The 72089-nt window shown below is 34.7% G+C and overlaps 2 protein-coding genes and 1 long non-coding RNA gene across 6 annotated transcripts; all 3 read right to left on the reverse strand.

Annotated features, from left to right (window-relative positions):
• Window positions 1-1574: 1574 nt before the first annotated feature.
• LOC147387844 (bifunctional dTDP-4-dehydrorhamnose 3,5-epimerase/dTDP-4-dehydrorhamnose reductase-like) lies at window positions 1575-3933 on the reverse strand. Of its 2 annotated transcripts, none has more exons than XM_086420021.1 (3): window positions 3888-3933; window positions 2362-2926; window positions 1575-2256 (listed from the first exon to the last, which is right to left on the reverse strand). In XM_086420021.1, exons 2-3 carry the CDS (start codon window positions 2911-2913, stop codon window positions 1813-1815), a joined length of 996 nt encoding a protein of 331 aa, XP_086276147.1. In that variant the 5' UTR covers window positions 2914-2926; window positions 3888-3933; the 3' UTR covers window positions 1575-1812. The 2 variants fall into 2 exon arrangements, with proteins under 2 accessions (XP_086276147.1, XP_086276148.1); XM_086420022.1 differs by lacking the exon at window positions 3888-3933 and adding an exon at window positions 3054-3431.
• Window positions 3934-32784: 28851 nt separating this feature from the next.
• Window positions 32785-36409, reverse strand: LOC147387845 (trifunctional UDP-glucose 4,6-dehydratase/UDP-4-keto-6-deoxy-D-glucose 3,5-epimerase/UDP-4-keto-L-rhamnose-reductase RHM1-like). Its single transcript, XM_086420691.1, has 3 exons — window positions 36373-36409; window positions 33554-35118; window positions 32785-33446 (listed from the first exon to the last, which is right to left on the reverse strand). Exons 2-3 carry the CDS (start codon window positions 35105-35107, stop codon window positions 33003-33005), a joined length of 1998 nt encoding a protein of 665 aa, XP_086276817.1. The 5' UTR covers window positions 35108-35118; window positions 36373-36409; the 3' UTR covers window positions 32785-33002.
• A 10772-nt stretch (window positions 36410-47181) lies between these two features.
• On the reverse strand, window positions 47182-53468 carry LOC147387846 (uncharacterized). 3 transcript variants are annotated; one of them, XR_015171559.1, is made up of 6 exons: window positions 50610-53468; window positions 50305-50400; window positions 49997-50041; window positions 48944-49000; window positions 48570-48725; window positions 47182-47985 (listed from the first exon to the last, which is right to left on the reverse strand). It is a non-coding gene; the product is annotated as an uncharacterized LOC147387846 (long non-coding RNA). The 3 variants fall into 3 exon arrangements; XR_015171560.1 differs by having other exon boundaries at window positions 47182-47988; XR_015171561.1 differs by lacking the exon at window positions 49997-50041 and having other exon boundaries at window positions 50610-53465.
• Window positions 53469-72089: the final 18621 nt, after the last annotated feature.

Consider the following 72089-nt stretch of genomic DNA (forward strand, 5'->3'; position numbering starts at 1 on the left):
TGATTGCACATGATTTATGGCTTTATCATTTTATTTTACCAGAGTAGGCATGGAGATGGGGTGGAGTATGAGAGATGATTGGCTTCAAGTGCACACTAAATCCAAGAAACATATCACATTTGTTTATAATTCATAGAGTTGTCTCTTTTTTTATAGTGAAAATATTCGTGAATACGTAATTTGTTTTAGAATTTCGTAGATGCATGTTTAGTAGATTGTAGTTTATGTGTGATAAAATATTCATTTACGGGTTGTAGCATCTTTTTATAAACAAGTGATAAGTGAAATTTGAAGTGCCACTAACAGCTCTTTTTCTTTATATAATTGTAGGTTTTATTTTGGAATGAATATTTTATTAATTTTTTTTACAACATTAGAGGTGGTTTTGAACTGCCTCTAATATTGTTTTTTTTTTTAAAACTAAATTTGTTATTAGGGGCGGTTTTCAAACTGCCTCTAAAATATAAAAACTGCCCTTAAATAATAATATTTAGAGACGGTTTTAAAACTGCCTTTAAAGTATTATTATTAGAGGTGATTTTCAATTAGCCACTAATAATATAAAAACCGCTCTTAAATCATATTCTTTAAAGGTGATTTTTAAACCGCCTTTAAATTATTATTATTAGAGGCGATTTTAAAATAATCGCTAAAAATATAAAAACCATCCTTAGTTGGCCACTAAAGGTAATTAGTGACGCCACTATAGTGGGCGTTTTTACTAAATCACCCTTATGTATATTGGAGGCGGTTTAGTCGAAATTGGAGGCAGTTTAAAACCGCTTCTAAATACCTCATATTTTGTAATGAGTAATCGCTCGGAATTCAACAAATAGTATGATTCAAGAACAATTCCAACACTCCGGATAAATTGTTAGTGTATACTTTCACAAAGTAATGAAAACAATTCTACATAGGTCCATGGGATTGATTATTCCTCATTTGTTTGATGTCGTACCTCTACAGATCCATACTAATTGAATATTTTGACTATATTTTAAGATATTACTCGGTTTTTTTTTTATAGTCTTATAATAGGTAAAATATTTTTATTAATGTTTGGCCAATTTAAAATAACACAGGATTGTGTTGGTGCGATTGGTGGCACAAACATAAATGCTATCATCGCAAAAGATGATTAACGTCTTATAGAGTACGTAAGGGAGGAACAACTCAAAATTTATGACTTGTTATTCGTTTAACATGTTATTTTATATTTTTGTGTTAGTTGGGAGGGATATGCAAATGATTCTCTTGTGTTTTTCTCCATCATCAATGACCATTTTGTTTGGATTCCCACATCCACCTCCTAGTAAAAAACCTACAAAATTATTTGTAATTTGATTCACCTATAATTAATTAGTGAAGTAATTTATTTCACATTTTTTTTTAACTAGAGAAATTTTATTTGGTGGATGGGTATTTGCCACCTTATCAAGGTGTCTGTTACCATCTGACTCTTATATCCACACGGGCCGTTAAATGTCCTAAATATTGCAGAAAAACACAATATATATGAAAATTCATCCAAAAGCTTCTCGTAAAAATAGGAAAAATAAAAACCCATAAAAGCATGGCGAAACTTACAAAATATACATTATTAAAGAAAAGACAACTACAAACGGCGTAGGCAAATTATCTTAACAGCTAAAATTAAAAGAACAGAAATGATGATGTGAAGACTAGAACTGACAACAATAAGAACTCGAAAACACACAACAACTGACAACAATAAGAACTCGAAAACACACAATAATGCAATATGCGGGATCAATCTGATCAATCCAACACCTAACCTTCTAGCTTTGCAACTTAAGTTTTCTTGTTGGGTTCAAAGACGTACTTGATCAACGAGTCCTTGATTGACAGCAACTCAGGAAATTCCTTCTTCAACTTCGCTCCATCCAATTCATTGTTGCTTCGAGGGACAAGTACTACCTTGGCCTGCTCTTCAAGCGTGAAGTTAGCCCACTTAAAGTTGGGATCAATATAACTCTTGTACATCTCTAGAATCTCATTATGACTCACAACACCAGGGTTTGTGAAGTTCCATATACCCCTCAAATTCCGTTTCGCCATTTCAACTGCAATGGGTACAAGTTCATCCACTACTGTCATGCTGTTTGGAATGTTAACCACTTTGTCATAACGACAAATCTTCGCAATGAAGTTGTGTGGGTCGTTAAGATCGGACGAAATTGGCATACGACCTCTAAGGATACAAACATTTTCGTACTCTTTCAAAAGCTCTTCAACCTGGTTCATGCATCGATGGAAATATATACTAATAAGCACTTAAAAATTTATAAAATGTCACAACACGTAAAACTATAATTCAATCAAGGACAGTGGTTAAGTTACCATGGCTTTGGTCTTTGAATAATATGAACCAATGAAATTGGGTTTGTCTTCTTCTTTGAACCCAATGCCGGACCCTTCGGGGTGTGTAGCATCATAATTATATATGCAACCAGTAGTGAAGTTCATCAACAGCAACCCATGTTCCCTGCAAGCATCTGCTAAGTTCAATATGCCCACAACATTTGTGCGAATTATCTCAACTTTGTGAGACTCACACCAGTCAACGTTAGGTTTGCCAGTCACACCAGCAGCACTAAAAACATGAGTAGGCTTGACACTCTGAATATCTGCAAAAAGAGATGACCGTTCCTCAAGTCGCCCTCTACCGTATTCATAGGGAATCCCTTGTTTCTCACATATCTTCCCAAGAAGACCCCCTATCTTTCCTGTCTTACCGTATATCAAGAACTTATAGGCTGATTTTGGAGTACAAGTGTGGCTCTTTGAAACTGGTACCACCATTCCTTTCTGACTAGGATTTTCTTTTGCATGAAAGGACACAACATTGCTTTCTTCTGTAATTAGGATGTTCTTGGGTTTATAGGTGGCCATATCCGAACAGCCTCTACATCAAAATTTAGAGATTGAGCCAGATTTAAAATATTAAACAAAATAAAGTATCTCCAAGGAAAAAAATATATATATTAAACAACCCAAGATAAAGATAACAATTAAGTTATTAGAATTCTGACTCAGAAGAGTAGGTTTGAAAAAATCTTCAAACTTCAAAAAGGATTTGTAACCCAGAAGGATCAATGTCTATATATGGTTTAACTCTAAATCCACTCTGAACTTAGTTTCCCCAAAGTGAACTTGAACTCTTGAGATAAACAACAAACAGATCACATTGTAAAGAGACATTGGAAAATAGATCCAAAATCTAGAGGATGATTCAGATCTAAAAAATTAAACGAAATAAAGTATCTCTAACCCCCTACCCACCTGATAGGTGACACAGGTATTTACTGCGACTCTCACAATTCTGACGTGGGATGTGCACATAATCGTAGATGTGTTTCCTTACAATACGAGTAAAAACCATCTACCGTTATGTACACATCTCCGCATCAGAGAATTGTGAGATTCACAGTAAATGCTGTGTCACCCCAGCACAACTTTAAAAACAAATAAATGAATCTTAAAACTTCATTTAAACGAATCAAAACAAACCAAATAAAACTTCTAAAATCTGAATTTTAAAAGTGGATCACCTCCATTCAGACTTTAGAATTGTTACCAAACACATTAACGGAAAATACATCCGAAACAACTAGATTTCAATGGAACGGTCAAAATCAGCAAATAAATTACACTATTTCCACCACACCAAACTAAAACAATTATAGATCTACATCAAATACAATAGCTGTTTTGAAAAATCTGAACTAAAAACACAATAACAGCCATTCTGCCACTTTGATTCTACATGGAAAGAAATTTTGAATGAAAGCGAAACTAAAATCATAGATTGTTCTCCTTTACAAACAAAATTTAAACCTTTAAAAAAAATGGAAGAGAGAAAATGCCTTATAGATCTAATCGAGATTAGGCTATCAATTGATCTTTCTCCGAGAAAAAAGGATCTGTGTTTTATGAAGCAAAGCTGATAGTGTCGACTTTATATATAGTTTCTTTGATTATTAATTTTTTTACAGTTGAAATTTAATTTTGAATTTTAGAGTTAGGTGAAAGTTTTTTTGTTGTCCATTATCAAAACCTCTGTTTAAGTTTAAAATAATTTTTATTTTATTTTTTTTTAAGAGGACTGCAGTGTTGGATTGTTAACGTGATAATCCATTTGAGAAAAACGACCCTTACTAAGACATAAAATCATACTACGTTAATTGAGTAAAACGTTTCCTTACGTTAAATCACCCATTTTGCATGCAAGGGAGAGGTAGGTAAGATATATGGACGAGAAACGATCAAATAATCATGTGAAATGCTTAAATCACCCATTTTGCATGCAAGGGTGACACGTGTTAGATAACAGAGGTGAGAAATTAATAGAAAGGACATGTGAAATGCTGTGATACGGTCTTCTTTTATGGATTATGTCATATTGGGTAAAATAATCATGCATTTTGGGTAAAACAAGTACAGAACCCATGCGTGACCATAGATTTGCCGACCAGATCGACAACGACAGATGCAAATTGGTGAGAGATCTTCAGTGAAGCACCACGTGTTATCTTCAGTGACCACGTGTTATGTGGTCACGTGTTATCTTATCATTACTGATTGATGTACCTAAATTATTGGTCATTGCTGATCTGTAACAAAAAAAAAATCTAGGGTATTTTAAAAACATCCCCTTGTTAAATTGGTGATATTGTTAGACTTACCCCTTGTAAAATATAATATTAGATTTACCCCCCTTGACTTTAAGTCTAGGTTGCTTTTTTTCTTTACCATTTAACTCTTAAATTTTAATTTTCTCCAAATTTTGATAGAGTAATTTGAGTATTTAAGGAGTATTTTGAAAAAAAAATCAAAATCAAAATTTCACTTATAAATCATTACCTGCAGTCAGTGGGTAAATATAATCTTGTATTTTACGAGAGGGTAAACCTAATATCACTAATTTAATAGGTGGTGTTTCTAAAATACCTCGTTAACAATGAAAATTGTATCTAACAAATGGGAATTTGCATGTGTCTATATTCTACCTGTGTATGATTAGACACGTATTCAATGCATAAACTAAGATCAAAGTATAGACCAAATAGTGCACTATACCTAGGAAATTTATATTTTTTTCTCTCCTCTCAAGATATTAAGAAGTTATTATAATTTTAAATGAAATATTTTATATGGCAGTAGGTCATGTTGGGAAATAAAATCAAATATAATAAATATAAAAGGAAATTAGTTGAATCTCTTTATATTCACATTTCTTTTTTTTTCTTTTCTAGATAAGTCCATTTTTAATGAGATAAATAATTTGGTGATATAGACCTAAATTCACATCTCTATTATTTTATCATCACTTTATTATTATTATTATTATTATTATTATTATAAATAAAAAAGATGGAGTAAGGGGCAACCCCAAGTGGTTGGCCTAAATGCAAGCCGAAGCCTCAATAAGTTCACGACCTAAATGTTCTGAACAAACTGAACCTCGTGGTTATTATCGGGGTGAAGTTAAACTCCCCGAACACATTATTTTGGATGATATAATGGGTGGGTTCAAGGTAAGATCAACATTCCTAATAAGAAAGGTCAATTAACAAATGAAGATGCACATTACATGATAAGAATAGATCTTAGTAGAAAAGGAAAGAGCATCTTTGAATTATTTTTTTCCTATATATTCATCGTAAAGATAGAAGAGCTTGAAGATAATTGATTTTCAATATATAAAAAATTAGGTGAGTTTGTTTCAATAACTAATTTTTATTAATTTTTAAAAGAAGACTTCCGTCAAGGACACATCTATCAATTTGAAAACATAATAGATATCTTAAATATTCATAAAAATATGAAGGAATACGGAGGGAATGTACGTATGTCAAAAACACATACCTAAACTTTTTTTTAATAATATATTACTATTATTAATAATAATAAAGAGGGAGAGGTAGGTAAGAAGAATTACGAAACAAGATAAAAACAATCAATCTGAGCATTCGATGCATGACACGTGTTAGATAATCAAGGTGGGAAAGTACCAGAACGTTATATCTTAAGGAGTCTTTCTATAGTCTAAACTGATTTCCTTTGATACTGTGATCCACACTGTGCTGACGTGACAGTGTGGAAAGAGCCTTATTAGTTTTTTTTTTTTTTTTCCCTCCAAAATAAACCTATGGTTCACTGACACAAACACCTTAGCGCAGTGTCAAAGGAAGTCAGTTTAATATTTTCCTATCTGAAAAATGTTATTAATTAGTTAGGAAAGTTAACGGACTTCAGGAGTAGTAATAGTTTGTGTTGGGACACAAGATTTATGTGGTAGGTGTAAGATACATAAATGTGATCCCACGAATGGACACGGGTGGGCCCACAAGGATGAATGATATCTGTATCCTAGTGATCGAGTGGAACATTCATATGGGGAACTTTGTGAATTGACACACAAAAGATCAATTTTGTCGGTGACGTAAATCCTTTGATTATAGATAGCATTGTCTTGAGTTAGTCATCTTGATCTTAAATGATTATTTAGAATCATAAATCTAAAATAAAATAACTAAAAGAAAGAGAAAAAAATTTATGTAGTTTGAAAATTTTCCTACATCCATAAAGGAAGATTATTTCTTTGTTTTTCTATATGTATGACTTACGAAAGTCCACAATTTATAAAAGGAGAGAGACATGATATTGTTGGAAATATGTGTAGAATCTAGAAGAAATTCGATGAAAAAGGAATAAAGAATTTCTCGTTCGATTCAGATTCAATCTCTTTTAAACAAATATTCTTCCTTATTGGTTAGAATAATAATACACAAAGGGTCAAATAACCAGTCTATAAAAAAAATAGAGAACTCTACATTACAGTTAATAACTCGGATTATACACGACCCAATTTAATCTAGAGTACTCATAAATAATTAGGAACTAAAGATGTCAAGTACTTAAGCTTAGAAAAAAAAAGAGCACAAAAAATTTCGGTGAAAAAAATCTGATTTCTAGTTGTCTTTTTATAATCATTTCTGCGTTTGTTAATCAAGAGTCATGATTCAATATCTTTTAGTTTAAGAGCCGTTAGATCATGCTGATATCAGATCTAACGATCCAAATTGCACCCTGTCGAAGGTATCCCACATTCTTACTTGTGAGCAATGTGGGACTAAACTTTATACACAAAATTCCTTAAATTTACAACTTAAAAAAAACCGAAAAACAAATCTCCAATATTTCAAAATATAAATAATATTTGAAAAAATAAATATATATTATTTAAAACATATACCACTTAAGTAGTTTCCTATGTATCCAAATAAGGATCAAGCTTTGATAGTTCTTACAACTAAATAACAATTAAAAAATTACATCAGATGATAAAAATTGGCATCATCATAAATACTAGTATATAGATTGAGATGTGTGGCACCCCTGAAATACTAACACAAGGCCCCATGTCAAATTTCGAGGTATTAGGTGGCACTTTGAAATTTCGACATGGTTTCCTCTGTTTATGTCAGCATTCTAAAGCACTCAAACTGCTTCACCTGATAGACCATACACATAATATCCTACATACATATACAAAAATAAAATAATAGGGGAAGCCTATATACATTTAATAACGTAAGGTAGATCAGAGTATGGAAGAAATAAATAATATATTGGATTCTATTGAAACTCTTCACTCTAACAAAAGTCCTAATGCTCAACTCAAAATCTATAATACCACATTGATGAACTGACACTACTAGTGGGTATAACCCCAGTAATTACCAGGTAGTGAGCTCTGATCGTTTATTTGACCAACTAGATGATCCTCACTTGTTAACGTTACTTTATACCTGCCTTGTCAAGTATAAAACCTAAAACTAAAAAAATGATAAGGAAAGAGTGAGTAACAATGATTACCCAGTAGAGAAGCAAATAATACTTGCCAATAACTTCATCCTAACATGAGCGAGTAAGCATTTTGAATCATTTCAATACATGCAAAATTTTACATAATGAACTACGATTAATTGGTACATATAGCTAGGGATGAGTAATTAAACAGTTAAAATTTCACATTACATCAATCAACAATACTTACTATAACATTTTCTTTTTACACGAATCTAATTGATAAAATTGAAATAGTAAACATACTTTTCATTTTATAATCAAAAATAAGGTAACAAATATATAATACGCAATGGTGATGGAATAGTGGAATTAGATAGTTGGGATTCTACGATTAGATCATTCCTATTTGGGACATGATGTTCCAATAAGAAAGTATTAGTTCTTGATTTTGTAGCTGGTCGATGCATTATCATACTTGCGGGATCATTTATCTGGCTCAAGCTAGGCATTTGACATGATCGTAAGCAATGAGTCTCTTTTCAATGTGTCAGAACGTTTGACTAGTATAGATTATTAGTGATCACTAACTAATCACCTTCATCTATGCCTATCAGATGTGCATGTGATTTCCATTATAGAACCTCATCCATGTACGACCACCTTTACATTACAAGTTCACTAGTAAAGATAGAAATGATAGTATATCACTACGAATGATATGACAGACTATCCCTTCAAGTATTCATAAATTAAATAACAGTACACAATGCATAATCTTAAATAAACATGCAAGTCACCTTATGACAATAAAAAATAAATTAACTGTAAATATTCGTTCATCAACCTACACATAATATCACAACGTAAAATGTAGACATTACCCCTCGAGTGTGATTACGATATTTTACTGTTTCATCATTTTTTCTTTTTTTCCTAGTATTTTCAATTTTGATATTTTCAAACACAAAATTAATTTCCCGATATTCATCAATTTAACATGAGTTCATTGAATATTAAATCATTTTTTTCAAACTTTAAAATTCATCTATATCATTTAAATTGAAAAATTATAAAATTTGTATCAAAACGAGGTCCGAGCATTGCATAAGACCAAATTGATGTAAATAATCTAGTGAAATATTACACCCACGTACAATTTATCATAAAACACAATTAAACACATCAAACATAAAGATCATGCGCGTGAATTTGAAATAGCGAAAAAAAATTTACATTTTATAAATATATTACAAATTTTCATTAAAAATCTTAAATGCAATTTTCACTATCTAGGATTATCAATAAGCACATATCAATCTTTGGGTGTTAGAATAGAAGAACATGTGCGAAAATTGAGAAAATTTAGAACTTGATATGAATAAGTTTTTAATCAATCCCGGTGATTCCGAAGATCTCGATGTCATTATATTTTTTCCTTTTTATGGTGAATTACAGTTTGAGCTCGAAGTAAATGAAATCTGAGGTTAAACGGTCAAAACCCTCGTACATCCTACAGCTAATTTTCAATGAAATATGGAAAAAGAGAAGAAAATAAAAAAATAAAAAGAAATGGACGAGATTTATAGAGTTCGACGTCACAGATGTTTTTTCATTCTTCGCCAAATGTAGACGGAGATCTGATCACGATGGATCTCGAGTTTAAAGTTGGTAAATATCAACATTTTCTTTTTGAAAATCTTCAACTGGTTTTGGATGGTTTTAGGTGACAAGGAATATTAAATTTCGTTTAGAAATTCCTTATATAAGTTAGTGGGACAAAATTGATATTTTGAAGTTCTTTCGTTTAACGATAACTCGACTTTTCGGACTCTGAAATTGACAAATGAATACTCAATTCTCTATAATTTTTTTCTATAGATCTAATGACGCAATTGAAATCTACAAATTCCTGTTCTAATAAAAATTCACCTTTTCAAATAAAAATTCACCTTTTCAGTCCAATCCGACCCGAAAATCGAAGTTATTTTCGTTTTAGCTGATAATTTGACTTTCAAGATTTCAAAAATGATGAGTAAATACTTTTATTTTTATAATTTTTCATTGCAAATGCAATGGTGTCATCGAATTTTAAAAATTATTTCGTTAGAAAAAATTTATTTTTTTAGCCTGGTCCGACTCGAAAATCGAGAATTTTACAACTTTTCTGTTCAAATTCATATTTTAAGTGTACTTATAAGCTAAAATATGTTTTCTAACAATTTTGAATCCAATGGTGAGGTCAGATTTCATTAAAAATATCGAGAAAAAAAATCCTAAAGTTTTACAATAAATCTCATTTTTAGAATTTTCTCAAAATTCTATTATTTATTTTTTCTCGAGATATAAATAAAAAAGTTGGGGTATTATAAGAGGTATCTTTTAGATTTGAATATTCACTTAGTATAAATAATTAGAGCTTTATCAATGTGTTGTGGTGAACTTGTCATAAACCAAGGACCTTTAGAGATGAGTTGGATTCTTCACATGTACTTTTCTCCATGATGTTGAGTGTTTTATCTACTTTGCCATTAATGGTCATATGTTATATCTTATTTTCATGAGTGATTTTAGAAATAGTATAGTTTTCATAGAAAACGATATGATTACCTTACTCATATAGGTAAATTCACTTGGAGTGATTCTGTAAGTCACTATTTGAAATTTTAGAACTTATTAAGGATTTGTATCCATCATTTATCTTTGCAGAAACCAATACTAGATATTGAAAATGGGGTGAAATTAATTCTAATGTCATGCTAAACTACTCATTTGACTTGTTTATACCCATTAAATTTTGTCTATCTTTTTCAAGAAAAATATTGGATTCCCATCAAAAGTGATTGATTTATTTTATAGTCCTTAGCCTCATTCATTTTGAAGTTTTAGATATCATATCTCTTGGAAGTCTTTTTGTTAAAGGATCCACTAAATTCTTACATAATTCCACATAATCGACTGTAATTACTCCACTTTTGAGTAATTGTCTCACAAAATTGTGTTTAAGGCTTATGTGCCTTGATTTTTTCCATTGTATGTTTTGATATTGACTTTATACAATGTTGCCTGACTTACACAATTAATCATTATAACTAAAGTGAGCTTTTTTATAATAGAATTATTTCTCTTCCTTATCTCAGATCTAAATTGGGGAACAGTGATGAGTTCTTAGTTGATCTCGTCCCCATTATAACGAGAAGGATCTATGATCCAATATTACAATATAGCAAGGTGATTGATTCTTGATTTGGTTTTGGTGTTCTTGAGTATTCTTGACGGATTGCAATAAGATAAAAAGAACTTGGGAAAATATTGCAAGGAGAAAAATGCAAAGAAATTAAACAATTCTATTAAAGAAACTAAGAAATTTATAGATTTGAAGCTTCATAAATGAAGTTTTCTCTCATTATGAGAGAAAACCCCGTTCTTGCTATTCCATCAATTCCTTGTTTCTCTCTCCAATCAAAAACTCCAAATCTTCTAATTTTGTCTATCCTTCCCATCTGTCCTTTTAAAATTCTATTCTATTTAAAGAAAGAGAAGATTCTTAGAAATTGCTACTAACTCCCACAATTCTTCTTTACAATTATTAAAAAATATCCCATTCACTTACAAAATACAACTATAAAACACCCCTTTTTAACTACAATTATTCCCAACAAAATATCTCAAATACAATTACAATTAGAAAATACCCCCTATTAAAAAATATCCCTTTTTACTTACAATTAGAAAATATATTAGAAATTTGATGAAAAACTTGTTTTTATTTTTTATTTTATATTTTATAAATCAATAGATAAAATCGATTCAAACTATTTGTGTGACTTTCCATGAGATTAATTTGAGACTTTGATGTTGAAAACGAATATCAATGACTAATTTGTATGTTTAGGTATGAGTTTTTATAGAAAAACAATTTTCATGTGGGTTTTGTAAAGTTTTGTGATTTGGGTGTTTAGATATGGGTTTTATAAAAAATAAAAGATTTATTTTTATATTCTACCTTTTAACCTGATCTAAACCATGAAAATTCTTGTGATTTGTATTTTTTATAAAGAATGTGAAGGTTCTATGATTTGTTATAAAAAAAAAAAAATCAATTTGAAACTACTTTCAAATTAAATGATTTCAAACTATCCAAATTTCTAAATGGTTCACGGATTTCCTCTAGTTTATAGTTTTTAAACTATATCTAAAGATGTATGGAATAGAGTATCACTTTGAGGACTAGGTCTTCAATTTTCATTTAACTTAGCAACAAAGCATTTACATATTGGCCCAAAGTCCCCCACATTATTTAAATTGAAGATGGTTTCTGTAGGCACCAAAATTTTGAGGAGGCCTTTACAAATTTTATAAATAAAAATTCCTAAATTTATTAATGGGCCTCCTATCCAAATTGAGTCCATTAATTGGGAACATACTTCCTACAAGCTTGGATTTTGAACTTTCACAGATAAAGTCCATGACCTAAACAAAATCAAGTGATCCACATATTAAGTATTGGGCCCTATACCCAAATAAATAAGTTTGGCTTAATAATGATACATAAATTCTTAAAATGGGATTGGAACAAATTTAACTTCTTAAATAAATCAATTAAACATCTTTAAGTTGGGGTATAATTAGAAAGTTAAATTATTTTAAGTTTATAAATGCAAGAGCCTCTCTCATTGAGAGGGAATCTGGATCACTTTCTCTCAGAAGACAGAAGCTCTCCCGCTAGAGAAGAAAAAGCTCTTAAGCCTTCCTCCAGAAACAAAGTAAGGTTTCCAGAGATCCAAACTCCGACTAAAGAGAAGATCAAGCATAAAGCCCTTCTCCGGAAGTCAAGAAAACATTCTTAACCGATAAAGCGCGAAACTCGAAGAGAAAAAGATCTATAGAAGCCTCTACAAAAGATCAAGCACAAAGTAAAGACATCGTCAAAACATCATTCTCAGTCGATAAAGAGCGAAGCCTGAAGAGAAGAAAAGCTACATACATCATCTTTATCTATTTTGTATTTGACTGTTAATCAGAGGAAACATTAAGATCTATATCTCTTTTTCATCAAAAATCAATAAAATCATTTGCGATCATATTTCATGGATTTCGAGGTAGATCTGTTGAAATTTACTATCAACAAATTTCTGGCACGTCCGGTGGGACCATATCAACCTCTCATCTTTCAGTCAACTACAAGAACATCAATTAAAGCATCGATGGCATCTCGCAACATCAACGCTATCACATTTGCCGCTATTGAGAAAGGTAAGAAAATCCTTTCTTCCAATCTTGAATCTATTTAGGTTATTAGTCGCGATCATCATGGGACACGAACAATGACAAAGACTGGTGGATCTAAGCTAGTGAAGCCTCTCCAGCATCATTCCAAGAAATGTGCCACAAAAACAACACTTACCACCAAACATCGTAGGCGAACGTAGTAGAAGACAACTCGTCAGATTCTGGATCTGATTCGAAGTCAAGCAAGGGATTGCTTAGATCTTTATCGATCACTTCTCCACCACAAACTCACACATCTATCAGAGCAATGATGACAGCTGGAGCGCTAACGATGGAGGAACAAGTTGTTCACGACAGGATATCAACCACCAAAATTCCAACAGTTCGAAGGAAAAGACAATCCAAAACAGCATATTGCCTACTTCATCGAAACTTGCAACAATGCCGATACATTCGATGATTTCATGGTGAAACAATTCGTTCGCTCCCTTCGCGGCAATGCATTCGATTGGTACACTAACTTGGAACCCTACTCAATAGACAGTTGGGATCAACTTGAAAGAGTGTTCCTTGGCCACTTCTACAGCATTAGAAGAACAGTGAGTATGGTGGAACTTGCCGCCGTCAAACAAAGAAAGGATGAACCGATTATCAAGTACATCGAGCGATAGAGAAATCTTTCCCTCAACTACATGGATCGACTCTCTCAATCTTCTGCTATCGAGATGTGTGTTCAAGGGATGCACTGACAACTCCTTTACATCTTGAAAGGAATCAAGCCACATACTTTAGAAAAGCTAGCCACTCGAGCCCATGACATGGAGCAGAGTATAGTTGTTCATCATATTCCACGACCAAGCGAGCCTCGCAAGACAGGAAAAGAAGGATGGCAAGTCCTTCAAAACTAAAGAAGCCTTGTCTACCACCACCAGAAAACCTGTCAAGATCACAAGTAAGAAAAGAGAAGATCAGCCAAAAACTGATTCAACACAAGAAAAATGAAAAGCTTGGAAAACTCTTAAAGAGCTTGAGGAAAAAGAGTATCATTTTCTTGATGCTGACGTCTTGGGCATGTTTGAAGAATTGCTGAAATTAAAGCTCATTGAACTTCTAGTGCCCAAACGACCTGAGGAAGCAGGTCGCGACAATGATCCGAAATATTATCGTTTTCATAGGGTGATTAGTCACCCGATTGAAAAATGCTTCGTCTTCAAAGAGAAGATTATGGATTTGGCACGTCAAGGGAAAATTGAACTTGATTGTGTTGAAAATGTTGCTACTTCCAACATGACCTGTCACTTTTTGATCTTTTGATCCAATACTCTTGGCAAGTCAGTATGCTACGCAGACTCCATCTCCTCTGATCACCAAAATTTTGCCTAAACCACCACAACTCATATCCGTACATTTCGATGTTGAAAAGGCCCATCCCACGCTAGGGGCAAGGCCAAATCAAAGAAAAATCATCACATTTTCCACTTCACTTCAACAAGGACCACAATCTCATTCGACTTCAAATTCAAAGTCAGATGTCTCAAAGTCTGTTTCAGTTGATGATGAAGGGTGGACAGTTATCATTCGTCGGAAAAGACGCCCTACATATGTGCCAACTCCTTCTATTTTGAAGCCAAAGAGAAAGAGAAGAAAGTCAAAACCAAGTACAAGGTCAAAGAAATGAAAGAGAGCAACAAAGAAGAAGGCTTTCCGAGTTCCACCCGCAGACCCTGAAGACATCCTTCAACAACCCTCCTGTGTGCTGGTTACTCTTATAGAATTCTTACCCAAGAAGCTTTTAAAGGAAGTCTGCACGATGTCATGTCATCAAGTGGAAGCGGAAGTGCTAGAAGATAATATTTATGATAGGTTCAAAGAACATCCTACTACTTCCAACAATGGAGATCAACGACTTGAGAAAGACAATAACACCTCGAAAATAGAAGATTCGTAGGTCGACTTGGATTTGTCCAGTGAATTCTAAAAAGTTCAACTTACTTCAAAACAAAGCTCAACTGATTCAAAACAGGAAGTTCAACCTGATATAGATCCACAACAAGACAATATGTGTATGGTCACAATTACCTTCAGTGATGAGGATCTCCAATTGGGGTCTCGACCTCACAATAGGCCGTTTTATGTCACAGGTTATGTGAGGGAGAATAAAGTTTAAAGAATTCTCCTAGATTGTGGTTCTGTGGTCAATATCACCATGAAACAAGTTGGGATCTCTTCGGATCAACTTGCTCGTAGTAAGTTGATGATCCAAGGCTTCAACTTGGGTGGTCAGAGAGCTATCGGCATGATAAGAGTCAAGCTTTCTATCGTAGATTTGGAGTCAACAACACTCTTCCACGTGATTAATTGTAAAACTTCATATCACTTGCTTCTCGGTCGACCATGGCTACATAAAACTGGAGTAGTACCATCCACGTTACATCAATGCTTCAAGTATTACCAAGATGGTGTGTAGAAACGTGTAATAGCTGAAGATCAACCGTTTGACAAGGCAGAAATGTATTTTGTAGATGCAAAATTTTATTTTGGAGGGGACGTCATTCAAGCAGCACTTCCAGTTTTGGTACTTCCTTCTAGTAAGCAAAAACCCGATAAAGGAAAGCATACTATGAATGATGTCGAGGAGATTTCTCCTGATCCTCCGTTTCAGAAAGAACATAGTAAGAAACAAGAACCAAAAACTCAACAGATCAAGGTGGGTCAATCAATGGTGGACACGTCATCTACAATTATCTTGCCAACCTCAATGCTTCGTTACGTGTCGCAATCGAGACGGAAGCCGGGACAATCACCTTTCTAAGAGATTTCTTCAAAGACCAAGCGTTCTGTCTCTAAAATCGAATTGGAGACGTTGAAAAAAGAGTTAACCTTTTCGATTACACCTCTCCAAAAATCTTACATAGTAAATACACCCGTGGAAAACGTTGTCCCAACTACGTCAATCGCGAAGAACTATGAAGACAACCTTACAAAAGTAGAGTCCAAAAGTTGGTTCGATCCTAAAACTTCAAAGTTATTCAAGATTGTCAGTTATGGAAAAGGTGAACATGTGCGATTGGGTAAATTACCACAAACTAATCAAATTCATTGTTTAACTGCAACACAAGTCAAACTCGTTCGAGCTGGAGAAAGAGTTTCATTTACATGAACATGGCTAGGATATAGGCCAGAGGCTCCAATCAAAATTTCTAAGATGAAGATGACTTCTTCACAACATAATACAGTAGAAGTTATCGATGAGTCTGTAAAAAAAACATCAGTTCCACGAACATCGGTCTTTGATCGAATTGGTGACCACATCTCCACCACGTCGATATTTGACCAATTGAGTGCTTTAGATGATCATCATAATGTATAAATTCATAAACCTCATGCGTCTACTCTATCTAGACTTGGTCAGAATGTTGGAGTAAAAATACAAAGAGAATTGCGATGTCGACCTAAGCAAAAAAATAAACATGTGGAGCATAAAGATAGTAGTGGCTTGCATAGCACTATTCCATCTCGCATTAAATGACAAGTAACTTTAGAGGTCTCGATATCAGATGCATTGGTTGTCAAGCAACGCACCATCATCCTCACAAACCAAACGAGCAATAGCTGAACTTCAACTATTAGAACAGACAATTTTGAAAATGTTGTTTCTATAAATCATATTACAATTGAAGAATTCCTTGAAGAAGATTCTACGTCGTCAGATGAAGAACTCGAAAATGCTCTACCGATCTTTGAAGAAGGTTGACAAGTCACTGTCGACGACTTGAAAGAAATAAATCTTAGGACAATCGAAGAGCCGCGACCCACGTTTGTCAGCGCTCTTCTAAACCAGCCTTAAGAATCCGAGTACATCAAGTTGCTACAAGAATACAAAGATGTATTTGTTTGGACTTACAAAGAAACGCCAGGACTTGACCCGAAGATCGCTGTTCATCAGCTCATAGTTAAACACGGAGTTCACCTAATAAAATAGGCACAACATCGTTTTTTACCAGAGTTGATACCACAGATTGAGACAGAGGTCAACAAGTTGATAGAAGCTAACTTCATCCGAGAAGTAAAGTATCAAACCCGGATTTTCAACATAGTTCTGGTAAGAAAGAAGAATGAACAAATTCGAGTATGTGTCGATTTTTACGACTTGAATAACGCATGTCCAAAAGACGATTTTCCGCTCCCAATCATAGAACTTATGGTTGAAGCAATTACAGGATATGAAGTTTTGTCTTTCATGGATGGATCTTCTGGTTACAATCGTACCCTAAAAGGTATATATTGCTACAAAGTTAGTGCCAATTACTAGCGAGCTATGCAAAAAATCTTTGATGACATGCTACATGACAAGGTGAAATGTTACGTTGATGACCTAGTAGTAAAGTCCAGGAAAAGAGAAGATCACTTACAATATTTGCGTGATACCTTCGACAGATTACGACGGTACCAACTCAAGATGAATCCATTAAAATGATTTTTTCGAGTTACTTCGAGTAAATTTTTGGGATTCGTGGTTCGGCATCACGATATTGAAATCAATCGAAACAAGATTGAAATTATTCAAAAGATGCCGGCACTAAAGAACATTCATAAACTCAAAAGTCTACAAGGCCGACTTACTTACATTTGTAGGTTTATTTCAACTTAGCTGAGCGTTGTCATCTCTTTAGTCAATTGATGAAAAAAGATACATCATTTGAATGGGATGAAGCTTGTGAGAATGCTTTGAAAACATCAAGGAGTATCTTCTCAGCCTCATGTTCTTTCTCTCTGCTGCTCAATTCCTGAAAGCCCTGATTCTCTATATTAGTGCACAAGAAATTTCACTAGAAGCATTGTTGGCTCAAGAAAATGATAAAGGAAAAAAGTACACTCTACTACTTGACTCGAGCTTTTTTTGAAGTAGAAGTAAACTATTCACCCATTGAGAAGACATATTTAGTGCTCATCTTTGCCACAAAGAAACCCAGGCATTACATGTTATCGCAAATAATCCAATTCACTACACGAGCTTGATCCACTCAAGTACATCATAACAAGGCCAGTCTTGTCAGGAAAACTAGCTAAATGGATCATTCTCTTATCAGAATTTGAGACTATTTACATCCATCAAAATGCTGTAAAAGGGGCAAGCGTTAGCCGATTTTCTTGTTGATCGTCCTATTCTGGCTGAATGGGGATTGTCTCACGATTTGCCTGACGAAGAAGTATTCTTTATTGATGTACTTCAACTTAGAGAATGTTTTTTGATAGGAGTGCTAGAAAAGATGGAGTGGAGACAGGTGTAATTTTTATCACCCCACAAAATAAAGTATTGTCATTCTCGTTTGCCTTGACGAAACTATGTTTAAATAATGTTGCAGAATACCAATCTCTAATCATTGGTTTAGAACTCGGGTTAGAGATGAAGTTACACAAACTCTATGTATATGGGGACTCACAACTTGTCATTAACCAACTCTCAACAAAGTATGATGTTCGAAAGCATGAGTTAGTACCTTATCATTACTATGCTATACAACTTGTAAGTCAATTCGAAGACGTCATCATTAGGCATATACCAATAGCTGAAAATAAGCAGGCTGACGTTTTAGTTAGTCTTGCTGCAAGTTTGGCTATGCCAGAAGGAGAGACAATGAATATCCCTATCTGCCATAGGAGGGTACTACCTCCTTTGATAGATGAAAATTGTGAGTATCACGAAGCAAACACCGTCGAAATAGTCGAAGTCAAAGATTGGAGACAACCACTTATTAATTATCTACAGCATGGGAAGCTGCCAGACGACCTAAAACACAAAATCGAAATACGTCGTAGGACACCTCGATTTTTATATTTCAACGATAAATTATATCGTCACTCTTTCGACAACATCTTAATGAGATGTCTCGAAGATAATTAAATTTTCAAGATGCTCTAGAAGAAACACACTCTGGAGTGTGCGGTTCACATCAGTCAGAATCAAAACTCTATCATAGTCTGAAGATGATGGGATTTTACTGACCTACTATGGTGAAAGATTCTTTAGACCATGCAAAGAGGTGTAGAACTTGCCAATTTCATGGGGATTACATTCGTCAACCACCAAAGCCATTGCATTCTACAATCGCATCTTGGCCCTTTGACAAGTGGGGATTTGATGTGTTGGACAACTCCTGAAATCTTCAAGACAGCATATTTATATCCTTGCCACAACAGATTATTTTTCTAAGTGGACTGAAGTAGTTCCCCTTCGAGAGGTCAAGAAAGAAACGGTAGTCGACTTCATCAAAAATAATATCGTCTTCCGTTACGGCATTCCACGGTATATTATGAAAAATAATGGAAAGTCTTTTAGCAATACATTAATGGATCAATTCTGCATGAAGTTTGACATCAAGCAGAGATGCTCTACAATGTACAATGCTGCAGCAAATGGACTTGTTGAAGCATTCAACAAAACTCTTTGCAAACTTCTTGAAAAGATTGTCTCAAAATCTAAAAGAGATTGGCATAAACGAATTGGGGAAACACTATGGGCATACTGAACCTCATACCACACCCCTACGCAAGCCACACCTTACTCATTGGTTTATGGAGTTGAAGTTGTTCTCCCTTTGGAACGTCGGATACCTTTCCTAATGATTGCGATCCAAGAAGGTCTGACCTACGATGAGAATGCTAAGTTACGTCTAACTGAACTTGAAGCATTAGACGAAAAGATATTGGAAACACAACAACGGCTAGAATGTTACCAAGCCCCTTGGTATGTTCAGCACTTGGTTGGGTCAATCAAGAGCTTATTAGCCGGTTTCAATGATGTTAGTTTCTTGCATGTTTTTAGAGAAGCCAACAAGGTGGCTGATTACCTTGCTTCTTTTATTTTTTCTTTGGGTTGTTCGGAGATTGTTTGTGGAATATTTGCCTTCCCTCGTTTCTCTCTTCTTTCCAGGATAAAAGGGGTGTCCTTTCCTGAGGTTTGTAGCTGGTCGGGTCTGCCTTACCCTGTTGACCTTTCAAAAAAAAAAAAAAAGAAAGTTTGACCACGTTCTTTTCAAGTTGGAGATTTAGTTTTCGCTGTACAATGACCAATCATCCTCTCACACCGTTCTGGAAAGAAGTTTGATCCAAAATGGGATGGGCCTCATGTAGTGAACGAAGTATACAATAATGGTGCATACTTTCTTGTAACACCAGAAGAATTGCGTCTTGGTCTAATCAACGGCAAGTTCCTCAAAAGATATTATGCTTAAAAGAACAATGCTCCCCAGCATGAGCCTAAACTGTTTGACAATGCTCCCCAGCACGAGCCTAAACTGTTTGACAATGCTCATAATCGTACAAGCCTAAACTACATGATACTCTTGATCCGCATGAGTGAAAATTGTGAACGGTCTAAAACAAACAAAAAAGAATTTGAGCTCGCTAGATTGAAAATCTGAGAGGACGATCTAAGCAAAACTTAGAACATTATCCATCTGAACTACGTTATGATTTGATTCCATTTTGGGTACGTAGGCAGCCTGTAAAGTTACTTCAAGTTCAACTACATCAACAAAAAAAAGTAAAAAAAAAAGAATAAAAAAAATCATCATACTCAATAATGTTCTAGCGTTAGAGTTTGCCAACTGACTGTACAAATAGTTTATCGTATGGTTCTTTTAGCCAGTTGACGTTTGTCAGTCAATTGACGTTATGCACTCTTAAACACTTCTGATGAACAATTGCTTTAGAGATTGGCTAACTGGCTGGACAAATAATTCATTGCATGATTTTTTCTACCTAGTTGACGTTTGTCAGTCAATTGACGTTGTCCACTCCTAAGTACTACTGATAAACAGTTGCTTTAAAAATTGACCAACTAACTGGACAAATAATTTATCACATAGTTATTCGGCGTATACAAATTTTGCGTCTCATGATTCTACAAACCAATTGACGTTTGTCAGCCCATTGACGTTGTCCACTCCTAAGCACTACTGATAAACAGTAGCTTTAGAAATTGGCCAATTAGCTGGACAAATAGTTTGCCACATGGTTCTTTGACGTATACAAAGCTTGCGTCCTGTGATTTTTTAGCCAGTTGATGTTTGTCAACCAATTGACGTTGTCTACTCCTAAACGCTATTGATGAACAATTACTTTAGAGATTGGCCAACTAGCTGGACAAATAAGTCGTCGCATGATTTTTCTACGTATACGAATCTTGTATCCCGTGATTCTGCAAGCCAGTTGACGTTGTCCACTCCTAAGTACTTCTAATAAACAATTATTTTAGAGATTGACCAACTGGCTGGACAAATAGTTCGTCATATGGTTATTTGATGTATACAAAACTTGCGTCCTGTGATTCTTCTAGCTAGTTGACGTTTGTCAGTCAGTTGACGTTGTCTACTTTCAAGCGATACTGATAAACAATTGCTTTAGAGATTGGCCAACTAGCTGGACAAATTGGTCGTCACATGATTTTTTTACGTATACGGATCTTGCATCCTGTGATTCTGCAAGCCAGTTGACGTTTGTCAACTAGTTGGCATTGTCCACTTCTAAGCACTACTGATAAACAGCTGCGTTAGAGATTGGCTAACTAGCTAGACAAATAGTTCGTCGCATGGTTCTTCTGTGTGTACAAATCTTGCGTCCCGTGATTCTTCTAGCCAGTTGACGTTTATCAATCAGTTGAGTTGTCTACTCTTAAGCGCTACTGATAAACAGTTGCTTTAGAGATTGGCCAACTAGCTGGACAAATAGGTCATCGCATGGTTCTTCTATGAATACGGATCTTGCATCCCATGATTCTGCAAGCCAGTTGACGTTTGTCAACAAGTTAGCGTTGTCCACTTCTAAGAACTATTGATGAACAGCTGTGTTAAAGATTGACTAACTAGCTGAACAAATAGTTCGTCGCATGGCTCTTCTGTGTGTACAAATCTTGCATCACGTGATTCTTCTAACCAGTTGATGTTGTCCACTCCTAAGCAATACTGATAATCAGTTGCTTTAGAGATTGGCCAACTGATTGGACAAATTTCTCATCGCATGGTTCTTCTACGGGTACATATCTCATTATGCAATTCTTTTGACAAGTCAATAATATTCGTCCCAAGCATGATTAACAAATATAGTCATTATAAAATTTAGCGGACAAGAATCGTTCATAATATCTTGATCAATGCATCATGTTGCAAATCATTGTATAAAAGAACAAAAGGTATTAAAATTTTCAAGTTTGGGAGATTACTTTGTTTTGGTAATGATAGAGACTAAAACTTTAAGTTGTCGAGAAACTCTAAGTGACTGAGAAGCAATAATAAGGACCACGTATGAGCTTGGTGGTCCCTACCGTACATCCCAAGATAGTACACCACTCCGGATGATATGACGTACTATCCCTTCAGGCATTCACAGACTCTTTAACAGCTCACAAAATAGCTACATATATAGATTATTTTCATTTGAAAACAAAAGAGAAATTAACAATAAAAGGTTGAGAATGGATATCTAGTTTCCTACCATGCAAGTGTGGCCACCCGGCCTAAAATAAATAACATAATGGAAAGGTAAATAACGTCTCGCGCTAACAGAAATTTAAATAAACATGCAACCAACAATATTATCTCTGGATACCTATTCACCAACCTACACACAACACAACAACGTAAAATGCAGACATCACCCCTCGGGCGTGACTCTGACATTTTACCGTTTCATACCCTTTTTCCCTTTTTCCGATTTTTATAGTTTTCAATTTCTTCAATAAAATATCCATTTTCTGATATTCATCAACTCAATATGAGTTCATTGAATATTAAATCACATTTTTTAACTATAGAATTTATTTCTATCAATAATATTGAAAAAGAATATAAATTTCATACCAAAACGAGATCCGAGTAGTGCACAAGACCCAATTTATGGAAATAACCCGTTAAAATACCCTACTCACGTATAATTTGTTAAAAAATACAATTAAACATATCAAACATGCAATTTCTGACGTGAATTGTTAATAACAAAAGAATTCTATATTTTAAAAATACATCAAAAATTTTTCGATAAAATCTTAAATGCAATTTTCACAATCTACGATTACTAATATAAATTGAGAGTTCCTTACAATATTTAGGTGAAAGGATCGAAGCGTGTGCGCGGAAATCGAGATGATCGGTGCAAAAATCGAGATGGACTGTACTTCGAAATGACTGATTTTCGAAACCGACCCAGTGATTTCGAAGATCTCGATGTGGTCGTCTTTTCTCCCTTTTACGGCGGAGGACGGTTTGACCCCGAAACGGATGAAATTCGAAGTCGAAGTTACGAAATCTCCGTATATAAACACGACTGATTTTTGATGATATCGGGTGAAAAAGAAAGTGAAACGAAAAAAGGTTGGGTGGGTTTTGTAGATGTCGAGGCTGCGAACGTTTCTCCCTTCTTCGTCGGTCGTCGACGACGAGCCATTTGCACGAGATCTGAGGTAGAAGTTTAAAAAAAAAAAAAAAATTTATATAACGCGTTGGCTATGTTTGGATGGGTTGGAGAAGACGAAAGAATAAAAAAATTAAAAATTTTATTTATATAAAATTTGGGATGAATTAGATATTTTTTGTCAATTATTTTGATCGACGATAACTTGATCATCCGGACTCCAAAACTAACAAATTAATATTCTATTTCGCCTAATTTTTCGTTCCGGATCTAATGGTATAGTCAATTTCTACAAATTCTATCTCTAACAAAAATTTACATTTTTGACCTGAGGTGCCCCTAAAATTGATGTCATTTTCATTTTTGACGATAATTCGACTTTCTGTACTCCAAAAATGATAAATAAATAGTCCATATTCAATAATTTTTCGTTATGCACCCAATGGTATAATCGAATCTTAATAATTCTTGTTCTAGGAAAAAGTCATTATTTTAACCTGATCCGACTCGATAATCAAGGATTTTGTAACTTTTTTATTCGGACTCGCACTTGAGATTGTTTACAGGCTAAACTATGTTTTTCGATTATTTTGAATTTAATGGTGAGGTTAGATTTCATTAAAAATGATCAAAAACATCCTAAAGTTTTACCCCTAAGTCCCATTTTCAAGATTGTCTTAAAATTTTAATATTTATTTTTCTTCGAGATACTAATTGAAAATTCAGGCTTTTACAATAGATCTCTAACAAGTATCTCTAACAGAACCCTTTGGATAATCCAAAGGGTTTAGAGACCTCCGCCCCCATTTTATTTTGGATGCTGCAAGGACCATTATCTTCGATGATTTTGCACACCTCACAACCAAGTTAATGGATAGAGATCCTTTGAAGTTCGAACTCCATGGCTAGCCAATGATGAACCTGCTTCTCTTTACAGTGATAAAAAAATTCGAAAAGGGGAGAGAGAGGGTTGAAGAAGATATATCCCTCATCAGTGGCGTCATTCCATGAATCCTACGAAACAAATATCACTCATAGTTGGCCCCGTTGCAATCACGCAAACACTCCATCATTCATCAGAGAAAATCAACTGTGGACCTCTTCTTGCTGCCATTAATGTGGATAAACATCCATCTAAAAGAGATAGATGAATAAATAAAATCGTTCATGGACGAGATTAAGAAAAAGAAGTTACCCGCCGACTGTTGTTGCTAACAAAAAGAACCAGCCCGAACCTTTGTTTCGAAGAACAGTTGGAATAAGAAAAGAAAGCCGCTCTGAGCTATTCAAATTCTTCCAACAAATCTGATTCTGAAAAAATAAAAATAAATAAATAAACCCAATGTTGTTGTTGCTACGTTGAAGAAGTTTCTAAAGTCTACTGTCAAGAACGACTCTGTTCCAATCCCCAAGAAGAAACCCGATCTTACTTTTTTTTTCCCTATAAACTTCTCTATTCACCAAACAAAGTAGCTAAGATGGGTAAACCCAGCAAGAAATTTTCCAAAGAGGTCATTGTTACAGCCCCTGTTTTGAAATTTATTTAAAAAAAAAAAAGAGAACCCAATCTCAATCCTTTCTTCTTCATAGATGGAACGTCGTCCTCAATTTACGATCCACGGACTTTTCACCCATTTGGGATCAGATTCAAACGAACCCAGATAGTTCGTTTGTGGGTAGAAGTCGCAACCCCTGTTTTGGGCAAAAAGAAAAAAGAAAAATTTAAGAAGAAGGAAGGAGAAGAAGCAAAGGGTACATGTGGGCACGTAGCAGTCCAAGAACTGAGTTGTCACTGCAAATCTCTTCAAGAATTAACCATCATCAAGTAGTAACCGTGTGCTCCATTTATAGAAGATGAATCCTTCTTGAAATCGGCTATTTGTGTTAGAGAAGGAGTGAAAGGATTTCACCAAGCTGGTTTGATGGGTTTGATGAAGAAGGAGTCCTTCTTGGACACGATTTTGGGGGTAGAGACGTGAAAAAAAAAAAGAATAAAAGAAAGTTCGAGAGAGAGAATAGATGATCGAGGATCGCCGAAATTGACGGAGATGGAGGAGTTCATTACGGTGCCGAGATTTAAGTTGTTCAGCCAAGAACAAGAGAGAGAGAGCATCGGTTCTTCATCAAACTCTGAAGAACGATGTGGAGAAAACAAGGAAGATATTTGGATTTTAATTTTGTTAAAACCTCTATTGGCACCCCAGTTTTTAATTATTAAGCCTCAAAAGGTTTACACAAAGCCGTAAAAAAAAATTGATAAAAAAAAAACCAAAAATAAATGATGGTAAGCTAAAGTTACTAACTTAGTAAGATTCAAATTATGCTGAAGCCCAACCTAGTCCATTACTACATCCAAGCCCAAGACTAGTATAATTGTTTTAAGGCCTGATCCATGGCTATTGGGCTTAATAACAACAAGCATAAGAGCTGTGAGCTGTAAAACAGCCCATTGGGGGCTAGTGCGTTAATGTTCCTGTACAAGATCCAAAATAGTTTATGCACTATTTTGGAGAAAAATGGGTTATTAAAGAGATCATGATATTTCTCAATATATGAACAAGTATATATAAACAAGATGATTATATTCATTATAGTAATCGCTTGGAATTCAATGAATAGTACGATTCAAGAACAATTCCAATATTCTGAACAAATTGTTAGTGTATACTTTCACAAAGTATTAAAGACAATTCTACATATGCCCATGGAATTGATTATTCCTCATTCGTTTGATGTTGTACCTTTATAGACCCGTACTAATTGGATATTTTGGCTATATTTTAAGATATTACTAGTTCTTTTTATAGCCTTATAATAGGTAAAAATATTTTTATTAATGTTTGGCCAATTTTAAATAACACAGATTGTATTGGTGCGATTGGTGGCACATACATAAATGCTATCATTGCAAAAGATGATTAGCGCCTTATAGAGGACGTAAGGGAGGAACAACTCAAAATGTTATGGCTTGTTATTCGTTTAACATGCTATTTTATATTTTTGTGCTAGTTGGGAGGGATCTGCAAATCATTCTTTTGTGTTTTTCTCTATCATCAATGACCTTTTTGTTTGGATTCTCATATCCACCTCCAGGTAAAAAACTTACAAAATTATTTTAAATTTAGTTCACCTATAATTAATTAGTGAAGTAATTTATTTCACGTCTTTTTTTGTCACTAGAAAAATTTTATTTGGTGAATGGGTATTTGACACCTTATCAAGGTGTCTATTACCATTTATGAAAGTATGGGAGTACATAAAAGAGTCAGAAGAAAGAACTATTGAATCATTTGCACCATTTCCTTTGCAATGTCATTGAACATTGTTTTGATATATTAAAAGCTAAGATGGTCAATGTTGAGGAATATAACTTCTTGTAAGTTTCATATGCAATGTGGCATTGTTGTTTCATGTATGGCATTACAAAACTTCATCAAGAAGGAAGTATTGGTAGATGTAGAATTTGCTATATATGATAACGAGAATTATGTAGATGTAGAACTTGAGGAAGTCATGAGGAAAAATAATAATTATGATGGTAATATCACAATATGTAGACAATTGTGAGGGCATGTGATAAGAAGGAGAAATGCAATAACAAACACAATCATGATCGGTCAAACTAGAAACAATGATGTATAGTTTTAGAAATGTTTCATTGTTAATGTAATTTTTGTGTAAAAAATTTGTATGAATTTGAAAATTATGTTTAACTTTGTTAATGTTTAAGTGTCTTCATATATTTATCATTCTTTATTAATCTTGAATGAATGCGATAGTATGGCACGCTACGAGCCTCATTGTTTTTGTGGTCGGGTGATAAGGGATATACACACAACCACAAAATAAAATAATGGAAGGATCTTTTATAGGTGCCCTACATGGTAGGTAATGCAAATTATTATATTTTACTATCAATCATTTTTTTTAATATTAATTTTAAATATTAACTATTGTTTACAAAAGCATGCAAGTTGTTTTATTTGGACTGATGAAATTGATATTCAAGGTGGAGGGGATGATACTTATCCAAAAAAAAAAAGTTGATGAAGGAGAAGAAACATGATCAAATTTCTTTTATATGTTACAATTGCTAGTAATATTATATTGGTTATAGTTATTAGGTTTCTTTACCTTACTATTTTTTAGTATTTTGTTTAAGTAGGATTTAATATGTAAGATGTATGGATATGAATGATATTTGTATTTTGAGATTAAACAGGTGATGTTAAATAAATAAAAAATTTGATGATCCCTATTTATAGAGGAGATACTGCTAAAATTTTGATTGTGTTAATAGCTATAATGTATTAATATTAGATAAATTTTAAATATTTTATCTTTTATTTTACTTATTTAATTATAATTTAATATTATTTATTTAATTTATTTGTCTGGTTTATTTAACATTTGGTTCATTAGTTATTGGTGAGGGTTTTCTGGTCAATTTTTCATAATCAAACAGCTGCAATTGTTTTTAGGAAATACCAAACAATAATTTTGCAAACAAGACAACAATTTTCAGATGCAGTTTATCAAACGCAATTTTGACCCCAACGCTTTTTTACAATTAACAACTACATTTGTCAACAACCGCAGAAGTTGACAATTTTACCAAATAGGACTTGTGGCATCCAAATCATTGCAATCAATTTCATAGATGGTCATTTTATTCACCTTTTTATGCAAGAAGAGTGTTTGATATCTCCTATCACTGAGGTTTGGAGAAGTCACCATTATTCATTAGCTTCAAATTGGGCGAGTATTTTCTTAGATAGAATTGAACAATTTAGAAAAATGATTAGATTAGATGTCACACTACGTGAAAGTCCAATAATCCTCGACAACGGCAGTGATTGAGTTATGTTATTTTTTGAAGCTTGCAAGCCAATTTGATATCAATGTTTTAAGGCCCACGAGCGAATTTATTTAGGTTTGTATGCCATTATATTTATGTTATGTAAGTATGATTGTAACTATTTGATATGAATGTTGTCGTTACTTTTAAACATTGAGTACATGCAAAGTGAAACATAATTTTTATGAAATTTTTTTTTAATAAAGTTTTTCTTTGTTCGATATTACAATACCAAATTGAACAAATCATACTCGATAGGTAGATACCTAGTGTGCCATAGCTATTTCAATAAAGCTTACCAATAAGAAACTTTTGAATTTAAAGTATTTAGTGTTTTTTTGGTACTTGTGTATTGAAATATTTATTGAGTTCTCGGTAGCAAGCACACCGTACAAAATTCAGTACTGGATTATCGAACAGACCTAAATTTTTTATAAAATGCGATTACAACCATTAGAGATATAGAAACATTAAAATTATGTTTACATAGAGAAAATGAAGTTAATTGACATATCTTATATACCATAATAAGAATCCTAAAGGTTTTCTAAAGAAATAAAATAAAATTGATTATGTGCCTAAATCATATAAGGATAAGTGATTAAAACACAATGGAAGTTCCGTTTGGGGTGTAATTGTTTGGTTTGGTTTAGCATTGGAGATGAGAATGACAAATTAGGTTTAGATGTTCATTCGATATTTTGGTTTGGGTGCAATCGTTCGATACCTAACAAATGTGTACAACTAGTTATTTTAAAGAAATCAGAAAATAGGTGTGTATAGATAGTTATTTTAAAGTTAAGGTGGGTATTGCAAGAAAGTTGGTGCAAATGGCCATTTCATTGTGTGCAATAGACCCACCCTTCAACAAATGAACCATCAATTTACGAAGAAAAAATAGGGGTGATTTATAATGATTCTCTCATGGCGTCTAGTAATTTTACCTAAAACATGGTTTAATTAGAGTAACATGGATGTCACCTATAAATAATCAAATGTATGAGTAAGAACCATTATCAAATTTATTAAAGTATAAATCACCATTAAAGTTCAATATTTGTTTATAAGTGAACAAAAAAAAAACAATCCCTCACAGGGTTAATGGGCTTAATTGATCGTGCCACAGGTTATTTTAAGTTCAAAGTCATCAAAAGAAAATAGCAAATTGATCGTGCCACGGGTTATTTTAAGTTCAAAGTCATCAAAAGAAAATAGCAAATTCACCATTCAGATGACATCTTAGTTTCCATTGGCATGTAACTCTCCATGCATTTTTGTTTCTAGGGAAAATTATTTAAAAAAAATTAAAAATTAATTCGTACTTTCCCCTTTTTTAGGGTCGAAAATTTCTCTTTCCTACTTTCCTCTCATTTCTCTCCCTTGTTTTCATTTTTCTCTCTTTCTGCGTTTTCTCTCTCCTACTTTCACCTATTTTCTCTCATATATTGAGATATTGATCTTAATCAATATGATCATGATCATGATCAAGATTTTGATCGTGATCCGCATCTTAGAACAATCATGATCACGTGATTAAGATCAAGATCATGATCGTGATCGTGATCTGTATCGTAGGACAATCATAATCACGTCGATCATAATCTTGATCATGATCATGATCCTCATCTTAAGACAATCATGATCACGTTGATTAAGATCAAGATCATGATTGTGATCGTGATCCGTATCGTAGGACAATCATAATCGCGTCGATCATAATCTTGATCATGATCATGATCCGCATCTTAAGACAATCATGATCACGTTAATTAAGATCACGATTGTGATCATGATAGTAATCATGATCGTGATCTGTATCGTAAGACAATCGATCACGTTGATTAAGATCACGATCATGATCATGATTACTGTCATAATCTTGATCATGATCACGTTGATTAAGATTAAGATCTCAATATATGAGAAAAAGAAATGAAAGTAAGAAAGAGAAAACGAAGAACGAGAGAGAGAGAGAGAGAGAAATGAAATCTGAGGAAGGAAGAAAAGATATGAAAGTAGGAGAGAGAAAATGAAGAAAGACGAGAAAATATGAGAGTTCAGGGCCGAAAAAGGTTTGTGCTTATAATTTTTTTTTTAAATTTAGTTTCTTTTTTACAAATTAATTTTCTTTTTTTTTTTGGATTTTTTTTTAATAATTTACCCTTGTTTCTATGCAAGATTTTAAAAATCAACGAAAGCTAAGACAAATTAGTCTACTAGCACTCCAACCAATGCAAAAGCTCCCATATATAAAAAAAAAAAAACATTAACACTCTCTTTGCTTCAAGTTTCATTTTTTGCAATGACCAAATCCCAGCAGAATCATAATACCTTAATTATGAAAAGAGCTGGGATAATATGACTCTCCAAGTGGCATACTCAATCGACTCGCTAACGTGGAGAACTCAATCTTGCTTTCACATGAAAACTGCCTACTATGTAGGCTGCTCCTCATCAACTACTAACGAATAGATAAACAAAAACAAAATCGAGTCTTCCTTCCCATTTCTAATCTGACTTCCCCCCTTTCGTCTTACTCTTAAAAAAAAAAAAAAAATCAACTCAAGGAGTTGTATCTTCTTCACTATTACTCAAATCTTAACACGACTATTATTTTATCCCAATAGAATTAATCAAACATCTATCTCAAACAATCATTTATGAATTAAAATCTAGTTATTTTTATTATTACTTACCTTGCGCCATTATTAAACATTAATCCAATGTTTCTGAAGATGCTCCATTTAATCTCATCTTTCCTCTTTTGCGAAACCTCAATCGAATTGGTCTTTTTTTCTATACTCACCTTCTCCCTTCTCTATATTTGGATTGGTTGTATTTTTATGATCGATGGATATCACTTCCTTTATCTCAACATTTTCAACGTTCATGTCCTTTCAACAATTCTAATATGGGGTTGGCCAATCCCTTTTTATAGATGAAGGTTAAGGGCCTAGATTAATTCTTTTAGTACGTTTCTTATCCATCAAGGTCTCCTACTAATTTCTTAAAAAATATAATTCTAATGATACTAGGATTTCCATTAAAAATGGAAATCTATTATATTATAGAGTTCATGTGCAATTTAGAAACTAAAATCGTGGAGGTCAATGAGATCAAAATGTCACATGAGTTTTACAGGGTCACCCACTAAAGAGAAAATAAATAAATAAATAATTCGCACTAAACGAATTCATAAATGAAATCAGAGTTCCCCTTTTATCTCTTCAAAAAATAACAGGTCAAGCAGAAGAGAAAGTAGAGCTTGAGTTTTCAAATTTGAAATCGAGATCTGAATGCTCAATTGACTCCCTATTTAAAAAAAAAAAATTTATGATGAAGAAAAAAGAAACGAAGTAGAGCTTTCGATTTCATATCTACAATGGAGATCAAAAAGCATTTTTCATTTTCTTTTTTTCTTCATATTAGTGGCTGATGTGGCAGGAAGTGGTCACACGAAACAGAGATTGAGTTCTCCACGTCAAGGGGTCGATTGAGTATGATGCCACTTGGAGAGTCATATTATCACGACTCTTATGGAAAATGCCTAGATATGCATCATGATCATCATCATCATTATTGTGGAGGGATAAAAATTGACTCTCATCTAGATCGTTCATTCACAATAATCAACTCACATCTCGAGTTGGACACTTGACAACGTTTGGGTGGAATTCTATCTAATTATGGAAAAATCCCTAATTTGGGAGGACTCTCCCATTTTAGATAATTACGAAATTTGCATGGCAGTAAATGCGAAAAATATAATATAATTAGGACAAGGATTTCTTTTGTAGGTTTTAAGATTTTTCTATTGAAAGGACTAATAATCACTATAAAAAGAGAAGGAGAGGAGATCATGTAATAGGGAGATGCAGCATATAGTCACTTATGATTATTTGCCTCAACAATCACGATTTGGATCCCTAAATCACTTCAGATTCAATCTACAGTCCAAGAGAAAGAAACACACCCTTTTCAGCCAATTTGTAAAGTCAAATATCCTAGACCCATAATCAAACCCCTTCACGAATGATCAACTCATTTGAACACTGTCAAATCTGTTTGACGTGCAAAGTGCTCCTCAAAAACTCAATAATTCGGACATAGGCGTGTGTGAATACAACTTCACCACCTAGAACAATATAGATAATATGGATTGTTTTCACCAGGTGACTCTCGTACCCTTAATGGTATATCTCATCTAATGGTTTGCCCAAGTTTGGAGGCTTCCCTCCCAAAAAACTAACCAAACTACTGCAACACCATACTAACTATAACTTTTAATAGTGACGGCAAAAGAAGGTAAATGTCGGTGAAATTAAAGAAACAAACAGCTTCACAAATTAGAACTCAAAAGCTTAAATGCCCTAAATATTGCAGAACACAAGATATATGAAGAATTCATCCAAAAGCACCTCATAAAAATAGGAAAAAAAAATCCTAAAGCATGACTAAACTAACAAAATATATATTATTAAAATAAGACAACTACAAACGGCGTAGGCAAATTATCTTAACTGCTAAAATTAAAAGAACAGAAATGATGATGGGAAGACTAGAATTGACAACAATAAGAAGGGACTTGAAAACACACAGTAATGCAATATGCGGAGGTCAGTCCCGATCAATGTGATCAATCCAACACCTAACCTGCTAGCTTTGCAACTTAAGTTTTCTTGTTGGGTTCAAAGACGTACTTGATCAGCGAGTCCTTTATTGACAGCAACTCAGGAAATTCCTTCTTCAACTTCACTCCATCCATTTCATTGTTGCTTCGAGGGGCAACTATTACCTTGGCCTGCTCTTCAAGAGTGAAGTTAGCCCACTTAAAGTTGGGATCAATATAACTCTTGTACATCTCTAGAATCTCATTATGACTCACGACACCAGGGTTTGTGAAGTTCCATATACCCCTCAAATTCCGTTTCGCCATCTCAACTGCAATGGGTAGAAGTTCATCCAATACTGTCATGCTGTTTGGAATGTTAACCACTTTGTTATAACGAGAAATCTTCGTAATGAAGTTGCGTGGGTTGTTAAGATCAGATGAAATTGGCATACGGACTCTGAGGGTACAAACATTTTCGTACTCTTTCAAAAGCTCTTCAACCTGGTTCATGCATCAATGGAAATATATACTAATAAGCACTTAAAAATTTATAAAACGTCACAATATGTGAAACTATAATTCAATCAGGGACAGTGGTGTGAAGTTACCATGGCTTTGGTCTTTGAATAAAATGAACCAATGAAATTGGGTTTGTCTTCTTCTTTGAACCCAATGCCGGACCCTTCAGGGTGTGTAGCATCATATTCGAATATGCAACCAGTAGCGAAATTCATCATTAGCAACCCATGTTCCCTGCAAGCATCTGCTAAGTTCAATGTGCCCGCAACATTTGTGCGAATTGTCTCAACTTTGTGAGACTCACACCAGTCAACGTTAGGTCTACCAGTCACACCAGCAGCACTAAAAACATGAGTAGGCTTGACATTCTGAATATCTGCAAAAAGAGATGACCGTTCCTCAAGTCGCCCTCTACCGTATTCATAGGGAATCCCTTGTTTCTCACATATCTTCCCAAGAAGACCCCCGATCCATCCTGTCTTACCGTATATCAAGAACTTATAGGATGATTTTGGAGTAGAAGTGTGGCTCTTTGAAACTGGAACCACCATTCGTTTCTGACTAGGATTGTCTTTTGCATGAGAGGACACAACATTGCTTTCTTCAGATCTCCCCGGCATCATCAACATTCTTGGATGAGGCAGCAATGCTCCAGAAACATCGCCCCACCAATCAGGATTGCTAGTGTACCATTCCATAGTCTTCTTTAGCCCTTCTTCCCACCTAGTCCGTTCTGACCACCCCAAGTTCTTCAGCTTCTGATCATCCAAGAAGTACCTTTGATCATTAAATGGTCTATTGTCCACAAACTTAATAGTTGTATTTGAATCCAATGAGAAAAGTTTGCATATATCATTGGCCACATCAATCACTCTCCTTTCTTTCTTTGTCCCAATATTATAAACATGTCCAACCTCTCCTTTATGGAGAACGACCTCAAAAGCCTCGGCAACATCCTCACAGTAAAGGTAACTCCGAACGTTAGATCCGTCCCCATGAATTGGAAGAGGCTTCCCTTTCATGGCCAAGAGGATAAACTTTGGAATTAATTTTTCAGGAAACTGGTTCGGCCCATAGACATTGTTTCCTCGAGTTGTTATGACAGGTAATCCATATGACCTACCATATGCCATTACAAGCATTTCAGCCCCAGCTTTTGTTGCGGAATATGGGTTTGTTGGGAGGAGCTGAGAAGCCTCATGGTTTCCCACGACAGCATCCTCATCTGTCTCACCATAGACCTCATCTGTGCTCACGTGGATGAACCTCTTAATCTGGCCAGTAACCTTGCAAGCTTCTAGAAGAACATGGGTGCCATAGATGTTGTTCTTGGTAAACTCAAAGCTGTTGCCAAAGGAGTTGTCAACGTGTGTCTGAGCTGCAAAATGCATTATTGTGTCGATGGACTCGGTAATGAGGAGGAAGTTAACAAGATCAGCACTACCGATGTCTCCCTTGACAAACTTGAAGTTGGGAGACGATCGAGAAGGTAGGAGGTTCTTCAGATTGGAACAGTAATCTAGTTTGTCAAGGACAACAATCTTGTAGTCCGGATAGTTCCGAACGAGCCGATTGGCGACATGGGATGCAATGAAACCAGCGGCCCCAGTAATTAGGATGTTCTTGGGTTTATATGTGGCCATATCCAAACAGCCTCTACATCAAAATTTAGAGATTGATTCAGATTTAAAATATCAAACAAAATAAAGTATCTCCAAGGGGAAAAAAAAAAATTAAACAACCCAAGGAAAAGATAACAATTAAGTTATTAGAATTCTGAATCAGAAGAGTAAGTTTAAAAAAATCTTCAAACTTCAAAACGGATTTGTAACCCAGAGGGATAGATGTCTATACGTGGTTTAACTCCAAATCCACTCTGAACTTAGTTTCCCCAAAGTACACTTGAAGTCTTGGGATAAACAACAAACAGATCACGATGTAAAGAGATATTAGAAAATAGATCCAAAATCTAGAGGATGATTCAGACCTAAAAAATTAAACGAAACAAAGTATCTCCAACCCCCCACCCACCTAATAAAAATAAATAAATAAATGAACAGGAAAGACGATAATTCAGCTATTAGAATCCTGAATCAGAAGAGTAGGTTTAAAACATAAAAATTGTCAACCTTCAAAAAGGTTTTGTAAAGAGATATCAAAAGGTAGATTCGGAATTGAGGGATGATTCAGACCTAAAAAATTAAGCTAAGTAAAGTATTTCCAGCCAAAAAATTTTAAATAACCCCTGAAAGCGAACAATTCAGCTATTAAAATTCTGAATCAGGAAAGTCTTGGAAAAATCGTTAAACTTAAAAAGGTTATGTAACCCAACTAGATCAATATGTATACATAGTTTAACTCCAAATCAATTCTGAACTTTGTTTCGACAAGGCCAACTTGAAATCTTGGTAAAAAAACATAGCACATTGTAGAAAAATTAGATCCAATAAAAAAAGGAAACAAGATTTCCAATTGAAACCCTAGAAATAGACTTCTAACAACTTCCAGAACCAGAACGAGTGCCTATAAGTGAAGAAATGAACCGAAAATAGATCCAAAACAACTAGATTTCAATGAACCAATCAAATTCAGCAAAAATAAAAATTACACTATTTCCACCATACTAGAAGCTAAAAATGCCAGATCTGATAGCAAATCAACAGAAAATTAACCAAATCACCACACCAAACTAAAACAATTATAGATCTAGATCAAATACAATAGCTGTTTTGAAAAATCAGAACTAAAAACTCGATAACAGCCATTCTGCCACTTTGATTCTACAGATCTAATTCTACACCGAAAGAAATTTTGAATGAAATCGAAACCAAAATCAAAGATTTTTCTCCTTTACAAACAAGATTTAAACCTCTAAAAAAAAAATAATCAAAGAGAAAGAATGCCTTACAGATCTAATCGAGATTAGGCTACCGATTGACTTTTATTTTTCTTCCCAAAAATCAGTTAAGTTCACCTTCTTGGCTAAAAAATTTTAACCTACAATCAAAATTGAGTTTGATGAAAAAAAAATATAACATAATATGCTTAATGCATCAGTTGTTGGAATTATTATGTTGTAATCAAATTTCGAGACAATCTTTATGGTAAATTTCTTTTATCTATTTAATTTTTTTTTTTGTTAATCGAGTGTCTGGGCTAGCTTGCGCGCACCACGACTAATCTCGGGAAGAATTACCACAATAATCCATCGCCATGGTCCCCCAGTTAAATCATGAGAAAAACTCAAGAGTGGAATCGAACCCGATTTGTGCAATCTTCTTTTCATTTTCAATTCATCATTTTCAACCTATCTTTAAATCATCTATAAAACCATAGAATTTTACCAAAAATTTCATCATTTTTTTATTTATTATAAGTCTTATTTGATTTTTCTTCCTAAAATCAGACATCATCGAATTATTCAATCACTATGACTTTCAACCTCATTGTGATTCATAATTTTGAATTTGAAATTTTCATTATTTTCTATTTTTATCAAAATCTTCTTCTCTTGTTTTGATGTTTGAAGGTTACAGATTATGACGAATAAAAAATTAAGAGTTAAAGATGACTAGCTTTGAGGAAGAAAAAAAATATTACCATCACATAGAACTAGAAAGCTTAACTGTTTTGTTTCTTCTATTTTGTTAGAAAATATTGATTTTGAGTTGGAAATACATAAAAACTTATTCAAAATCTTTTATCCGTACTCATTTCATAAAATGAAAGTATTTAAGTTCAAATTTTATATGATTAGCTCATGTTTTCAATAGATAATGTTAATAACAAAAATGGAAAGAAAATCCTAAAATGGATTATTTGATTAAGTTAGTAAGGATTTCACATCCTTGAGCTCACCTTGTATCATAAAAAAAAACCATGATCTAATACTTTAGAGTTGTAGAGAACGAAATTCTATGAACTTTGAAAAAATTATTATTTTTTCACCATTGAAGTTTAATTTTAAATTTTGGAATTAAAAAAAGGTTTGCTAGTCTTCCATTATCAAAACCTTGGTTTAAGTTCAAAATAATTTTTTGATTTTTTTTTTTTTAGATCTGAGTTTTTTGATGGAATTTAGAGGGCTGCGATGTTGGATTGTTAGTGTGGTAATCCATTTGAGAAAAACAACCCTTAATAAGATTTAAAATCTTACTAAACTAGTAAGGAAAATATTTCTCTATATCTTAAGTTACCATAACGGTATCTTATGTCATTAATTAAAAATATAGGGATATCTCAATTATTCATTAAAATGTGGAGGTCTATGTTAAATCACCCCTTTTGCACGTGAGAGAGAGGTAGGTAAGATAAATGGACGAGAAACGGCCAAGTGATCAAACGTTTTGAATTGTGACACGTGTTAGATAATATATGTGAGAAGTTAATAAAACGCACATCTGAAATGCTGTTACAAGTTAAGCTCATTGATGGGCATCTTTTATGGATTATAGCAAGGGCATATTGGGTAAATCAAATATGGAAATCGTGTGTGACCATTGACCATTGACCATTGACGTTGGTGGTAGGTGTTAAATTTGTCCACGTGATCGGCATGGACAGATACTTGATGCAAAGTGGTGATCCAGTAAGAAGACTCGTATAGAGATCTTCAGTGAAGCACCACGTGTTATCTTTTCATTGGTGATTGATGTACCTAATTTATCGATCATTTACTCTGAATCTACAAAATTAACGGTGGATGTTCTTCCGATTGGTTCTGAACCAAAACAATCTAGGGTATTTTAAAAACATTCTCTTGTTAAATTGGTGATATTAGACTTACCCATTGCAAAAGGTAAGATTAAGAAAAAAAATTGTATCTAACGAATGTAAGATACACGAGTCTATATTCTACTTAAGAGTGTACTATTTGACACGTACTCAATGCATAAACTAAGATCAAAGAATATTCCCAAAGTTTAAGGAATCTGAAAGGTGCATGGTTTTTAAACTCGTCCGAGACCGAGATGTATCGTCCAAGTTAACTCAGTATTGGAGTTGAACAAGACCAACTCACAAATTCAATTTTTTTAACGAGATTTATGAGTCACAGTTCAATTTATTGATTTGTCTCACGAGACGTCCCAAACGTATCGAAAAACTCGTTTGAGACGACTCAATATCGGAGTTGAACGAGACGAGACGAAATACTGAATTTAAAAACCATGGAAAGGTGTACTGATAGAAAATTTATATATTTTTTTTCTCTCATCTCAAGATATTAAAAAGTTATTATAATTTTAAATGTAATATTTTATATGGCAATAGATCATGTTGGGAAATAAAATCATAATAAATATAAAAGGAAATAGTTAAAGTGCTAATGATATTGACTAGATTGATAATTAATCAATGAGTCGAATCTCCCTATTCACATGCCACCTACTATTTTATTTTATTTTTGCAAATTTTTATAATACCCTTGTGAATCAATGATTTTGATTTCATCTTTACTATTACTAGTGATCACTGCTGTGAGATCGTACACTGAAATCTGAATGTATCAACAATGCCAATTGACACATGGCAAGGCATAGCCAAAATACATGTTTAAATGCTTTCTATTTAATGGGTCCCGTTCGGCACCCTAAGTTTTACCACACACTTTAACAAACGCGTTTTGTCCTACATGGGTTAGAAGTTTCGGAATGGGCTGATTTTTGGTGAGGATGATCTCTATGGTGAGGAGATCATCCTCACCAAAAATCAGCTCATTCCAAAACTTCTAACCCCATCAAAAATGATTTACAAAAAATGGACGGTCCACGATTTTTCAACTTGTAAACATTGGGCTAAACATTTCGGAATGGGCTGATTTTTGGGAAGGATGATCTTCTAATCATAGAGATCATCCTCATCAAAAATCAGCCCATTCCAAAACTTCTAACCCATGTAGGACAAAAAACGTTTGTTAAAGTGTGTGGTAAAACTTAGGGTGCTGAACATTTCCCCTATTTAATAGCATGTATAACAAATACTAATCTATTGTTATTTACATTAGATAAGCAAAACCCAATGTAATATTCTCATGGTGTCTCCGAACTTGTCTTCAAACATCTTCGTGACTAATTGACAAACAAAATAAAATTGAGATTTGATAATTTTAATGGTGTGATATTACTTTGAAGTGGTAGAAGAACTTGCATTGTACAAATCAATCATCAACTCTATCAGGGTTTTCACTTGTAGTTCACATATGAACAAGAAAAGCAAAAAAGTTAAACATCAACCGATTCTTGGTTAAATTCTTAATGAACAAAAAGGGAAAAAAAAAAACTGTAACAAGGGGATGGGTTAGCACAATAAGTATAAAAATTGATAAAGAAAATCCCAATTACAAACTGAGTGAGGCCATGATTGTAGAGCTATTCATAAATAAGGAGACTTTCAAGATCTCGAGATCATCAACTTTGCAACCAAGAACTTTGTGAGGTTCTCGTAGTTAATAAAGTAATAAGATTGAGACTTGATTGAGGAATTGATCCACTTATTGACTTGTATTGGAGAAGTCTCTCTTCACCATGATTTTCCTTCCTGTCAAGTAGAATTTCCAAACAAAACCAAAAACTACTATTGGATTTCTTATCCAAACAATATTGAGTAGATGTAACATTCTTCAATTCTCAATTGTACCTTATAAACTAAATTTATATAGAAACTTAACTATAGCTTAATATTAGATTTCTTATCATAACAACATTGAGTAGATGTGAGCATCCTTCAATTCTCAACCATGCCTTAATAGCAACTTAAGCTAAGGGAAAATCAATTGAGATGATGCACTAATATGCAATGAAGGCTGATAACAACTCCAATTGAAGGAACGTGCATGTTGACAATTCTAAAAGAGATAGCAGGAGATTTTAAATATATATATTGGATATAAAAACTGGAATTACTAAAAGACATGGCTTCATACAAAATTGAATGTAGAAAAAAGAATAGTTCAATCAACCCCATGGCTTTGGGATATGGCAATCTTATAAAAAGAGTATCATATGCAGTCATAGAAAGCATTAGAGATCTTAATGTTCCACCACATTCCATATGATTTTATAATTAAGAGAAATAAGAAAACGAGAACTCATGGTTCTTACTTTTAAAAAAGCAAAAAAGACTTGCAAAGATTGTTGAGCCTTCCTGAGAAAATAAATTCTTTCATAGTGTTGGCTACAATACTTGGTTGAGTATCACAAACTCGTAATTCAAAATCGCATATGTCACTAGTTCACAGCCAACCTAAATTGCAATGAAGAAAGCCAAAAATTAAAAAGTCATCCCAATCTATTAAGAATTGTTGGAATTTAGAAGGTTGAATTTGAAAACCCTTTAATATTCAGTAGGTTTTAACCATAGGATAAATCAATCCCAACTATGCTTTATGCTTTATGTTTTTTATTTTTTATTTTTTACTTTTTACTTTCTACTTTATTGCTTTAAACTTTAATTGTTAGAATTGATTTTTACCTTGTGTAATTTTAGTCCCACATCAACTAGGAGAAGAATTGATTTGCAATTTTAAAATAATTATATTTCTAATAGCTTTAAAGTTGATAAAAGAAGTGGGCGGACTTACGTGCACACACGAAGGGGACCAAGATAAAAACCCAATACTCTAATTGAGATTTGGATCCACCGGTCTGAAAATGTTAATGTGTGTGCATGCGCGTAGGGGAGTGTGCAAAATCCCGAATTTGTACCTCACATGGGTGTGTGCAAAGGCCCGTTTTTCTAAACAATGTACATTCTCTTCTATTTATATCCTTTTTGTTTTGACGATTTAAAACAAAAAATACTTGATTTCTAATATTTTATTTTACATATTTTCGACTATTAATATACTTTTATTCTTTGTTGTGAGAGCACACAACATCGTCGAGTACACTCTTGGAAATGTGGGTTGTTATATCTTGGAGAATGAACACCTATAGATTGTGTTAGCGTAGTAGGGATGGATTTCGTATTAGGATAGTGCTTTATGCATTCCTCAACCATTTATTTTAAGTAATATTTTTCTATTACATTCAATTTGAAAATCATGAATTATTTCAAACTTCTTCTCTCTCTTTCCATAAAAAATCAATACTCAAGAGAATAACAATTTAAAACGAAATTCATATTACTTACCGATTTTTATGGAGAAAATCTCTAATTCCATATATAGTGAAAAACTCAAAAAATTCGATAGAAAGAATTTCAAATTCCGACAATAAAAAATGTTGTTCTATTTAACAACATTACATTTGGTTTATACCATCACTCAAGAACCTGTTTCTTTGGATGATGATGAGGACTAAAGCAAAAGAACTAAATATCGGAAATGGGAACATTCTAATTTCATGTGTCGGAATTATATCATAAATGGATTAAGTATTATTTTTTTATAAGGTTTATTCTTCCATTGAATCTGCTAAGACTTTGTGAGAAATTCTTGAAGAGAAATACTCTTGAAGACGCCGACACAAAGAAATTTATTGTTGGATATTTTCTAGATTTTAAGATAGTAGATTTCAAGTCCGTAGCATCACAATCCAAAGAGCTCCAAATCCTTATTCATGAGATTCATGCTGAAGGCATGAGTATAAGTGAAGGATTTCAAGTTGGATTGATAATTGAAAAATTACCACCATCTTAGAAAGACTTTAAAAATAATTTGAAACATTAAAAAAAGGAAATGAAACTCGAGGATTTAGTGATAAGACTTAAAATTGAAGAGGATAATCGAAAAAATGAGACAAATTCTATGATTTTTAAAACGAATGTAATGGAAGAAGAACTTTACAAATTCACTAGAAAATTTAAACCTGGATTCCATAAAAAGTATGTAAAGAAGAGTTTGCATGGTCCAAAAGTCAGTGTTAAGAAAATTAAGGAAAATTGCTATTTCTACAATAAACCTGGACACTGAACTAAGGATTGTCTCAAAAGAAAAATTCAACAATACCATAAAAAACATGAATAAGTCAATGTGACTGAAACTCAGAACCTATCGATGGTTGTTTTCAGAAGTGAATCTAGTAGGAAATACCAATGATTAGTGGCTAGACATGGGAACTACCAAACACATGCTCTAAGAGAGGCATGTTTTCCTCCTACAACAATGTTGGAAATGAACAATTATTCATGGGAAATTCTTCCACATCCGCTATGATCGAAAAGGAAAAGTGAATGTGAATTTCACATATGGCAAGATTCTAACTCTGAATGATGTGCTTTACGTTCCAGACATTCAAAGAAACATGATTTCAAGTTCTCTTTTAAGTAAAAAGATTTTAAAATGATGTTTTAGTATAATAAATGTATAATCACAAATAATGGAATGCTTGTGCACAAGGGCTATCTATGTGATGGGTTGTTCAAACTCAATGTAATTTTTGATTTTATTAATAATATTACTTCATCTGCTTATGATTCTAAGTGTTCTAATATTTGGCATGCTAGATTAGGTTATGTTAATAATAGATTGGTTATCAAATTAACACTGTATGATTCCTAAAATGCATATTGATACATTTAAAAAATGTGAAATTTATGTTGAATCAAAATTTGTTAAAAAAATCTTTTAAAAATATTGAAAGATTTACAAAACCTTTAGAATTAATACACTCTGATTTGTGTGATCTCAAGTATGTTCAATCAAGAGAATAATAATAACTTCAAATTTCAAGAACTAAAATTCCCAAAAACCTGAGTCGAGGTCTAGGGAAAGTGGTTGGTTAACCAATGGAATATATTTTTCCTAAAATTTTACTATCACCAATTAGAAGCACAAATATTAAAGGGCATTTGGACACTTGAACTTCAGATGGATGTATTTGGCTACGATTCATATTTAACACTTTACCAACAACCCATCTTAAAATAATTAAAGATAATAAGCAAATTTTATGCTAGTGTGCAACCCAGTATGGACATAAACTACCCATAGCCATTCTTAAGTGTTAACCTAACATATTTCACCACATTATGGGCTCTCAATCCTAACAAGCCGATGCAAGTAAGATATGCAATCATCTTTCCGTTCCCTAATAATCAATATATATTTTAAGAAACTAATAGATTTAAAGGAAAATTCTCAAAAATAAATGAATAAACCAAATCCAAATTTCTGCATTTTTTAAATTATTTTATAATTAAAAATCTCATAAAATTACCTAAATTCATAAAAAATTTCTACAATTTCTCACTAATTATGTTAAATAATATGTGGTTATTTGTTACTAATAAAAACTCAATCAAATGGAGGTACACTGAGCAGTAATTCATCAAAGTAATGCCTGATTAACTCCAACTTTAATAGGTGAACTTGTATATACATGAAAAAAATGAGATTCTTGTGAAAAAAAAAAAAAAAAGACAAAAGGAACCAATATTAAGTCATTAAATGAAGTCAACTACCAGAAGATTAAAGGATATCCAAGTTAAGAAAAAATTGACAACAAACCTTTACAAGAAGATGGGACAAGAGCAGGGTTGGAGTCAGGATTTTCTTGTAATTGTATAGTTGAAGAACTTGAATATGAATGGTTTTAGGGAGAAATTCGGAGGTTTTTGGTTAGAAGTTGAAGAACAAGATATTTAGGTCATTTTCAATTAGTATATGAGAAGGCCCGGTCAAGAGGCAATGTCATTAACAAAAAAACAAAATTGAAGAGGGGGGGAGGGGGAGGGGGGGGGGGCTGTGGCGGCAAATATTGGTGGGAGGTGAGGGTGTGGGGCAAATGGGGAGAGAGGTGAGGGAGTGGGGACAAATGGGGCATGTAATTAGTTGAAAATATAGGGGTATCTCAAAGTTCTATGGGGGCAATTGCCCCATCAACTCCTTACTAACTCCACCCCTGGATAAGAGTACTAAAGCAATGCTGCTGTCTTTAATATCAATAATAATGTTTTGAGAAGCCCCACGATTCAGATCTTAATCTATTAGTTTGAGAAAATAATTAGGCAGTAGAAGTACCTTAAACTGTAGTTCAGCAATCAAGTCAAGTAATCTAACTAGTGAGATCAAAAGCCAATAATCAGAATTTAAAAGGAACAATGAAAAACTACAATCAACAATAACAAAATTTAGCAAGCTTAATTTCAGAAAATGTGATGCAGATGAATATATTCAAATGTTAAGCAACTTAGAATGAAATTTATACCTCATGCCGAGGAGAACGTCAACAAAAACGTCATAAGGGGTTGTTCATTTGGTCTCACAGTTCCTAATTGGAAAGATGGCAGAAAGTCAAATATTTTTCTAAGATTTGCAATTTCATTGTCCTATGATTCCGATCAGCACATTAACAAAAAAGGTAGCTCTTAAAAATATAACCAACACATTATTTTAGGGTGTGAATGGTAAAGTAGAAGATGATGAAGAAGAAAGAGTCAAGGAGTCGTGAATGGTAAAAATGTTTTTAATTATTTTATCAAATAATTATTTTTAAATTTTTTTAATAAATTATTTTTGACGAAAAACGTTAGAAAAATATTTTGCTTTTTATAAGGAGGTAGATGATAATGCAAATCTAATTAACTAACCTTACTTTTATATTTAAATTTAATACAAATAAGGCCATTTCAATTAAAAATCAAGAAAATTGAAATTTATGCTCCTTAGTTTTCAAAATTACAAAAAGTATCTTGTTTAGTATGCAATTTTCAAAAATCCTTTAATAAATATTTTAAATTATAGATAAATCCTTTTGACACATGTGCATTTGCACATGTCACCTTCTAGTTTATACTTAATCAATTAGCTTAATCTCTTTATATTCACATTTCTATTTTTGTTTTCTAGATAAGTCCATTTTTAATGAGATAAATAACTTGGTGATGTAGACCTATACTCACATGTCTATTATTTTACCATCACTTTGGTGTTTACTAATATAAATAAATAAGATGGAGTAAAGAGTAACCCCAACGGGGTTGGCCTAGTGGCAACCCAAGCCTTGATAAGCTCTTCAAGAAGGGTAAGTCAACTTTTCAGAACTCCACGAAATTAGGACTTTTTAAGAGGGCATTGCGTGGGATTATTGACATCATGTTTTTTTTTCTTTTTTCAAAAGTGTCCTCGCAATACATTTAAATCCAATTCTTTTAAAATTGTAAACTCATAACTCCTATAATTAACTAGGATTAGTTAATTTGTTAAAATTATAAAAATAACCGTATAATTTTCAATATTATAGTAAGGGTGATGTAAATTAAAAATTATCCTAATTAATATTTTAAATTACAAAATACCATTACAACATATTAAAATATAAACTATAATATAAAATAATATTATTTATATAAAAATTTTAAAATAATTATAAAAAATGTTGACCTTAGATAAATCCTACTCTTTTTTTCCGTACATATTAGTTTGTGTCATTCTAGCATTTTCCTTAGTAACCACTAACATCTTAGCGCAGTGTCAAAGGAAGTCAGTTCAGCATTCTCCTCACTGAAAAATGTAAAATGTTATTAATTAGTAAGGAAAGCTACGGACTTCAGGAGTTATAATAGTTTGTGTTTTGGACACAAGATTTCTGTGGTAAGTGTAAGATACGTAAATATGGTCCTACGAACAGACGGTGGGCCCACAAGGACGAAAGATATCTGTATCCTAGTGATCCAGTGGAACATTCGTGTGGGGAACTTGGGTGAGACAGCCAATTATTGACCATTTATTCCGATTCAACCGATTGTAAAGTGACTATTCTCAACTTGCATGAGAATAGACCTACCTTAAATGTATGTTTTGACATCTCTTTGATGGGAACATAAAACTAATTTAGTTTATGAGTGGGGATCTAGTTAGGTGTCCCGTTCCAAATCAAGGTCAGGTGGCACCCCATTTTATGTCACGTGGAAACTTTGACGACCTACAAATGTATGGATATGTGATCCGTCTCTTTGTGAATTGACATACAAAAGATCAATTTGATTGGTGACGTAAATCCATTGATTATAGCATTGTCTTAAGAATGATTTCTAATTGTTGAATTTAAATTCTTTTTCAAGAGATAATATCTAGTGGATGTAGATTATCAAACACTAGGATTTTTTGGTAGGTGGATTCACCAAGGGATGGATCATATCATATGGTCGAGTATCCCAAAAAAATGCCATGTGGCACATAATGAGGTGCCACCTTACCTTGGTTAGGAAAGGGACACCTAACTAGATCCGTACTCTTAATTCATTAGCTTTAAATGAGATGAAAATATCATTTATTAAATATTAATATATTAGGTTGGGATTGAAATCGCCTCGATCCTTTTCACTAAATAGTATAAAGAGTCCGATTGATAAATTGAGGATTTTTTGATAAATGAGAGTCGTTACGTAATTTAGGTTTAGGAACAAAAAATAACTCTAAATAGATATGCATCAGTCCACGGATAAGAAAAATGGGTAAGAGGTCAAATTATGGGTTTTAGAAGGTGTTAGATACCGAACACTATGTGAAAAAGTCCATATTTGATGGTCTTAGCTATCAAATTTTAAGAAATTTGATGGACCCTCCCATCAAATATTTTCTTGTATAATTTTTTTTTGACGGCCCTGGACTATTAAATTATTAGAGAATGAGCTTAAAAAAAAATAAAAAAAATTTCATAGAGTATGACCATCGAATTTGGAGATTTAACAAATAATAGTACGGTCCTCTAATTCACCAATCACAATAAACGAAATAATAATAAAAAAATCAGAAAAATAAAAAAAACAAAAGAAAAATCATAAAACAAGTTCCAAATTAAGTTAAATAACTCAAAATTCATATTATATATTGAAATTTCATTATTAAACAAACTCTAATAGAAGCAATTGGGCACCAATAAGCTTCTTATTACAATTCGAAGCAGTGTGGGTCCCATGCCCTTCATTGTCCCTGGCTGATCGATAATCGATTGCCTCATTTAATCGTCCTGTAGCTGCCTTGTACCCTTAGAAGAAGGCTCTTGCACCAATAAGTTTCTTATTACAATTCGAAGATTAGAACTTTGTGCCTTGCTCACAAGTTCCCTTCCAACTAGTAGGCACGGGTGACATGCCAGTGTCTTTGAAGCGAATATGCTCAAGCCAGATTCCAGTGTTAACAATACCAATTATCACATCAGAGGCCAAATTTGGAGCCTGCCATAGTCCTTTGCCATTTTGTAGGCCAATAAACTGAGGAGTATGTGTAATGTGTAGTCTTAACATGTCGTCCGGAGTCGCGTAGAGAAACCCATCAATGTTTTTTAATGATTTAACTTCTTTGGTTGAGAGCTTTGCAATAAAGCTAGAGATGGTGCTCTTGTAGACATATAGGAGCTAAGGGAATTGTGTTTCTTGTTCTTTATCTTCTATTGTTGAGAATTCGACAATGGAGTCCATCACTGTTTCGTACCATCTCTTAGTATTAGTGAGGGATCGATCCAAGGCCATGACCTTGGCGTTGTCCATGTGAACGACGTATGTTTGTCTTTCTATTGAAGTGTACGAGCTTACGGCCATTAGCGCGAACAACCATATTACGTCCTAGACATCATCTTAGCTGCTAAGAAGTAGAAAAAAAAAGATATAATTAGTGCTCAAAGATTTCCAATGATTAGTTATGTAATTACTTACCGTGGGTCAAATCTCTAATAAGTATCCTATATGTGAGTGTGTTGAGAGAGAGAAAATAGAGAGAGAGAGAGAGGGGGGTGGAATGCACCATCACCCACAACATGCAATTGGGTCCCTTGTGCATCTTTGGTATGCATGATCGCACTGTTCTGTCTGATCAATAATAACTACTTTTTTCTTAACTTATAAACCACTCAATAAATCAAAATAAACCACATAAAAAGGAATAAAATTTGGATTAATGGGTGTTTTGGAAAGATTAAGAATGTCAATGGACCACTTTCTATTCCAATATCAACATATCTAACATGATAATTTGTCAATTAAACTGCTCTCATTTCTTTAACTTTTGATCTGTAAACAGAAAATTCTTCAACATAGAAAATACAAGAAAAATGTTTAAACTGTGAAAAAGAACAGAGAAATGCAGCAAAAATAGACCATTTCCTTCAAGATATTATCAACATAAACAAACGGAAGTTCCAATGTATCGAGAAAGAGTAAGTGAACCTTTCGTCGAGCTTCACTAGCCAAAATATCATCATGCTTAAGAAAAACAGCAAGCTCCTCATCTTCAGCAGCTTCTGCTGCAGCAGCAACAGAATTATTCGTTCTATGGAGATATTCTGCTCTACAATATTTGATCCAAAAATCCTTTTCTGTCATCTACAAGTCACAAAAGAAAATTATGAAGAACAAGAACAAAATATGAGACCAAGACTTCCCCAGGTACACATATTTGTCAAATAAGTAGGACGACCCCCCCCCCCCCCCCAACACCCAAAAAAAAAAGCGATTTCCTGATAATGGACATAACAAACAAAAAGGAAGAAGAATGAGAAGTGCCTGCACAGTGAGAAAAGTTAAGAAACATCTTTTTTTACCTTCTTGGGCACAAAATTCAGAAATGCCAGGTGAACAACATGTTGTTCGACAAAAATCTGAAACAAAATTTCACTGTCACCAAAGGTGGTCTTATAAGTCAAATATAATCACTTCTATGACTACTTGTATTGGAACCATCAACTCTATTAGCCAAATAAGTTGTTTTTTGATTGATCCTATTAGCCAAATAAGTATGCAACTGTATGAAGAGATTTTAGCTTAAGAACCAAGTTTAAACATTCTAGGAAATTGAAAGAGAGAGTACTTACAGGATATAATTATCATTCCACTTAAGACTATAAATTCAAACTTATTACACTAGCGAAGCTTTTATTGTCTATAACTAACAAAAAAAACCACCGGATTTGCAACCAAGCAAGAGTTCAGACACACATAAGGAAAGGTTAACTCAAATGCATGCACCAACATACAGTCACACATTTCCATGTACATCTCTCTCTCTCTTTTTTTTTTTTTTTGATAGGTCAAGACAAGTTTTTTATCCCACATCCGATGTTATTACTTGACAAACTTTACCATCTTCCCGAGATGGCACCATCCCCTGAACATCATGTAATATCTGGTAGCCTAGAGAAAGAAAGAAACAAATAGAGAAACTGCAAGTCTAGAAAAAGTGCCTCCCAACCCAAGAACATTAAGGGGCAAAGATAGGAATAACTCCCATAGTTGGCAAAGGCATAAAAATAACAACAATTCTCTGGAAAAAAAAATAGATGAAAAGCATCCATGTATCATGTCAACCCTATGAAAATAGTAAGGCTACTAGTCATATTCAACCCATCCCCACCCCCCGGTGGGGACGGGAGAGGTTGTGGAATATTATAGATTATGTAAATAAAATTTTTTGGTCTGCGGTTAACATTATTTGTTTATAAAATCATTCATTCAATTGATAATCTCCAAACATGTCCATTCATTCACAACAACAATCAGGAATTACAGTGGCTTCACATTGACTTAATTCAATCACAAAAAGATCTGCATAATTATCATCCAAGCAAACAACTAAAAAAGGGGTGCAACCATCCTACCTAATGAATGATCTCCGGAGTCAAGTTAAATGTGACTTTGTTGCTCTTGCAATACACATAGAAGGAAATTCTTAGAGTTTCTATGGAAAGATACAACATATAAAAAAATGAATCTAACCATGAGGGAACCTATTATATGAGTTTCAATGTAACAATTTTATTTTATTTTATTTATAAAAAAAAAGTCAAAATAGAGCAGTTTGAAAAAAGTAAAATGGGTAACAATAGAAAAATATTTTGGAGATGTTAGTTTGTAAATATATGCAAACAAGTAATCAGAACATAAAACAAGAAGTTCCATGTTGTACCCAACAATCAGTTAATGGTCTGACATCTGCAAGTATAGCACTTTTGAATCCCACTTGTTGTTTCGAGTTTCTGCTGACATCAGTAGCAAGCAACTTCTGCAACAAAAAAGATTAGTAAAAAAAGTTCATAACTACAAAAAACTAATCCTTAGGTATTCAAAGAAGGTATCAACAGAAGAAACAATTGAAAAGGAGATAGTCTAGATAGAACAAAAAAGAATTACCAAATAAAGTATATAGTTTGAACAGGGCATATAACAAACAATACATTTAAATCAAGGCTTAGATATGAGTAGGTAACTGACCTTTCTTGTTGCCCAGAATTCAGCTTCTGTCAACACGCCGCTGATAACAAATTGTTTGTGCAATTTCTGCAACTCGCTATGACGAAAGCCTTTTAGTGCAATTACTAACGGGTTAGTGGCTAGTATTTAGTAGGTGAAGGCAGGTTTCAAACCCAGGTGTGCTATCAATAATCACATACTTTAACCAACTTAGCAAATTTCATGAATTAGATTGCACAAATTTCATATTAGATCTTCAACCTGAGTTCATGTCTGGAAGTTGTTGATAACTACTCGATGATAAAGTCCAACCTCAATAACCAAAAGATGGGCAAACTACAATACCCATAGAAACATATGAGCGGTGCATGCACATTTATGCCAACAAAAACATAAATCATCAATATACATTTTGACAGGTTTTTTTGGTAAATTTTTCCCCCAAGTATTTTATTTTATACAATTCATTATACTGATAAAAAGAAAAGGCATATCCAAAGAAAAATACGTGACAAATGTAAGAAAGACAATACAATGAAGCACAATTTGCAGCCATATAACAAAAACCTGAAGCAGGAATAAGTCTTTACTCATGTCTTGGTGATAAAGAATCACATAATTGTAAATCTAAAAACAAGTCAAGTTGTACGTAACACCAAAAGGAAATGCACTAATCACATTTACTTATTAAACACACGATTATGGATGGTAAAATTACCTATCCTCTTGCAGCAGCTTCATTCGGCGTTCCATTTATGCAGTACTAAGTTGTTCATCATGAACAGTAGAAGCAGTTTGGGATGTGGGCATCCAATGACTGATCGCCATCTGTACATTCATTCTATTTTCATGAAATAGAATGGATGAGACAGTTGCCATGTATAATATGCCATGGCACTAACCCATTGAATCCTAACTCCTTCATCCAACATTGTGGAAAAATTGAAATAGCAAAGTTCACATAATCCCATAAAACACAAGGATTTATGACACTGTGCCTATATCAACGGAATATAACAAGAATCCGAATTAGTGATGGCAGAATCAAACCACTAATACCATCAAACCCTGTTATTAGAAGAAAATGTATTATAACAAGACCATCAAGAGAAAGACCATTGTTAACCTAACAAGCTCAATCAAGATTAGAATAGACTGATTTTTTATTCCAGTTTTGATGATCATCATGATATTGAGAACATCTAATTGTACAGTTAGATTGTGCAAAATGTTATCCATATGAGAACCACAAACAGGAGTCCAAATATAAGGTGTTGATATTGTCAAGCACTAGTTAATGTTTGAACACCACCTGCACTAGTTAAAAGGTGGTCTTAACTGATTTTCACAAACTCAGCAGGGTAACCAAGCTTATCAAGTTGAAAATGAAGACATCCTTCCCAAATCAAAACCTGTTGCATTCTAGACATGATATGATTTCGGCTTGCAGAATTTCTTTAAGTCTTTAACAAAAAAATTAGAATTCTATTTCGAATCCTAATTACTTTACAAAGCATTATAACACATTCAAACAACTTCAATAGTTGTTTACAATTAGGATTAGACCCATTTAGAATTGTATTTCAATTGTACAATCCAGCAAGCATTCCTACTTTTGCTTCCATGACTTCTAAGAGAACCCCCTTTCAAGTCTTACAGTATTCAAGAAACTGAGATGGTCACTTATTAATAAAATATATTTACATTTACATAGGTTATAACAATCGATGCTTTTGCGCCTAAAGAAGGGAAGCAATGTGTACTTTCAAATTAAATGGCAATCATTGAAGCAAAGCAAAATTACTCTTACTCATCCAATGAAATGGGTATTACAAAAATAAGTATTTCTATAAGAAAAACACTTTCTGCGGAAAAAATCGATTTATAACGTCCCATTTAATTAAATAGTAAGAGTACATAGGTTAGAACAATTGATGCTTTTGCGCCTAAAGAAGGGAAGCAATGTGTATTTTCAAATTAAATGGCAATCATAGAAGCAAAACAAAAGTACTCTTACTCATCCAATGAAATGGGTATTACAGAAATAATTACTTCTATAAGAAAAACACTTTCCTTACCATTATCATGGAAAAACTTAGATTAAAAAAATGGGTAACATTGCTAAGTAAGGAAAAACTACACTAAAATATACACTTCATTCTTAACTGTCACTTGGAAGCATAGCCACATAATTCGATGTTTTTTTCGATTGAATTCGGGTAAATCTGCCATGTATAAGAATTTAAGAGAAAATTACTTTAAAGACCATGCAATAGGGAATTCCAATTTACTTTAAAGGCCCCATGGTTGGGCCTTTCTTCTAAATGCACATGACTTGTTAATACTTGTTTTTCCCTTAATTCACTTACTGCAATCTATTGTGCAAACTCTAATCAGTTAGTTTTAATGACCATCATAACTCTTCTACTTTTACCAAAAAGCAAACCCCTACTTTCACAAAACAACAAGCAAACTAAAATATAAGAAGTAGACAGAGGTCTTTTTTCTATTAATCATATCCAAGCTGAATTTTTTTTATTTACTTGGATCATGAGCAAATGTTTGGATAGTGGACAATCCTTCCTAAAGTCAATATGAAAATTTGAAATGCTAATCAACATTTGAAACACACATTGAAGTACCAAATCAGCATAATCCTTTTCCTGTACCAAGTCAGCACAAGTCATCAAATGCTTCATCTCTGAACATGGATTCAGAAGCTTCAACTAAAAGCATGATCTCTAAATCTATTTACAAGCCACTAAAATATGACATAAGAACAAAATAATGATCCAAATTTATATTTGGGTTCTGCCTCACCTAAGACATCGGGCTGTAACATAGTCAGATGTAGAGAATGACTTAAATAGTGCCAAATTTGTGCGAGTATCATGTGTTAAAAAGTAATTTCATCAGCACGGAGCTGGCATCGACACGGAGTCGAAAAATATTTTGAAAAGGTAACTTCATCAGTACGGAGCTGGCATCGACACGGAGTCGGGAAATATTTTGAAAAAGTAATTTCTAAGATAGTTGAAACAACCTATGTTTTTGGTAGCCTCCAATTCAGTTCTATGAAATCACCGTCAGTCAGGCGGATCTCCAAGGAAGAGGCGGTGCATAATGGCACTCTTAAATCACCTTGTTCCCTGAATAGACGTAGTTTATCCCCCTCGTATCAATAAGATAAGATCTTTCTAGGCACTGACTTGATCAATGACTGCAATTGGCGCTTTTGGGAATTTTTATTTTTATTTTTTTTTTTATTATTACTATTTTTTTTTTGAAAAAGTTGGATGCATTTGAGTAAATTGATCTATTGTTATCTTTGTTAGATCCTGAACTTGGTTCGAAATTGAATCTGGATTAGGCTCGTAGTGGATCTAGGTCTTAGACCCCGTTGAGATGGATTTGGGTTGTGGTCTCAATGGATCTGGGTTGTAAACCCAGTTGGAATGGATTTTGGTCTGGGTCGTGGACCCAGTTGAACGAATTTGGGTGGGGGCTCAGTTGTATTGGATCTGGGTCGTGGACCCAGTTGAGCGGACCTGGGTTGCGAACCTAGTTTGAATGGATCTGGGTCGTGGACCCAGTTTGAATGGATCTGGGTTGTGGACCCGGTTGGGTTTGATCTGGGTCGTGGACCAGTTGGGTTTGGATCTAGGTCGTGGACCCAGTTGGTTTTGGATCTGGGTCGTGGACCCAGTTGAATGGATCTAGGTGGGAACCCAGTTGTATTGGATCTGGGTCGTGGACCCAGTTGAACGGATCTGGGTTGTGAATCCAGTTTGAATGGACCTGGGTCGTGGACCCCGTTGGGTTGGATCTGGGTCGTGACCCAGTTGAAAATGGATCTAGGTCGTAAACCCAGTTTGAAACGGCTCTGGGTCGTACACCCAGTTGGAAACGGTCCTGGGTCATGGACCCAGTTGGAAATGGGTCTGGGTCGTGGACCCAGTTGGAAATAAGTCTGAGTCATGACCCAGTTTTTAGATGGGTGTGGGTCGTGGACCCGGTTTAAATGAATACAAGTGGGGAATCCAGTTTACGAAATTGTTTTTGGTTTTGGGGAAAATCCGCAATTTCTTCCCTTTTTCTTTTCTTCCTTCCATATCTCCCCCTTTTTTTTTTTTTTTTTTAATTTGGTTGTACCTTGTGAAAAAGATCGATTGACCAAAATCCATCTCACATAGTTCCTTTTTTTTTCAAAATTTATGATCTTCCCACGTGGATGCTTTTAATACTTGACAAATGGTGAGGGTCTTTAAAAATGGATTGTCGAGTTCACTCTGGTTCGTGTCAATGGCACGGATTGGGTCTACGTTCTGTCATCCGTGTCTTAGGCACGGATGAGACATTTAGTGTTTCAACCGTGTTCCCAACGCGGATGAAGTATATTTTGGTTTATCCGTGTCATGGACACGGACCAGAATGAAATCCAATTTCTGGAATTTCACAGAACTGTTTCTTTGTCCCTACTTTCCCTGTCTTCCCTGTTTTTGAGTCTTGAACATGGTGCAACATGAGTTCTTCCCCCTTTACCTAAGGGGAGATAAAAAGATAACAACATAAGCCTACAATCTAATTGCCCCCTTTTGGGTTTACAACTTGGGCTTCGAGGCCCAACCACAATAATTGCATACAACATTGTTTTGGGGGTCGATATATCATCCAAAAATTTGTGTCCTAGCTCATCTAGCCGGGCATATGCATGAGTTTAATAGGTGGCTTCACGGCTACCCGATCTTCAAACCTCGATGTATATCGAAATACACATGTCGTTGGTTGGTGATCGGGTTTGATGTGTTCATTCCCGACACTTGAAATAACGATCTCAAGCCGTAGAACTACTAAGCATCGGGACTATGTATATTGAGGGTAGGTTGGCTTGGAAGTGTGGCTATGCTCGCAAGTACACACGTGCCATTTTTTTTTCTTTTCATCGACCCCTTACAATAATACAAGCAGCGAAAAATAAGTAAATATTACAACGTGTAAATGTGAGAAAACACAAGGAAAGAAACATAGGAAACAACAAGTGAACAATGTTAGTTAATAAACAAAATCCTTTTTTTTTCAACACAATCGAGTTGTCACGAGGGATGAGCCATGGTTCCCCAGTGGAGTCGCCAGCTGTAGATACGTGGTTTCGTCATTACGACGACCACAACTACTAAAATTGGAGTCGCCACCATTCAAATTGAAAAGGGGTGTGAATGGTCACCCGGTTACGACGGCCACAACTACTAAAATTGGAGTCGCCACCATTCAAATTGAAAAGGGGTGTGAATGGTCACCCGGTGTGTACTTTTCAAAAAATTACCATTTTTTGGCGTTAGTGACTCGCAACGGATAGGGTTGATCAAACCTAGAGGTTCGGGCAAGCGGCTCGGTTGGAGAAAAGGGAAGGTGTTAGACACCCTTTTCTCCCCGCCAAATGGCGGTAACCTCTACACAACTCAGTTACTTTGATTTTGACAAAATATTAGAAAATAAAGTGCCACATGGAGGTGTTTGTACCCTTGATAGGAATTCACTTTCGGCTTGATCATAGGGTCGTTCTATTAATGGGAATGACCCTTATGAACCTTAGCCTTGGGGTCCATTCATACTCAACTTGTTTAAAATAAAATGAAAAGAAGGGGGATGGTAGAAGAGGAAGATAAAAATATTAGAGAGAGAGGGGAGGGGTAAGTCTTGAACCCACCTTGAATCTTCAAGGTTCTCCTTTCTTTTTTTTTCTTCCTTCTTCTTCTATGCTTCTTAAATCCTTAGTGTAATATGAAAGTGAAATTTCTTTTTTAGAAGATAGTATGAGAGAGTGATAGAGAGGAGTAGAGAAAATATTTTTTCTTGTGAGACTTGATAACCATTTTTGGGATGAGAGGGAGGTATTTATAGATGTTTGAAGGGGGTTTGGGGGTATAATGGGGTGAAGAGTTGAGAGAATAGAGAATGACATGATTTTTAGAAGATGAGGGTATGAAATTTGGAGTGAATTTAGGGGTAATTTTATAAAGAATGAAAATGGATTGTATTTCAACCCAAATGGTTTGGATCCTACCCAAATCCATTTGGGTAGAGTGTTGGGTGGGATGAGATGAGTGATGGTTGATGGGAGGAGTGGGGGTGTAAGAGAGTTGTTTAGGGAGGAGTGTTAAGTTAATTAAATGGGTAAGGTGGAGGGATGGGTAATGTAAGAGATTGGTTGGTTGGTTTTTGGGAGAATAAAGGAGATGATGCCATGTGGAAATCATGATGAGAGGGTGAGGAATGAGATTGGTTGATTGGTTGATAGGGGTTGTTTGATTAGAGAGAGAGAAATGGGTTAGTTGATTGATGATGAATGAAGTATGGGTTGAGTTGATTTTATTGGAGTATTTTAGGGAAGATGATGGGTAGAGGTATGGGTGGTGATGTGGATGGTTGATGATGTTAGATAATGGTGATGGGTTAGGGTATGGGTGGAGGTGTGGGTGGTTGATGATGTTAGAGGATGGGGATAGGTTAGGTTACGATAGGGTATGGGTTGAGTTGATTTTGGAGGGAAGGTGATGTGTTTGGTTGATTTAGAGAATGGTGATGGAGGTAGGTGATTAGATGAGGGAGGTGAAAGATGGTGATGACATGTGTCATCTTTTGGTATGAGGATTGTGATTGGTTGATGTGGGTAGTAGTTGATGGATTAGGGTTGTGGGTTGGGTAATTGGATATGGATAGAATGGCATTTGTGAGATTTTGGTGTTGGGCTTTGATTTGTAGATTATTTTAAGTTGGGTAAGGCTTACTTTGGGTTGGATTTTGAGGGTAGATAGGTTCTAGGGTAAGAGGTTAATTTTGGGTTAAGGGTAATGGGTTTAGGAAGGGGTTGAGGCCTTATGGGCCTTGGGTAGGTTTATGATTTTTTCGTGGATTTTGAGGCGGAGTGGCGGATGATAGATGAAGGGTAGGTTTCCCAAGTCTCGTCTTTTTAAATTTCTTTTTTTTTATTTTTTTATTTTTATTTTTTATTTTTTTGTATTTTTCTTGAAGTTATTGATTTAAAAATGCCACATGTTTGGCAGTTTGGGCCTTTTGGGCCCATTGGGGAATTTATCGATTTTTTTGGATGCGGGCGTGGAGCGGTGATGTTGGACACATGTGGGATGGGTCACACCCCTTCTTGTGGGCCCCTTAGACCATTGGGAGGTCTTAGGGCATTGATTTATTCAAAGTTGCCATTTTTAACATTTTGGGCCGTTGAGGCCCGTTGGCCTATTTTGTTGGAAAATGGTATTTCAAATGAGCCGAGGTAGATGGGAGTGTGTCGAATCCTTTTAGTGGACCTACTAACCCATTGAGAGGTGTTAGAGGCTTGGATTTTGGCAAAATGTCAGATTTTAATGTTTTGGGCCTTCGAGGCGCGTTGGCCAATTCCTTATTGGAACATTGTTATTTTTGGGCCCTTTCGAGTGAGGGCCCGTTCAAATTGAGGTGTCTACAACTGCTTCCATGCCATACACTAAGAAGTAGGGAGTAGCTCCAGTAGAGGATCGATTGAAGTTCGATATGCCCATAGTGAAAATGACAGTTTTTCTGACCAATCTTAATGTGATTGACACATTTTCTTGATAATAGTCTTGAGATTCTTATTAGCTGCTTCAACTGCTCCATTAGTCTGAGAACGGTAAGGAGATGATTTGTGGTGTGAGATTTTGAACTTTGAACACAATGTAATAACCTCAGCTTTGAAGTGTGACCCGTTATCAGAAATCAACTCCGAAGGTACCCCGTATCAACTGATGATGTTTGTTTGGATAAACTTTGCAACTCGAGACGCAGTGAGGACAGTATAAGAGGCAGCTTCAACCACTTAGTAAAATAATCGATAGCAACTAGAATGTATTCATGCCCGTTTGATGCCTTGGGCGATATTTTACCAGTAATGTCAATTCCCCAAACTAAGAATGGCCACGGTGAAGTCAGACCAACTAATTGAGATGATGGCACATGTATAAGGTTTACATGTATTTAGAATTTATGACAAGTCTTGACCATGTAGTGACAATCTGTTTCATCGTGGGCCAGTAGTACCCTTGTCTCATAATTTTCTTAGCTAACATTTTCCCACTCATGTGAGGGCCACATTCTCCTGAATGTAGTTCAACCATTATCTGTTCAGCTTGATCTTCATCAACACACGATAAATGAATCCCATTATAAGACCTTTTGTATAAACTTCCTGCGCATATGATGAATTGAGATGCTAGTCTTAGTAGGGTTTGTCGTTCCTTCCTCGATACTTCTTCCGGGAATTCTTGTTTTTCCAACATTCTCTTTTATATCTGTGTACCATGGCTTCCCATCAGGTAGTCGAGTAGCGATGTTGATCTGATGGCAATATGCAGGTTTGTCTTTGACTTCGATAGTGATTGCCTCAATTCCATGCCAGGGGACAAATGGATCATTGAAGATAAAGTGGCTAAGGAGTCAGAAAATCTGTTATCCTCCCTTGACAAGTGTTGGAATAAGATAACTTTAAACTTACTGACTAAGTTTAACAAATACTCATGATAAGGTTTCAACTTTTCATCCCTAGTTTTCCATTCTTCCAATGACTGATGTATGACCAAGGCTGAATCCCCAAAAACTTCAATTTCTGTAATGCCCAGGTTCAAAGCAGCTTCGAGCCCCGCGATGCATGCCTCATATTCAGATGTGTTATTGGTGTTCGAAAAGGCTAATTTAATAGCGATAGGAATGTGGCATCCTTCTAGAGAAAATAGGACTGCCCATATTCCATACCCATTCTGATTGGCGGCTACATCAAAGTACAACTGCCATGTTTGTTCTACGGTTCTTCTTTAAAATGCAAGATGTTCTTATCTGGGAATTGATCAACAGGCCTTAGTCCTTCTACTACAGGGTGATCTGCCAAGTATTCTGCTACAGCTCTCCCCTTGATAGATTTATGTGTAACATGCGTGATGTCAAACTCTGATAGCAACAATAACCATCGCGCGGTTCTCCCTGTCAACGCCGGCTTCTCGAAAAGATACTTGAGAGGATCCATCCGAGATAACAAGATAATTGAATGAAATAACATATAGTGTCGGAGTCTTTGACTAGCCCATACCAGTGCGAAGCAGGTTTTTTCGAGGGCCGAATACTTTCATTCATACTCTAACATCTTTTTGCTGATGTAGTATATAGCCCTTTCTTTGCGAGTATCTTTGTCATACTATGCAAGCATGCATCCCATATCTTCTTCTGTGACTGACAAATAAAGAAGAAGTGGTTCACCTGGTGTAGGTGGGACCAAAATAGGTGGGCTCAAGAGATACTCCTTGACTTGATCGAAAGCCTTTTGACATTGTTCATTCCAAACTGTTGGTTCATTCTTCTTGAGAAGCTTGAAAATAGGTTCGCAGACGTTGGTGAGTTGAGCGATGAATCTACTAACATACTGGATTCTGCCTAGAAAACCTCGAATCTGCTTTTCAGTCTCAGGCGGTGGCATCTCTTGGATAGCTTTAATCTTCACAGGGGCTAGGTCTACTTCGATCCCTCTTTGACTGACCACAAATCCCAACAGTTTTTCAGAAGTTACTCCAAATACGCATTTTTACGGGTTGAGGCGGAGTTGGTACTTTTGAATCCTTGTGAGAAATTTTTCTAACGCAGCAACATGCCCTAGTCGTTATTTGGACTTGACTATCATATCATCTACATAGACTTCAACTTCGTTGTGTATCATGTCATGTAGTAAAGTCGTGGCTACTCTTTGATAGGTGGCCTCGGCATTCTTCAAACCAAAAGGTATAACCTTGTAGCAAAAGGTCCCCCACTGTGTGATGAACGACGTTTTTTGCATATCTCGAGGATCCATTTTTATCTGGTTGTACCCCGAAAAGCCATCCATGAAGGACAATAAAACGTGTCCTGCTGTACTATCTACTAGAACATCTATGTGTGGAAAAGGGAAACTATCCTTTGGGCTTGCATTGTTTAGATCTCTAAAGTTCACAAACATTCTGACTTTTCCATCCTTTTTCGGCATCAGGACGACATTGCAATCCACTCAGGGTATTCTACTACTTCCAAAAATCCATCGTTAATCTACTTCGTAACTTCTTCTTTAATTTTTAGAGTCCATTCTGGCTTCATACGTCGAAGTTTCTGTTTGATTGGTCGAGCACCAGGATATAATGGAATCCGATGTTGAACAATGTCTATGCTTACCCCTGGCATATCCTCGTAAGACCATACGAACACGTCTTTGAACTTTCTGAGCAAGTCTACTATCCCTTTGCGTTCATCGGGAGATAAAGTGACCCTTATCTAAATTTCTTGAGGATTTTCTTTTGTTCCGAGGTTGATAACTTCTACTTCCTCTATTAGAAGTTGAGCCCGATGTTCCTCTTCTTGTTCAAGTAACTTGATTATTTCAAGGGGAGGTTGTTTGTCCAAAGACTCTCCCTCCGAAGCCAGATTATTAGTTAAATTATTATTGCGCTCGGGGATATCAAAAATTTCTTTCATTTCATTAAAAAGAGATGGGGTAACATGACTCATTGCAAACTTGATAGACTCACTTGACTCAGCAGGAAAAACAGACTCACTAGAAATAACTGACTCAATAGAAACAACTAACTTATTCGACTCAACAGAAATAAAAGACTAAACTGGCATGTCAGACTGAATAGTACTAATGGGATTGATAGACCCAGCCTTGACGTGCAACACATGACTAATTACATGATAGTTAGAGAGAAATCCAACAGCGAGTTTGATTACAGACTGAGGATTTGGGATCCCCTTCTCAACTGACAACACTAGGACACTGTGATCTTCAATGAATAGCTGATCAATGCTGAAGGAATTCAGATCGAGCTGTCAGTCTTTAACTTTCTTCTCTTTAACTTCTGTGTTTGCTTCCTTTTCAGGCCATTCCATGCCAATGAAGATTTCAAACCCCGGCAGACGAATACCTGTGATGTGATCAATGAACGGCTCTAGGAACTCACAGTAACGGAAGTCTTCTCCTTCTTTCACAAAATAACCATTGAGGGTTTTTTGATAGGACTTCATTTTAATGAGATCCGTGGTGCACCTTTGCCTTTTTGAAATTGCTTTGTCCCGTTTTGTCTTCCAGTATTGGGCCCAATCTTCCTTAGTAGACTTATATCCTAGTCCGAATGTGCCAACAACTTCTTTAATCACTGGTAAGTTTTTGATACCTTGTTGCTTATGACCTAGGCCCATACCCGGGAAAAATCTCATTTTTTTGAACATATTGGCCATATAAAAGTTAAATGTGTTCTTAATAGAGAAATATTCTTTCACCGCGTGATCCCATTGAACTGAGTAGATTTTCTCGAATTCGAACCCGCTAAGTTCTATTCCTTGTTGTTCTGGCTGGATTTCAAGTAGTGGCACATTCTTGGCCTCAGTACTCTTTACGATTCCTACAATTTCAGCATCTCCATGAAAAGTAATTAGTAGCCCATCCTTGATAAACTTGACCTTCTAGTGTATCGTGGAAGGGATGGCTTTGATCTGGTGTAACCATGGTCTCCTTAACAGTAAATTGAAAGAAGATTGGATATCAATAACTTGAAATTCCATAGGAAATTCTACTATGCCTGTGGACAATCGAAGGTGCAAAATTCCCATTACATCCCTCTTGGTGTTATGATAGGCCCTAACACCTTAATTAGTGGGTTTGAGGTCTTCAGCCTTAAACCCGAGACAAGTAGCCGTCTTCAAAGGGCAGACATTCAGTGTACTCCCATTATCAATCAAAACCAGAGGTACCCTCATCCCATTACAGTCAACTGTGATGTGCAACGACTTAGTATGGCTTGCCCCTTCTTTTGGGAGATCTGAGTTCGAGAAGGATATGATATTCTCCACGTAAGTTGCCCCTACTATACTGGCCAGCTGATCTGGAGAAGTATCAAGGGAGACTTGGACTATTTTTAGTGCTTTGAGAACAGCCTCCCTATGAGCGGTGGAAGCCATGAGTAAACCCCATACTGAGATATTGGCCCCTGATTTCTTCAACTGCTTGATCACAGAGTTATCTTCTTCGATGCTTTCTTTGATGAGATCTTCTCCTTCTTTTCTTGTCAGGGCTGCAGGATTATCAACAAAGAGTTCTTGTGGCTTAAAAACTCTTCCCTCTCGAGTCATATGTCTAACTTCATCACAGGAGAGGGAGAAAGACTCATCTTCTTCATTCAACAAGTATGGATTTTCATCTGTCAAAGGTACAGGGCTTTTTACGTTCATTTGAGCCAACAGATAACTAGTGAATGCGGGGCTATTGTAACGAGGTGGGGATAAACAATATGTATCATTCGAGGTTAGGTCAAATGGTTCATAGTTCGTAGTGAAAACCTCATCAGTAAACGCTATCCCGATAAAGGGGTAACTAGGCGATTTGACTTGGATTGGATGGATAAGAGAGACGGGATCGAATGGCAATGGGGTGTGAGAAACCATGTTCAGGGTTGGTGGAGGTTGATAGGTGTAGACAACCCATTTTTGCACTTGCCTAATTAATCAACTCGTCAACCCGATTACAACGGTTCCCAATGATGGATGATTATTCCAATGCTTTATTTTGTTTCCAGATATGTTTCAGAAATCTGGATGAGGTATCTCGAATTGATAAAAATGTAGAAATCATGCTACGCTAGGAAAATATAACCCCAAAAGCCTAGAAATCATCATTTTTCAAACAAAAAGAAGCTTCACGATAAAAATCACTAAAAAATGACCAAATTATCAAAATACCCCTAACCTTAAATATCCCTAGAGCTTACGTTACGCTTAGGAAAACCCTTTCGAACACATAACACAACAAATCGAAACCAAATAAATTATTTCGTCAATTTTAACAGAATTTGACAAAATTACGAAAATGCCCTTCATAAAGTTCACGACCATTTCACACAAAAAATTTCATAAATGATAAAAACCAACACTCCCATTGAATTCCTTATGAAAAATCGTTTCTAAAACATCCTACAACATCAAAAACCGACTTAAAACGCGAAAAGTCTTCTCCGAGGGCAAAACGGTAATTTCACAATTTTCATAATTAAAAATTTCAAAATTAATAAATAAAATATTAAATAATTAAAGTGAAACATTAATGAAATTAATTTAAAATTTTGAATTAAAAAAATCGATCAATCAGGTTCTCAAGCAAAATTGTTGAGGGTTTACAAGATATTTCTTTAAGGACCCCTCCATTTGGGGGTCCAAAGAATTAAAGATATAATAGAGGGGGGTTCTCCAAAAAATTAAAGTCAATCAAGTAAGACTAAAGTCAAAATTAAAGTCAATTAAGTAAGACTAAAGTCAAAATTAAAGTCAATTAAGTAAGACTAAAGTCAAGATACTAAAGTCAATCAATTAAGACTAAAGTCAAAATCTTAAAGTCAATCAAATAAGACCAAAAGTCAAAATCCTAATAGAGTTCTAATTAAATAATAACTCTATTTAATAGAATTATAACTAAAATATAACTCTACCTAAAATAATTCTAAATAAAATATAACTCTACCTAATAGAATTCTAACTAAAATACAACTCTAACTAAAAGAATTCTAATTAAACACTAATTCTATCTAAACAAACCTTTAAAAAAAATCTATAAATAGGAGCCTCCAGACCCTATTTTCGTATAAAATCATAAACCCTAGGAAAAGTAGGTCAAGAAACCTCCCCAACCTTCCCAAAATCCTAATTTTAAAGCCCTAACTCCTTACCTAACATCCATACCTCAACTTTAGCTCAAAAAACACCCAAAAATCTTTTCAAAACACCTTTAAATCTATAAGAAAAATCAGAAAACTCACAGATCTAAGAAGAAGATACATCAACTTGGAGATTAGAAATCAAATCCGATGACGGGCGAATAGCAAGGAAATACATACGCAGATACTCTTCGCTGGTGTTGAGGTAATCGTTGTAAGCGACAAGGTAACTTTCGTTTATTTTTTTTTTATTATTATAATTATTTGTTATTTTTGGTCTATTTTGTAATATAACCGATTTTTGGAAAGAAGTAGAGACCGGCACTTGCAGGGCGGGGTTGGTGCCTAACACCTTCCAACCCCGTAACGTGATCCTCGGACCCGTATTTTCTTTCGTAGATTAGTTGTCTTTATTTTTAGAGTCAATGATCGGTTCCTAGATCGTAATAACTAGGTGGCGACTTCTAAACCTCAAAGGTCAAAAGCGGATCCGCGTACCCTGCGGATCGATGTCGCTTTCAATAGGTAAGTAATGGATTAGTGGTGACATTTGGTGGGCTAGGGATTGTGATCTTTTTGTTATCAATAAGGTTTTGAATAGCATGGCGCAAGGTGATACATCGATCCGTGTGATGACCAGGATTTTGATGAAATTCATAGAATAAGTTGGGGTTGTGTTCGGTTCGCAAGGGATTTGGTAAAGGTCAGGGTTGAATCGGGGTAAGCAACCTTTTTTTCAACAGTTTTTACAAAGTTACGATAAGGGTCATCCCTAAATTGGTAAATTGGCACGGAGTTCGAGGTTGACTTGGGTGAACTTGGTTATTAGTCCGGGTTGGGGGTTGAGCTGGGTTAGCTGACGTGTTGGCTATGTAGACCTGGTTGGTACTAGGTTTGGGAACATAGGGTTTCTTAGGCTTGTTATCTAAGGGGTTAGAAAGAACCCCAGAGGTAAATGCATCCTCGAGTTGGCTTCCGACGTATAACAAGAACTCAAAAGTAGGGAGATATTGGGCCATTAGGTGCTGAACATATCCTTGTGAGAGGTTCTTTAGGATAATCGCTACTTGTTCCTTCTCTGAAGGTCTATCCCACATTTAGGTAGCCTTGGCCCTCCAACGACCAATGAAATCAGTGAATGTTTCCCCATTTTTCTGTTTAGTTGCCTTCAAATCCCTTCTTGAAGTTTTAATCTAGGTACTGTACTTATACTGATGCCAGAAGTCCTTTGACATGTTCTCTCATGTACCCATAATAACTGGATCTTGAGACATCAGCCAACGTAGTGCTGATCTTGATAAAGTTCTTTGAAACAATAACGTCATCTGTTCGTCGCTGAGCCCCATAGTGTGCATGTTGGTAACATACACCTTAAGATGTGTTTTCGCACACCCTGAACCATTAAACTTGTCCATTTCCGGCATCACAAACTTCTCTGGCAAAATGGATTCTAGGGATGCGGTTCAGAGCTTCAATGCTTGCTGCAATTTCATCGATACCCTTTATACTTTTCATAGCTGACTCCAATTGAGACATTTTATTAGATAACACCGGATTTTTATCAACATACTCTTCGTCTCTGTCAAGTTCGAAGACTTCACGTGGACGTTTTTCTTTTACCCTTTTTCCTTTTGGGTCATCTAGGGGATTGCGCGTTGATTCCTATGTTTGTTCTAACACTTCCACTTTGCCTTTTATAGTGTTGATATCATTGGCAAAAGTTGCTTACGGATCTCTGTGAGTTCAGATTCTGAAACCATCTTTGCTTGTTGACTTGGTACTGTGGCTCGTTCTAACCGACTGGACTTACGACTCCAATTAGGAGGTGGACACTTGAGTTTGGGTGCAATGATAATCCTATATGACCCCATCAAAGGTAGATTTAGTCAATTTCAGTATTACCCCCTTGATAACATTTTAAAGAATCATTTTATTGAGGTTTGTGCACCCATCCATTAATTAATCTATTCACACAATGAATATTCAAAAAGGAAATAAATATTTATTCAAAAGAAAAATAGCTTTATTGAAAATGATTGACAAAGAAAATGTTCTTATTAAAACATCTTTCAACAAATTTGACTTGAACTATTTTTACATGGACGCTTGGCTCTGTTTTGATAGTCATCACGATTATTGTCAGGTTTGATCCTTTTAGCTCTAACAACTGGCTTTTTGAATTCTGCTGGTCCGTCTGGATACCCTAAGGTGCGTTTGTTCCAAGCCTTCTCAATGAGATGCACTAACTTTTCAGTCAGAGGCTCAGGGGAAAGAAAGATTTGTGTTGAGGTAAAGATAACTCTATGGGTATGTTGTACTGTTCTGGGATCAAATTAGGATAGTAAAAAGATGTTTCTTTTAAATCGATCAGACGGACATAGTAGGATCCTTTGGTTCCTAGAACAGGGGGATCAGTCATCCACCAAGGGCATCTTAAGCCGAGATGACGGGCAATGCGAGAGTCAACCATTTGTTTTAAGCCTTGACTGAGTTGTGACGCACTAACAGGTTTCTTTTGGAAAAGTGTTCTGGCCCATACTCGAGGTTTGAAGGAACATCTACAATTTTGAGACGATCACAAAGCCACATATAGAGTAAGGGGCTTCCTTTGAAGCTTTCCCGTTCATCATTTTTTATGACATCTAGACCTGAGAAAGTTTCAGCTAGGATGATGGGTACTAGGTTGGCTTTCTTGGAGAGTTGGGATGCTATATCTATGAAGGACTCATGGATAGTTTGGCTATCACTATTGGAGGTCAGTATGTATTGGGCTAGGATTCCTAGACACAATCGATAGTCTCTAGTTGCTCACCAGGCTTCTGATTTTACATTGATAGGATGACTGCGGGAGCGATATGAGCCCAGTAAAGGTACTAAGTCCAATATTTCGTTATTGACTAAGGCCTTGGCTTCTTCCTTTGAAATTTTCAGTCCTATGGCGCGATCACCAGAATATTCAATCTTCAATGAGGGCCTAACTAAAGGTCCTGAAGTGGATATGCCCATGATACCACAATAATCCTCGTGAGTAGGGCACAAGTGCATATGCCCTATGTGGAATATATGAAAATAGGGGTTCCAGCACTTAGCCATAGCATGTAAGAAGTTCTAGTCTATCTCAAACTCGTAAAAGTAGAGAGTACTCAACATGAATTTTTCAAAATTGATTTTCTCTACATGGTGCATCCCTATGACGGTTATTTTGACTAACTGATCGATGGGGTTATTGCTTGTGGCTAGCATCCTAGTTTGACATAAAAGGGTATTTTAGTACTTTTCCAAGGTCCATGTAAAATATCAATTTTTTTTTAGAAAATATTTTCCTTTCGAAAAATCTTATTCTTATGGAAAATATTTTCTGGAAAATATTTTTTCTTAGAAAATATTTTTTCTTGGAAAACAATTTTTCTAGAGAACAACACTTTTCCTGGAAAATATTTTTTTTCTAAAGAACACTTCTTTTGGAAAATATTTTTTCTGGAAAATACTTTCCTTTTGTAAACTATTTTTCTTCTTTGAAAATTTGATTTTCATTTTGATTTAAATGGCTCGGTCCATCATGATTGTTGGATCGAGATGGGCTGGGTCATTATTGAATTTTTACAAGAGATGGATTCTTTATTGGGACGGTGCACCCATTTTAATTTCTAAAAACAAGATTTTTGATTCTTGAGGACAATCATACACTCTGATCTCATCATTCATATCATTCACATACACTCATCAATCAAAAGGTTCCATTCAATAAACAACCCGGGAACACCCACGATAAGTTTGAGTTGTGACCTATAGGGAAGGTTTCTAGACTCTAAGCTTACTAGGTGTAATGCATTTTATCTGGCTACCCTTGCTCAAACACACCTATATACCTCTCGATACGTGGTGACTTGCTTTGATATACCGTATAGGTGATAATCTAAAATCTCAACTCACTTCTCTGAAGCCAAAAACAGCCAGTTTGATCCCCAGTTGAGAGGTGGCGCACGATGCTGAGCAAGGGCCCACTTAAATACCTCTCGTCTAGAATAGACGTAGTCTATCCCCCTCGTACAGTAGGGTACAGTGGGGCAGGATCTCGCTTAGGCACCGGTTTTGACCAAGAAGTGCAATTGATATACTTAGATTATCTTTTATATACCTATAGGTACGAGTCAAGAGTTGTAGCTTTCATAAATGGTTTGGCATCCCACAAGGGGACCGACTACGTACTAGTACTACGTTGGCAATTGGGACATGTGACTGTGTGGCTCACAATAGGTCAAAAGCTCAGGTCGCTCAAGCCTAGGTGCATCGATATACTTTTCAGAGTCACCTGATCAGACGGTACTGATGCCCCAATTTGATATACCCTAAGGTACGTGACTGGAGTTATGATTTTCATGAATGACGTCGCATCTCTGAAGAGACCGGGCCACGCACTAGTGCCACGTTGGCTATATGGGATGTGCAAGCGTGCAAAATAGTAAACGTGCATGTGGTGTGTGCAAAACAGGGTGGGGTGTGCCCGGGGCCTTTTTTAAACAGATTAAGTCATAGGTCCAATTAAACCACACAAGAGAGGATATGAAATCATACAAGTGCAGGCATACATTGATCAAGAACATATTATATGGTTCAATTTAAAATTTAAATATGCACATCTCCTTCATGCATCAATTATGGAAGATCAATCAATGAGTACAACATATAATAATCAATTAGATCCAATCATTGCAATAGAAACAATTTTTGTAATTTTATCGTCCAATCAAGGGTCATTCTGGGTTATCTTAAACAAATTGGGATTTCGATGAACATTAAATTGAGAATAAGAATGATTAGTGGAGGATTTAAGAAACAACCCCTTTTTTTTAAAAGTAAACTAATTTTCATTTTGCCCAGCAACACAAAATACCTTTTTTTTTTAAAAAAAATTAAAGATTTTTTTTAATCGACAGAACTTTCCCTTAAAAAAAAAAAACAATAACTAACAAAGTCCTAAAAAAAAAATAACTAAACAAATGATTATCATATCACCTTTTATTGGTACCACACCAATTTTTTATGTAAATTACCGAGTTAATTACACATCATCGAGGCATATTAGCAACCCATTATTAATATATAACACATCAATTCTTTAGAAAAATAAATAATTGTTCACATATGGATCAGTGTGTCACAAGTGAATAATGGTGTGTTAATAATAGCTTGAGATGAACTAAACAACCATGATTTTACCAATTAAATTAAGCAAATATTCCATAAAAATGTCCTTATTTAGTCACGATTTCTCGTTGGATCCGTTGGTTTTGACCCCCAGAAATTTTAAGAAATAAACGTGAAAAATCGAAGAAGGTCCAAAACCACATGGATTGACTTTGATGTTGTTAAATCAGAAACAAAAAATATCTCTCTTTATTGCCATCCATCTCAACTGCAAATCCATGTTTTCTGAAATTTTCTTAACAAAAATAAAAGTTCGAAAATTCCAGAATTTAATTTCGTGAAAACAGATCAATTGAGAGCAATCTGTTTCAAATCCATTAAATTTCCTACACCTCTCTGATCCACCTAGTTATTACGGTTTAGGAGCCGAATATAGACTCAAAACGGATAAAAATGACTAATCTACTAAAGAAAAACTGAGTCCAAGGATCACATTACGGGGTTCGAAGGTGTTAGGCACCAACCCCGCCCGGCCAATGCCGGTCTGTACTTATCCCAAATAAGACTACATTGCTAACAAAAAACCTAGATAGAAAAATAAAATAAAAGAAATTTTACCTTCGAACGCAACGATTATATTCCCTCATATCTGATAAAATCGCTCATTGTACCGTACTCCTTGCTTCGTTCTGTCTCTGGATCTGATTTCTGATCTCCGAGACAAGGTATCTCTTTCTTAGATTTGGATTATTCGAATTTTTTTTTTTATGGATTTTGGGATGTTTTTGAAGGGCTTCTAGGTGTTTTTCAGGCTAAAATCGAAGTATGGGTGTTAGGTAAGGAGTTGGGGCTTCAAACTTAGGATTTATGGGAGGCTAGGAAAGCTTTTTGACCTACTTTTCTTAAGATTTATTATTTGATACGAAAATAAGATGTAGGGACTCCTATTTATAGATTTTTTAAGTGTTTGTTTACATAGAATTAGTGTTTAATTATAATTCTTTTAGTTAGAGTTATATTTTAATTAGAATTGTTTTAGGTAGAGTTATATTTCAATTAGAATTATTTTAGGTAGAGTTATATTTTAATTAGAATTATTTTAGGTAGAGTTATTATTTAATTAGAACTCTATTAGGGTTTTGACTTTTGGTCTTATTTGATTGACTTTAAGATTTTGACTTTAGTCTTACTTGATTAACTTTAATATCTTGACTTTGGTCTTACTGAATTGACTTTAATTTTGACTTTAGTCTTACTTGATTGACTTTAATATCTTGACTTTAATCTTACTTAATTGACTTTAATTTTTTGGAGAACCTCCCTCTATTATATTTTAATTCTTTGGACCTCCAAATGGAGGGGTCCTTGAATAAATATCTTGGCAACCATCAACAATTTTGCCTGAAAGCCTGATTGATCGATTTTTTGATTCAAAATTTTAAATTAATTTTATTAATGTTTCACTTTAATTATTTAATGTTTTATTTATTAATTTCAAAATTTTTAATTATAAAAATTGTAAAATTACCGTTTTACCTTCGGAGAGGACTTTTTGTGTTTCAAGTCAGTTTTTGATGTTCTAGGATGTTTTGGAATCGATTTTTCGTAATGGATTCAATGGAAGTATTGGTTTGTGTCATTTATGAAATTTTTTGTGTGGAATGATCGTGAACTTTATGAGGGGTATTTTCGTAATTTTGTCGAATTCTGTGAAAATTGACGAAATGATTTATTTGGTTTTGATTTGTTATTTTATGTGTTTGAATGAGTTTTCCTAAGCGTAACGTAAGCTCTAGGGATATTTTGGTAATTTGGTCATTTTTTTAGTGATTTTTATCGTGAAACTTCTTTTTGTGTGAAAAATGATGATTTCTAAGCTTTTGAGGTTATATTTTCCTAGCGTAGCGTGGTTTTTACAGTTTTGTCATATTGAGATACCTCATCCGAATTTCTGAAACATATCTGGTAACAAAATAAAGCATTGGAATAATCATCCATCATTGGGAATCGTTGCAATCGGGTTGACGAGTTGATTAATCAGGCGGATGCAAAAATGAGGTGTTTACAGATAGTTCTAGGACATTATTTCCCAAAAAGGAATTGAGGTAGATAAAGCTAAAGTCGATCTTATCGCAAATCTACCTCCACCTAGAATTGTGAAAGAAGTTCGTTCATTCTTAGGGCACACAGGGTTTTATAGAAGGTTCATCAAAGACTTTGGAAAAATTTCAAAACTGCAGTGTGATCTGTTGGCCAAAGACATTTCTTTTGAGTTTTCTACCGCCTGCTTATCGGCCTTTGAGAAGCTGAAAACTGAGTTGACCTCAGCACCTATTATCCAACCACCCAATTGGGATTTCCCATTTGAGGTGATGTGTGATGCATCCGATTACACTATAGGTGCTGTATTGGAGCAGCGAGTTGAAAAACTCCCCCATGTCATCTAGTATGCCAACAAGACGTTAAATGATGCCCAGCTCAATTATTCCACCACTGAGAAGGAACTACTAGTAGTAGTTTTTACCTTAGATAAATTCCGTTCCTACCTCATAGGGTCCAAAGTAGTCATTTTCACAGACCACGTAGCGTTGAAATACCTTCTTGC

This window comes from Akebia trifoliata, chromosome 13 (assembly GCF_017979445.1).
Source record: "Akebia trifoliata isolate Shusen 1 chromosome 13, ASM1797944v1, whole genome shotgun sequence".
NCBI classification, from domain to species: Eukaryota; Viridiplantae; Streptophyta; class Magnoliopsida; order Ranunculales; family Lardizabalaceae; genus Akebia; species Akebia trifoliata.

Excerpts from the sequence above, each read along its gene's own strand:
- LOC147387844 (XM_086420021.1), bottom strand. The coding sequence starts at position 2,913 with ATGGCCACCTATAAACCCAAGAACATCCTAATTACAGAAGAAAGCAAT. Across the intron at positions 2,257-2,361 it reads ATTCAAAGACCAAAGCCATG|GTTGAAGAGCTTTTGAAAGA; the intron begins GTAACTTAACCA and ends TGCATGAACCAG.
- LOC147387845 (XM_086420691.1), bottom strand. The coding sequence starts at position 35,107 with ATGGCCACATATAAACCCAAGAACATCCTAATTACTGGGGCCGCTGGT. Across the intron at positions 33,447-33,553 it reads ATTCAAAGACCAAAGCCATG|GTTGAAGAGCTTTTGAAAGA; the intron begins GTAACTTCACAC and ends TGCATGAACCAG.